General features: G+C 49.5%; 3 protein-coding genes across 5 annotated transcripts; 1 reads left to right on the forward strand and 2 right to left on the reverse strand.

Annotated features, from left to right (window-relative positions):
• Nucleotides 1-31,200: 31,200 nt before the first annotated feature.
• zgc:158828 (probable ATP-dependent RNA helicase DHX35) lies at nt 31,201-41,675 on the reverse strand. The gene is made up of 21 exons (XM_035522361.1): nt 41,203-41,675; nt 40,772-40,899; nt 40,596-40,688; nt 40,214-40,291; nt 39,966-40,070; nt 39,808-39,869; nt 39,649-39,718; nt 39,462-39,521; nt 39,030-39,142; nt 38,721-38,817; nt 38,460-38,618; nt 37,679-37,889; nt 36,433-36,557; nt 35,125-35,179; nt 34,841-35,031; nt 34,674-34,751; nt 33,610-33,739; nt 33,237-33,318; nt 33,059-33,130; nt 32,735-32,846; nt 31,201-32,431 (listed from the first exon to the last, which is right to left on the reverse strand). The coding sequence occupies exons 1-21, from the start codon at nt 41,240-41,242 to the stop codon at nt 32,393-32,395; spliced, it is 2,100 nt and encodes a 699-aa protein (XP_035378254.1). The 5' UTR covers nt 41,243-41,675; the 3' UTR covers nt 31,201-32,392.
• Nucleotides 41,676-41,929: 254 nt separating this feature from the next.
• rab5if (RAB5 interacting factor) lies at nt 41,930-51,595 on the reverse strand. Of its 2 annotated transcripts, none has more exons than XM_035522363.1 (4): nt 51,474-51,595; nt 43,823-43,926; nt 43,434-43,563; nt 41,930-42,523 (listed from the first exon to the last, which is right to left on the reverse strand). In XM_035522363.1, exons 1-4 carry the CDS (start codon nt 51,558-51,560, stop codon nt 42,482-42,484), a joined length of 363 nt encoding a protein of 120 aa, XP_035378256.1. In that variant the 5' UTR covers nt 51,561-51,595; the 3' UTR covers nt 41,930-42,481. The 2 variants fall into 2 exon arrangements, with proteins under 2 accessions (XP_035378256.1, XP_026884067.2); XM_027028266.2 differs by lacking the exon at nt 51,474-51,595 and adding an exon at nt 46,997-47,264.
• zhx3 (zinc fingers and homeoboxes 3) lies at nt 48,301-57,873 on the forward strand. 2 transcript variants are annotated; one of them, XM_027028264.2, is made up of 3 exons: nt 48,301-48,382; nt 53,272-56,706; nt 57,219-57,873. In XM_027028264.2, the coding sequence occupies exons 2-3, from the start codon at nt 53,445-53,447 to the stop codon at nt 57,227-57,229; spliced, it is 3,273 nt and encodes a 1,090-aa protein (XP_026884065.2). In that variant the 5' UTR covers nt 48,301-48,382; nt 53,272-53,444; the 3' UTR covers nt 57,230-57,873. The 2 variants fall into 2 exon arrangements, with proteins under 2 accessions (XP_026884065.2, XP_026884064.2); XM_027028263.2 differs by having other exon boundaries at nt 48,303-48,596.
• Nucleotides 57,874-58,138: the final 265 nt, after the last annotated feature.

A 58,138-nucleotide genomic window follows, 5' to 3' on the forward strand; every position in this document is an offset into this window, starting at 1 on the left:
GTCTCACAAACGCACACAAAGACTCACAAACCCACGCAGTCTCACAAACACACTCAGAGACTCACAAACACACACAGAGACTCACAAACATGTACAGAGACTCACAAACACACTCAGAGACTCATAAACACATACAGAGTCTCACAAACACACTCAGAGGCTCACAAACACATACAGAGTCTCAAACACACAGTCTCACAAACACACTCAGAGACTCACAAACACACACAAAGACTCACAAACACACTCAGATTTCACAAACATACTCAGAGTCTCACAAACACACACAAAGACTCACAAACACACACAGAGGCTCACAAACACATACAGAGACTCACAAACACACTCAGAGACTCACAAACATGTACAGAGACTCACAAACACACTCAGAGACTCATAAACACATACAGAGTCTCACAAACACACTCAGAGACTCACAAACACACACAAAGACTCACAAACACACTCAGATTTCACAAACATACTCAGAGTCTCACAAACACACACAAAGACTCACAAACACACACAGAGACTCACAAACACACACAGTCTCACAAACACACTCAGAGACTCACAAGCACACACAAAGACTCACAAACACACTCAGAGTCTCACAGACATACTCAGTCTCACAAACACACACAAAGACTCACAAACACACACAGAGACTCACAAACACACAGTATATAGAGCACTTTGCTAATTCCCAAACTTCTGCTCTAAAAAATAAACACAAAAACACACAAAAGAAAGGAAAGAAAAATACAAAAAACAAGAATCTTTAAACCTCCTAACCTTGCATGTCAGTTATGCTTCTGGGTATATATGTAACATCACACACATATTCACCCATACACACACACACACACACACACTCAGAACGGTGTCTCTGCGCACTGCTGTCTGTTGCTCCAGGGTACAGCAGAACCACCTCTGAAGGAGAAACCCTAGCCGGGCCTCCGGGTCGGACCTCAGTCAAGTCAGGACTCTGCAGTGGCTCCTGTAGGCTGAGTGTTGTGAGAGTTAGGAGTTAGGGGTTAAGGTTAAGGGTTAGTGTGGTGAGAGTTAGGGGTTAGGGTTAGGGGGGTTAGTTGGTGTGAAGTAGAGGTAGGGGTTAGGGGTTAGGGTTAGGGGTTAGAGTTAGAGGTTAGGGGTTATTGTGGTTTAAGTTAGAGGTAGTGGTTAGGGATTAGTGTGGTGTGAGTTAGGGGTTAGGGTTAAGGGTTAGTGTTAAGGGTTAGGGGTTAGTGTGGTGTAAGTTAGGGGTTAGAGTTAGGGGTTAGTGTGGTGTGAGTTAGAGGTTAGGGTTAGGGGTTAGTGTTAAGGGTTAGGGGTTAGTGTGGTGTGAGTTAGGGGTTAGGGGTTAGTGTGGTGTGAGTTAGAGGTTAGGGTTAGGGGTTAGTGTTAAGGGTTAGGGGTTAGTGTGGTGTGAGTTAGGGGTTAGAGTTAGGGGTTAGTGTGGTGTGAGTTAGGGGTTAGGGTTAGGGGTTAGTGTTAAGGGTTAGGGGTTAGTGTGGTGTGAGTTAGGGGTTAGGGGTTAGGGGTTAGTGTGGTGTGAGTTAGGGGTTAGGGGTTAGTGTGGTGTGAGTTAGGGGTTAGAGTTAGGGGTTAGTGTGGTGTGAGTTAGGGGTTAGGGTTAGGGTTAGTGTTAAGGGTTAGGGGTTAGTGTGGTGTGAGTTAGGGGTTAGGGTTAGGGGTTAGTGTTAAGGGTTAGGGGTTAGTGTGGTGTGAGTTAGGGGTTAGAGTTAGGGGTTAGTGTGGTGTGAGTTAGGGGTTAGGGTTAGGGGTTAGTGTTAAGGGTTAGGGGTTAGTGTGGTGTGAGTTAGGGGTTAGAGTTAGGGGTTAGTGTGGTGTGAGTTAGGGGTTAGGGTTAGGGGTTAGTGTTAAGGGTTAGGGGTTAGTGTGGTGTGAGTTATGCAGATCAGAAGTGCTTCTTTTTCAAATTCTAAAACAAGACTTGAATCACTCCTTTGTCACTCGCTTCTGACATGTTAATTCTGCTTCTGTCACTGTAACTAATCTCTTTCACTGCTGTCCAGAACTTTGGGTCAACAGCAGCTCTGTAAATGTGCTGCATAATTAATGTCAGGTACTGACTGACTCCTGAACCTGCTCCTACTACCCTACAGGACACGTGTCACAGCACAGTGATCACGTTGATCTCAGTGCTTAACGTCTCTCACGCCACGCAAAGACACACACTTTTACTGAAATCAAAGGTGTGCTTACCTGAATCTACCAGGAGTAAAGTGTGCTTACCTGAATCTACCAGGAGTAAAGTGTGTTTACCTGAATCTACCAGGAGTAAAGTGTGTTTACCTGAATCTACCAGGAGTAAAGTGTGCTTACCTGAATCTAGCAGGAGTAAAGTGTGTTTACCTGATTCTATGAGCCACCCGAATATAAACATTTGATTCCCATCATAGCACAAACAAATACACAATGATGTAAGACTATTCAAATTTGTTAGAATACCTATTCGAGTAAAATCCATGTGTGAACAGTGTCCTGCTGTTGGAGATTATATAGATTATACCGATTATATAGATTATATATATTATATAGATTACACTCCTGAATGCAAAAGAGCTCAGTTCAGTTTCTGCTCATGTGAAATATTGTAGCCACACAGGAAAGTCTAATTACCCACAACTCTGCTGAAAAAGACGACAGCAAACTGGTGTGATGTACAGCAAGGAACTCACTGGGGGGGTCACGGGGTCAAATCAGCTGCAAGCTCAGGAAATCTCGCTCCCCTCCACACGCCTCCTCCCTCTGACAGGACCAAGACCCTGCAGGACAACACAAGTCTCTGGCGCCCCCTAGTGTCAGATAACAAGCAGCCTGAAGTTCCTCATGCAAATCACGACCTGCACATCAACAAAAGGTAACTCACAGTAAATGCTAACACTTCAGGCCCAGACTCGGCTTCAGATAAACTTTACACGAGAGTCGGTGTGACGTACAACACCCAGACTGGCGCAGTTTAGTGAACAGATAGGTTTTTTTTTATTTATTTTGGCCAGGGGTGTGTTACCTTCGTCCTCAGGGCAGACTCACGCCGATGAAGGTGAATGACTCATCCTCGCCGCAGAGGATAGAGAGTCTGAGGGGAACAGTAAGTGGCAATCAAGTTTCCTCGCAAACCTAAAACCTTGGCACACCCCCTCGGTGCTCTAGCCATCATTTCGCTTTCGCAGGGTACCGCGTCTAATTATCAGACTCCAGTTATGAGGAGAAAAAGCATCTTTCTGCAATCTTGCAGGTCTTAATTTGGTATAGTGGGAGTTAACACACCTGCCATATTCTTGCTGACAGCATGCTTTGAGTGAAGGGTTTGTTGTTTGTTGTGCTGGTTGAGAGAAGGAGAGAGAGAGAGAGAGAGAGAGAGCGATAGAGAGAGGGAGAGAGAGAGAGAGAGAGAGGGAGGGAGAGAGAGAGGGGACGGAGATGAAGAAACAGGGGAAGAGAGAGAATGTAAGGGGGGTAGAAACAGACAGCACTGCTCCAGAGGCCGGTGACCGCTGCCAGTACTAGTACGGCCTCAGAGCGCAAACACGTTGATTTCTGAACGATCCACGTGGTACTTATTTGTTATTTTTATTTGTTGTTTGTATTTTTATTTGTTATTTGTGGCTTTCTGACCCTCCTCACCTCTTCTTCTCTTCTGCCTTTTTCTTCTATCCTCTCCACACCTCCCTCCCCTGGCTGGTGTTCTGTGTTCTGATTACTAACGTCTAATCTTACAAAAAGCAGCTCTGTGTCACTGTTGTTCCGCTGGTGGTTGGGGAAGCCGTCCTCCCTCTGTAACAGGCAGGGCACTGGCCCAAAACACCCACAAGTCCCTGCCTGAGCCGATCGGGGAGAGGAGTGCAGTGCAAGCACACAGCGTTTACTCCACGCGCGCTGATTCACGTGTGGGGTAGTGTGTGGTGGTGTGGGGCATGTTGTGTGTGGTGTGTTGTGTGATGTGGTGTGTGGTGTCTTTTGTTGTGTGGTGTAGTGTGTTGTGTGTCGTGTTGTGTGTTGTCCAAAAATAATTTACAAATGCAATATAAGCAAGTTTAGATAGATAGATAGATAGATAGATAGATAGATAGATAGATAGATAGATAGATAGATAGATAGATAGATAGATAGATAGATAGATAGATAGATAGATAGATAGATAGATAGATAGATAGATAGATAGATAGATAGAAGTTTGTCCAAATGCCTTATGGTTCTGTAGTTGTTCTTTTCATTAATGCCTTTCTCTTGGCTGTAGCACAGTAAAGGGATACGGTCATTTATCACTGCAGAAATCTATTTGTATATTTGCACATTTCTCCGGGTCTATATTTAGCTGCGCTGCTGGTAGGGGAGGAACTCTCCCACGGCAGCGAGCAGCACCAGGTCTGCTCTCACCTGCCATTACTGTCTCACTTCCTGAGTCTCCATCTCCACTCTCGTCCGGAGGAACCCAGGGGCTCAGAGGAAGAGCTTAGTGCAGAACCTGGACCTCCACATCTCTGATCCTGGGATGATGGGGCACCTGGGCATGGTAGTTTGAGACGAGGATAACGAGGAATTCACCTGCAGCTAAAGCGGACATAATTAGGAACGTGAGATTACTGTACTAGACAAGACTGGGGTAATTAAACAGACCAGAGTGAGAAGTTACGGCTGGGTACTACCAGGGGCAGTTTAACTGAACAAATCATGTGACTTTCTTTAAATGTAAACATTCCTCTGCCTTTATAACATTTTTAATATACACATTGTCCTGTGTTGGAGGTGTTTTGTTAACACTGTCCTGTGTTGGAGGTGTCTTGTTAACACTGTCCTGTGTTGGAGGTGTTTTGTTAACACTGTCCTGTGTTGGAGGTGTTTTGTTAACACTGTCCTGTGTTGGAGGTGTTTTGTTAACACTGTCCTGTGTTGGAGGTGTTTTGTTAACACTGTCCTGTGTTGGAGGTGTCTTGTTAACACTGTCCTGTGTTGGAGGTGTCTTGTTAACACTGTCCTGTGTTGGAGGTGTCTTGTTAACACTGTCCTGTGTTGGAGGTGTCTTTCTGGTGCTGCTGAGGGCAACACACACCTCAATCTTTCATACACACACACGCATACATATACACACATACACACACACTCACATTCAAACAGAAGTTCAGTATTAATTATTCATGTTGTGACCACTGAGGTTAGCCTGCATATGGACAAGTGGACTTTCCCACAACACCTAGCACTTAAAAACAGCTGAATGTTTAAACTGGCAACAAATTAATCAAATAAAACAAATATATAAAACAAGACGTATTCAGTTCTTCAGCAGAACTGCAGGTCAAGGGACACAGGCCCATACATTCTGGTAAAGACCACACTGCATTAAATGGTCAATATATATTGTGTTTTCTGCATCATTTACGCCACATTACAGTGCAGTGTCTAATTTCTCACCACCTCTACCTCCAGGCACAGAGAGCACTGAACAGCTGGAGTCAGGACACACTAGGGAGTGAAGACACAAATATAGAACACACACACACACACACACACACACACACACACACTCACACACACGCACTCACACACGCGCGCGCGAGCACGCACGCACACACACACACACACACACACACACACACACACACAAACACACACACAGACACTCACACACACACACACACTCACGCACGCACGCACGCGCGCGCGCACGCACGCACACACACACACACACACACACACACAAACACACACACAGACACACACACACACACTCACACACACACACACACACACACACACACACACACTCACACACACTCACACACACACACACACACACTCACACACACACACACACACACACACACACACACACTCACACACACACACACACTCACACACACACACACACACACACACACACACACACACTCACACACACACACACACACACACACACACTCTTGCTCTCTCTGGTTCTCTCACAGCCCCATGGTCACTGCTGGTGTGTCCACCAGAACATCTCACGGATAGCAGCACTGCTAACAGTGGACAGCCCAGCAAACATGGAAACTGTCCGTGTGTCCAACACCTTAACAGTTTGTCTTTGGGTGTATTCTTGTATTTAGAACACACGTGTGTGTGTGTGTGTGTGTGTGTGTGTGTGTGTGTGTGTGTGTGTGTGTGTGTGTGTGTGTGTGTGTGTGAGTGTGAGTGTGCAGAGAGAAAGGGAGGTTTTGTTCAGGACAACTGATACCGAAGACATGGCAGCCACTTCCTGTCAAGCTCGGTCTGACCAACTTGCCCTCGGCACCTTTGGAAATTCAGTCCATCGCCACACTGGAGAGAGAGAGAGAGAGAGAGAGAGGGAGAGAGAGCGAGAGAGAGAGACAGAAAGAGAAACATGAGAGTGAGTTAGAAGAAGTAAGCCGACCATGGTGTCGTCGTAATGCCGCATGTTCATGCACTATCAGGAAACGTTGCTACGTCCCGCCCAAGCAGTGTGTGTGTAAAATGACTCGAATTCAGAAACTACGTGCCACTCACTCATACTCGAGACCAGCAACATGCCTTACTGGTCACACCTTACTGGGAGTAGAGCTACACACACTATACCGTACCATTATACTCAAGCCATGTGTCACTCAGCCACAGAGAGAAGCCCCAGACGTAATCCTCGACGTAGCCCCCGTGCCCAGAGAGGAGAACCACACGGCCCCTCTGGGCCTCACCGTACACGAAGGCAGAAACGCAGAAATGTTTCAGAAATGCTGCTTTTTATTAGACGAATTGCATCATTAAATAACATTATAAAATGTGAAAATGCACCATTAATTTTCCCCAAAAACAGACGCAGAAGTGCCATCTCGGCTGCGTGGCGCCTGGATCTGCGGTCAGCCCCACGGGGACGTCACACCCACTCCTACCCATTATGCAAATAGGCCCAGCTGAAGAGGGACAGATCTGTGTGGCACATGTGTGGGGCTCATCACCCCGAAATGTGCAAATAAATGACTCTCTAATTGTCTGACCAGGAAAGCAGATACAGACTAATCGAGCAAGCAGCGCAGTCTCGGGGTTGGCGAGGTTCCCCTGTCCTGTTTCATTCCTGTGCTCTTACCGCAAATTGGCAAAATAAATAACTAATGGGGTGTGCGCGTGTTCCTTGGAGGTAGAGCAGTGCAAGATAACCTGGACTTAAAGCACCTTAAGAGAGCGGCTGCAATAAAATGCTTCTAAGAGGTCACTTTCCTTTTTTTGTGAGTCTTTTATGTTTAATCTGAAAGCTCAATATTAGCCTTCCTCATCTCAGTTAATCTGCCCAGCATCTGTAATCCACGTAAAACCTCACTTGACAAAACAGTAATCCAGAGATCTGCATTTACTAAAGTCATATAAGTTCAGACACAGCCAACAATTCACACCAGCCAATGTCTCCCTGACAAACAGATTCTCTAACAAATCTACCATTCGCACAGTACTTCAGATTTGACTTTCTTTTAGTTCTATGTGCATCTGTGTATAAATAGTCAATAGACAGACAGACAGACAGACAGACAGACAGACAGACAGATAGATAGATAGATAGATAGATAGATTCTTCAGACCAGTAGTGCTTCAATAGCAGATGTTTCACTGCTACACATCTGTGTTTCTTCACTTCTTTAGTTCATTGAAATCTACTTAGAAAAAATTTTAAATGTCTGATCCTTCAGAAATCCACTACATTTTGAGATCACTCTGATGGGTCATTCCCTTCGTCCACCTTACACGATGCTTACAGAATGGGTGCTGATAGCATTTTCAACACCTAAATAAACCCAGTTTTATGACGATTGCATCAGCAGAAAATATGCCGTGTATCCAACACACGAACACAGCAAACAAAATTAAGTTGCATGTAAAACATTAAAGTTAAAGCAGCGGAGCATATGGCGGAGTACCCTAAACAAAGGCCCGTCTCCAGTCCACACACACCTCCGAGCCCATCCCAAGACGACCCCTGACCTTTCACACACACACACATATGCACGTTCACCGGCATTTCCAGCGTGACAAATGAATGTAAAAGGTTTGCCTATTAATCAATGTGAATTTGTTTTGTTATTCAATTTTTTCTCTGTGAGTCTGTGTGTATGTATGTGTGTGTGTGTGTGTGTGAGAGAGAGAGAGCGAGAGAGAGAGAGAGAGAGAGAGAGAAGAGGAAAGAGGAGTGAAATAGCTAATTATATCTTGCGCCACATTCTGACGTATGGTGTTTGTTGTTTATTTTTACTGGCGGACGAGAAAGGCACGCAGACATTTTTCGCCCTCTTCCTCTTCCTCGAGTCCTCGGCTGCAGAGGCAGGGCGGGTGATTAATCTGGAGGCAAAAGGAGGAGATTTTCACCCTAAACAGAAAAGTCTCGTTGAGGTGCTGATTTATTTTTGGACGCTGGCGGCGGCATTAATTACGCTGCTGCAGGTGCAGGCCCCAATTTTTCTTTCTCTCCATCCCTCCATCCCTCCCTCTCTCTCTCCCTCCCTTCGCTGCAGCCCCCCAGTGCCACCGGCAGGAAGCGACAACGCTGTAGCAACTGTGTCGCCACAGCGACGCGCACAGAGTCACGGTCCGTCTCAGGGAGGCTCGAACCCTGCCCGCCTCTTCACAGGTGACAAATGACACCTCCATATTTAGTCATAAGAGGAAAAACACCTTAAAAACACCTTAAAAGCACCTTAAAAACAACTCATCCTTGTGCCTCCCGTCCTACTGCCTGGGTTCTGGTCCCCAGTAGGACAGCTCACGGTAAAATGCTCCTTTTTCTAAATAATTGTATTGCGGTACCATCTTAACATAATAATCAATAACCCTGAATGTGGGAGTCAGCTAACACACAAGCGTGCGTCTGACGTGTAGCCCGTGTGCTGCCTGGCACACGTATGTCTGAGCGCTGGTCTCGTACGTACGAGACCAGCCTGAAGAGCGTGCAGCCATGTCCGGGACAGGCAGAACAGCTCAGCGGGAAGGTCAAGGACAAGCATGCCACCGTGAGTCTTCAGGTGGTGGCCCCTGTTCCTCTCCGGGTGCGGGGTGGGGCCCGGAACGCCGGGTACCGTGGATTCCTTTTCCCTGTTGCAGTTTCGCTTTAAAACAGCACTTCAGTTTCCCGCGGGCTCTCGTGAAGGAAGGCTCGAGGCGACGCACTGATCAGAAGTGTAAACACCAGTGGCAAGGTTGCTTGCGTTCACGTTCTCGCTAACGTGTCTGCTCGGAGGAGCTGCCACGCGTCAGCTCTGGTTTACCCAGCAGTGAAGGGCTGGGTCACCCGGGCCGTGAATTAGCACCGCGGCTGTCTTCGTCAGTGACAGGTGGTTCACGCCGTCCCTGGGCTGGCATCACAGACGGGCGCTCAGTCCCTCGCTGCCGCACGCTCTCGGCAAACGCGGGCTTGAATTGTGCTCTCATGCGCGGCGGTAAACAACACGTTATGCTAAAGAGTTCGGCACCTTCCGCTCTGAATGAGTCAGTCCCCTGACTTCCTTACCCACCCGCTTCTGTAACGCCTCACAGCAACGCAGCCCGCATACCGTGTGGGTGTGTGTGCGTGTGTACGTGTGTGTGTGAGGTAATGTCCTCCTGTAGTGTCTCGGCATGTCCTCTCCCCTGGTCCCTGTGCTCTGTGGTGGAACAGTGAGAGGACTCTCCCTCATTATAGGCTGAATTAGTGCCCCCTGCTGACTCTCCACCACAGACGGACCCTCCACCACAGACGGACCCTCCACCACAGACGGGCCCCTCCACCACAGCCGGACCCTCCACCACAGCCAGACCCCTCCACCACAGACGGACCCTCCACCACAGTCGGACCCCTCCACCACAGTCGGGACCCTCCATCACAGACGGGCCCCTCCACCACAGACGGACCCTCCACCACAGTCGGACCCCTCCACTACAGTCGGGACCCTCCATCACAGACGGGCCCCTCCACCACAGACGGACCCTCCACCACAGTCCGACCCCTCCACCACAGACGGGCCCCTCCACCACAGACGGCCCCTCCACCACAGATGTGTCCTTCCACCACAGATAGACTCCTCCTCCTCCTCCTCCTTCCAAGACCTCCCCTCCAGCATGTAGCACCTCCTCTACACACACTCTCTCTCTCTCTCTCTCTCCCCGCCCTCTCCTCGATCTGTCTGTTGTCCTTGGTCTATCCTTCCTTCCTGGGAGAATGTCTTTTTCCATGCATATGCTCTTGACCAAATGTCCTATATGAAGGATTTTTAATATTAATCAAGTATTTAACCTTCTTTTAACACAAATATGCTGCTGTTTTCCTCTGGGGATTTTGTTGTTGTTGTTGTTGTTGTTGTCTAGCTTCAGATTATCCAAACCCTTATCAACTACAGTTACACTAACATATTAACCAAACCCTTACCAACTCCAGTTACACTAACAGATTAACCAAACCCTTACCAACTCCAGTTACACTAACAGATTAACCAAACCCTTATTTATCTACAGTTAAACTAAGAGATTAACCAAACCCTTATTTATCTACAGTTAAACTAACAGATTAACCAAACCCTTACCAACTCCAGTTAAACTAAGAGATTAACCAAACCCTTACCAACTCCAGTTAAACTAAGAGATTAACCAAACCCTTACCAACTCCAGTTACACTAACAGATTAACCAAACCCTTACCAACTCGTTACACTAACAGATTAACCAAACCCTTATCAACTAGTTACACTAACAGATTAACCAAACCCTTACCAACTCCAGTTAAACTAAGAGATTAACCAAACCCTTACCAACTCCAGTTAAACTAAGAGATTAACCAAACCCTTACCAACTCCAGTTACACTAACAGATTAACCAAACCCTTACCAACTAGTTACACTAACAGATTAACCAAACCTTTACCAACTCCAGTTACACTAACAGATTAACCAAACCCTTACCAACTACAGTTAAACTAAGAGATTAACCAAACCTTTATCAACTCCAGTTAAACTAACAGATTAACCAAACCCTTACCAACTCGTTACACTAACAGATTAACCAAACCCTTACCAACTCCAGTTACACTAACAGATTAACCAAACCCTTACCAACTAGTTACACTAACATATTAACCAAAACCTTACCAACTCCAGTTACACTAACAGATTAACCAAACCCTTACCAACTACAGTTCAACTAACAAGCAGGTTTGGTGAAGGTGGTTTGTGTCTTCTGAAAAGTCGGTATGTGTTGAATGAGTGTTGAGGCAATATGGAAAATACTTTTTTTTTAAATAACAAAAGTTTTAAATTGGTTTATAGAAGAGGTTTTATACGAGCGAACCTCTGGGTTGTCCTCAGTCTTTCTGGTTAAATGATTTTGATCTGTCCAAGCTGGCTGCCCCCCCGCCTCAGCCACACACCAGAGTTGAGGCGGTTCTGTGCACACCCAGGTGAGCCTCATCAACAGGGAGTGTGAAAATCAGACTCCATTAATCAAACTCCGAGCTATCGATATGCAGTACTGCAGTATTTTAATCACTTAAGAGGCCGATAGGTTAACAGACGCCATGAGAAATCACTCGGCTGCAACCATGAGAACTCATTAACAAAGTAATCACAAATCAGTCTGTAAAACAATTACAAAAACTGAACACACAGTACTGTGGCTGCACAGAATAACAGTCATTTGTTTGCATCCCAGTGTTATTGCTTAGATAAAATCAAACTAGTCAAATGAACCTATTTATATAGGCTCTCACTGACCCTAACCCTGGTCCTCCCTGACCTCTAACCATAGTCCTCTCTGACTCCTAACCCTGGTCTTCACTGACCCTAACCCTGGTGCTCACTGACCCTAACCCTAGTACTCACTGACCCCTAGCCCTGGTCCTCACTGACCCTAACCCTAGTACTCACTGACCCCTAACCCTGGTCCTCACTGACCCCTAACCCTGGTCCTCACTGACCCCTAACCATAGTCCTCTCTGACCCCTAACCCTGGTGCTCACTGACCCTAACTCTAGTACTCACTGACCCCTAACCCTGGTCCTCACTGACCCTAACCCTAGTACTCACTGACCCTAACCCTAGCCCTCTCTGACCCCTAACCCTTTCTACTTTAAGCTTAACATGTCTTTGGAACATTGTACTTTGGTAAAATGTTAGCAACATAGCATTACTGATAATTAATTAATAATATTATTATTGCTAGTAATATATTAATATTATTGCTAATTATATATAGTATTTATACTTTTAATGAAAATCTTGAATATTCAGTATGATTTCCATTATCACACCTATAAACATAATAAAATGTAAAACTAATAGAAATTTTAAATAAATAAATAATAAAATGAAATAAAAATTTATTTTGAGACTCTCTAGCTATTAAACAAGCTTGTCCTAAATGCATCAGTAAAACAGTGATGGCTAAAATCATATTTATTGACTTGAAGCCTACAGAGTACTTCCCTCTAGACTACAGACATCACCGTTTTAATACTGATCCTGGACCTGACGCAGCACACACTGACGAGCCTGTGTGTTCCTGTAAACCAGACACTGTACGGTTCCCTCAGACGTGCCATAGCGCCAAAGAGTGATCAATATTGTTAATTGTGTTTTCAACGAGCTACCTATGGCTGCATAATGGCTGGACATGCTGGGCACGGCAGGGAGCTGTTTGGTTGACACAGAGAAATAGGTGTGCACTGCACAGCAATAATACTGTATAATCCAAGAGCGTGCATAAATAGTAGTATCAAAATTTAGGAGCTCGATGCTAAACCCCCTCACCCTTACACAGCAACCGATAACTCAGAAAGGGAGACCAGAAATATAATTGAAGGGTGTTTAAAATGTTTTTCACCCTTCATAAAATATAGCAGGTATAAACAGACACGACATTTAACAAAAGATTGCATTAAATCATACTAGAGTAGCGTCAACTTCCAAAGAACACAGAGAGAGAGAGAGAGAGAGAGAGAGAGAGAGAGAGAGAGAGAGAGAGAGAGAGAGAGAGAGAGAGAGAGAGGGAGGGAGAGAGTGAGAGAGAGAGAGGGAGAGAGAGAGAAACCCATTAGGCTGCAGCTGATGGTGTGTTCAGTGATGTGCTTTACAGTTTTACAGCCGTGTCTCCTCCCCCTCAGTGTGGGCGGGGCTGGGGGCTCTAGCCACCGTTAGGGGCCCAGCCATAAGCACATGACAGATCCCCCTCCAGGTCTGCTTGTTACTACGCTGTCCTGGTGACAAGTGTACCTATAGAGTGAGTATTTATTTCAGGAATGTTTTGTTCTGTTTTCCTGCCGTGATGAATGTTTCTTTTATAAATCCATCGCCAGAGCTTTTAAGCCATAAACAATATTTCTTGGAGGCCGAAGATTCCTTGTGCAGCACAACTGAGGAACCTTGAGATTTCCTGGCTGTGATTTAATGGCTCGTAACCCTTGAAAGGCAATTCTTCTCTGCTCCGACCAGCGAGCTGCTCCTGGTGACCCTCAGCCACCCACGGCGCTCGCCGGACGGAGCAGGGCGCTCCTCGCCGGAGGAACCGCCACACAGGCCTTTATAGGACACCTCGGACTTACAACCTTGATCTGCCGTCAACATGCATGCTCTTTATATGACTGGAGATGTAAGCGCGTAAAAGGCACAGACTGATCTGGAGTCAGTGTTCATCCTCTGATTAAATGTGACCCCAGGCCTCGTCTCTGAAGTCATATGTGATGTGTGTTTATGTGATATTATCAGACTCTCTGAGCCGTGTCTTCATAAACGGGACAGGCACAAGCCAGACAGGACCGAGGCTACCGACCCAAAGGGCGTGCGGCCAGCACGCGACCGAGGCTACCATCGTCCCGCCCTGACACAGAGCGTGTGCGGCCAGCACGCGACTAAGTGTGAACACCAAGGTGCCCATTATCCTTCTTTTAAAGATATATTGGTCTTTACAGAACAGCCTCCCAACACGCACACATACACACACGGGTGCTTTAGCACAATTTAAATTGCCAATAAATACACAGTAATCACCAATGTGTAAAAATCATTATGTTGATATCTCTAATTGTGTTTGTCCTCCTCGGAATAATCCTGCACGACGCCCCTGCGCTCATTAACTATGTATGAATTCATTAAGACCTTCATAGGATTTCTCCACACTGAAGCACAGAGATAAAGGACCATTTCTTCCACGCACTCCTCTGCTCTTCCTCTGCCTCAGCTCCAGCCCTTCCCTGTCGCGTCGATAGCTGGATTCATTTCACAACGGATCCGGAATATTGACGCCTCCCTCGGTGGTGTTCCGTCCCTTCCGGGTCCTAATTCCACAGCACGGGAGAAGGTGCACGGCTCCAGTTCTCACACTGGGGTTTTCCGGAAGAAACGGACAGAATTGTGACAGATAGAAAAGATAAAAATAAGCACGAGAAGAATCCGGTTAGTGGACGAGTAGAAACCGCGTGGACTGATGAGAGCCACTGTCCAGATCACCTCGCCGACTTCAGTCAGGATTCGTCTGGGTGGCAGTGGCAGTCCAAAATAGAACAGAATGTCCTCTCGTGCCCGTGTACAGAGCAGTGCCTTCACACCCATCGCTGTGATTCCCGTGCTGAGAATTCAAACTCTCCATGTGCAAAATTCCAGACTCCACCTGGTCGCACATGTTGCAGGTGCATGAACAGCAAAACCTGCAACGCTCACAAAGGTCTTTAGAGTCTTTATTATAGAACACAGTCTGTATCTTTATTGAGGGGATCACACACACTAGACCAAAACCCTTGTGAGGTTACACTTGTCTGCACACTACAGGAGTGAGGTTACACTCCGCTCACGTACACTACAGGAGTGAGGTTACACTCTTCTGTGTGTGCCTAACGTGACACAGGTCTATCCCCAAGCCCCCCCCCCCACTCCTATCAATTCCTCTAATGAACAGAAAGGTCAAAGCTCTACTAAAACTATTAGCAGAAACGACTCTCTCCAGTCTGTTAATGCACTTTTAATTCTTTTAATTCCTGTTAGCAAATTTCACCCCCCAGCAGTTTCATCTCCTGCTAATGAGAAATAAAACGGCATGCACGCTGGGGGGCATGTTAGGGCAGGGGCTTTGGGAGGGAAGGCGATCTGCTGCATCTTCCCCCACTGGGCTGTGGGATGCTGGGTGTTATTCACGGGCCGAGGGCCTGGTTCCGGCCTTCCGATTCTGGCGGGTTAATTAAAGATCAAAACTCCATCTGTTCTCACTCAGACACACCACCTCACTTCCACACACACACCAAACCCGTTCCCTCGCTCTTTCTCTCTCTCTCGCTCTCTCTCTCTCTCTCTCTCTCACGCATCCTTTTTCATTTCTTTCTGTTTTTTCTCTCCCTTGATCTCTCACTTATTCTTTCTTTCTTTCTCTCTCCCTGTCTCAGTATGCTGGCATCCGCGCATGCGTGTGCATATGTCACTGTCCGTGAAGAGGTCAGGGGTCAAAGTCCAGGGTCAGAGTCCGCGAGGTGGTCAGGGGTCGGAGGCCGTGAAGCGGTCAGCAGTCGGAGGCCGTGAGGAGGTCAGGTGACCACTCTACTCTCAACCTTTTCTAACTCTTTCACAACTTCACATTTGAGTTTTTTCCTTTTCTTAAAGATTTTCTTTTGACATTTATTTGTTTCTGTGCATCACATTAAATTTTCATCACATCCATTATTTTTCGGATAAACACAAAATATTTTCCACAGACACAAAAACGAGTTATCGTGGGGGTGTGTTAGAAAAAGAACCCACGAGGCTTTCACACGTCCTTGCCCACAGAGCACACACACTTGGCTTCAGGTCTCTGTCTGGCTGTGACCTGCCTCCTGGTCTCCAACTTTCTCTGTTCTGTCTTTTAATCCACATATCATTTTTTTAATACCAGGTCTGAAAGGTGAGAGGCAACAGCACCGTTCCGCGTGAAGCGTGAGGTGTGAGGTGTGAGGTGTGAGGTGTGAAGTGTGTTCATTTGCCTTTACTGTGTCTGAGAATTTAACCTTGTATGGGATCTTTTTCTCTTTCATGTAAATGTAAAATTCTAAACATCTTCTTCTTCTGAATCTTTTAGCTAATTTTAATTATATGTATTATTTATTTATAATTTAGGATTAGAATGGTATTATTACAATTATTTAAATGATCAGAGTTGCAGTCTTACATGTAGTAGTAATGAGTTTGTAACTTAAACCTGTTTTGAAATTCCCGTGATCCTTTGTTGCCTGTTATTCTTTATAAACGGGTCGAATTTAAAACCCATATGGTCAGGATGGTAAAATCCTCCTGAGAGAGATTATTTTTTTTAAATGTACCTTGAATTTATAAAATCCATTTTAAAAACACACCGTGCAGCTTTGAAAAATAAAACCAGCCATAGATGGTTTTCCCCCCAATTTTCTTCAAGTGTACATGTATGAACACAGCTAGGATGTGCTTCCACACCGCGTGTCCGCTGTCTGCCATATCTAAAAAAGATATTAAAACAACCTAAACATTTTCAGACACACTGCTGTACACCCTAAAACTTACAAACATCTCTAGGCCTCTGACATTTACGTTACCAGCTGGGAAGAATTCACACTACGAGCTTCAGGTTACAGATAGTCCATGAGTCCTTAATTTCGCGATCAACTGCCACAGATTAGGATTAATTATGCACCAATAAAAAAGAATCTCTGTCTGAAAAGATGACGGCGATTCGTAGGACGTTCAGAGACGGACATTACCGCGTAGGAGACCAAAGAAACACTCCAAGCAAACCATTAGCTGCAGGGAGGGGAGGCGCTATTACGAAACCGGGCCTTTAAATCAATAAACAGATAAAAGATATTTTAATCAAAGACATATTTCCTTGTTTGTGTAATGCGTTTTCCGCCATGCACGTAATCTTTAAACGGGTGAAAATGATGCATAATGCACTCTCCGGGACCCAGTCGTCCGTGCCGAGCAAAAGCGCCAGTCAGCAGAAACCCGCCGCAAGTCTGTGCCTGCAGCCCTGCCGCGCTCCGCCCGCTAAATTGCATTACGACATTTATATTAAAGGAAATTGCATCCTGTAAACTCAAATATTATCCATGCCCCCCTCCCTCCCCACTAAAACAAAAGAACGCATTACTTACGCACGCAGACACACACACACACACACACACACACACACACACACACACACACACACACACACACACACACACACACACATCACCACCGCTGGTTATTACGGCTGGAGCTATTTGTCCAACACGCGAGCATCCGCTGGCTGTGCTGTTAGCGGCTAAACAGCATTAGCGGGGTAACCCGAGACACCCGGGCCGAGCGCGCTCAACTCACTCTGCGCTAACGAGCCGGCGGCCTGGGAGAGGTCAGGTTCCAGCCTGCCGGGTTAAACGGCCGTTGACACCGGGAGGGAAGACGAACCGACGAAAGACGCGGCGAGCGCGGCGGAGAGGTTTGATCGCCCGGAGCGAAGATCTCGCAGCAACGAAAACGCTGCCGTCAGTCTCGAGGCGACGCCCGGCCTGCTCGCTCAGACGGCGGACTTTGCTAAATGTGCTGACCTCGTGACCTTCTGACCTCTCAAGTGTAATCATCACAATCACGGACTCATTTGCTTTCAAACGGGACAGTGGAATGAGTCAAAAAAAAAAAAGAAGAAGCAGCGAGGAAACAATGAATAATTAATACAAGACTCTGGATTTTTATTTCCCAGAAAGAAGAGTGATAGAGAGAGAGAGATGGAGAGAGAGAGAGAGAGAGTGTGATAGAGAGAGAGAGAGATGGAGAGAGAGAGAGAGAGAGAGAGTGATAGAGAGAGAGAGAGAGAGTGATAGAGAGAGAGAGAGAGAGAGAGAGAGAGAGAGAGCATATGCAGAAGACCTCCCGTAATGGAGATTCATGTTCTCCGTCATCCCCTGTGGCAGGCCCGTTCAATACCACGAGCGCCGCCCTGCAACACCCCCAGCCCCCGGCTTCACAACGCCACGCCGCGGGTGTTTGGGCACTGATGTATCGATCGCCGCCTTCATCCCAGAGACGTGAGAGATAGGGCCTGCAAATCCAACTCCGAAAAACAGAGGGGCGGGGGGATCAGGAAGAGCAGGAACGGATTTCTGAGGCCTCGAAGGACCGTGGGGTGTTGCAGACGAGGGTTAAAGGTCAACTGTCCTGTTTGTGCTGTAGTGACAATAACGAGTGTTCATTACAGGATGTGATGAGGGGACAAAATCCACACACACTCAGTCTTCAAATACACGCGGTCTTCACACACACACGCACACACACACAAACACACACATGCACACACACACACACACGCACGTACACACGCACGCACACACGCTCACACACACGCTCACACACACGCACGCACACACGCTCACACACACGCTCACACACGCACGCACGCACACACACACACGCACGCACACACACACATACGCACGCACACACACACACTCACGCACGCACACGCACGCACACACACTCACGCACACACACGCACACACACACGCACACACACACACACTCACATACACACACACTCACACACACACACACACACACGCACACACACACGCACGCACACACACACACTCACACAAACGTACACATACACTCACACTCACACACACACACACACACACACACACACACACACACACACACACACAGTCTTCACACACACTTATGAAAGCCAACGACCCCTCATGATTCTCCTCACACACAGACACACACACGGTCTTCACACACACACTTATGAAAGCCAACGACCCCTCACGATTCTCCTCACCTCTCACTCCTCACACAAGCTTCTGTTTTCTTTAATATTAAAGAGCAACTGCACACAAGCGTGTGTTAATCAAGGCACCTTTCATACACAGCAGCAATTCAAGTTACAACACACACTTGTGTGTTCATCACTCTCTCAAACAACTTTATTGTAAATCTTTGACCAGCAGGTACAATGTCCATCACATGTAGTGAAGCTGTCGTGGAATTATGACTATGGGCATAATATACTTGTGATGACCCCACTCTGATCCTATGGGGGTGTGTCCCTTGGGGGCGTGGCTGCAGGCGTAACCTGCCATCTTGCTCCTGAGAGCCACAGAAGAAGCATGGGCACAAGATCCAGGCCTGTGTTGTTCTTCCAGGTGCCTGACAGGAAGTGATGTAGCACCTGCAAGGCCAGGGGTCAGGAGGTCAGAAGCGCAGCACCAGTGGCTGGGCCGCATGAATCATGCCTGACCCAGTCTTAATGCAGGCTGTGGTACCGTTCACGGTCCCGCCCACCCTCACGTCTCACAGAGACAGACAGCAGGCTGGACAGGCTATGGGGACAATCAGTCGAGGGGTCACGGGGGCTTGGCCCCTAACACACTGAGGACAAGACTCACAGACCAGAGCACAGCTGACAGTCCAAAACAGCTCCCCGGAGAAGGAAAAAGTAAGAAGGAATGTGTGTTTATTTGAGTTAATTTGAGTGTATCTGACTTAATTTCAATTTATTTGATTGTGCATTATTTGCTTATGTTTGAAAACAAAGACATTTATAAAAGAGCAGGAATATTCTGCATGGGTCTTCGTGGTGGGGGGTGTGTCTGTGTGGTGGGGGGGGTGTCTGCGCGGTGGGGGGTGTGTCTGCGCGGTGGGGGGTGTGTCTGCGCGGTGGGGGGTGTGTCTGCGCGGTGGGGGGTGTGTCTGCGCGGTGGGAGGTGTGTCTGCGTGGTGGGGGGTGGGGGTGTGTCTACATGGTGGCGGTGGGGAGTGTGTGGTGGGGGTTGGGGGGGGGTGTCTGCATGGTGGGGGGGGGGGGTCTATAACAGGACAGGACAGTAGGGACAGGGGTTACTATTGATTTGACCAGCATCTGACAGATAGCAGTGAAAGAAATCCATAGAGGACGTCTGTGAAATCGACCAATCAACAAGCAGAGGCCTCATGCAGCACTGAGTATAGTACATGTAGTAAAACACAGCCGTCAAGGACGGCATCATATCTTACGTCATCCTGCACCTTCATGAACGACGACACAGCCCTGGGCAGGGATGAACGTGCAAGAAAAGGGAAAGTTATTCTAAAGTATTTCCTGCACCCCATCTCTCTCTCTCACACACACACACACACATACGTACACGAAGGCACATGCACAATCACACACATGTATACACACACACACACACTCCTAGGCTCAGGAAGACAAATGGGTATAACCCAATGACAGAGTGCCTGCTCCACAAATCACCCTGTGCAGGTCGGTCCACTCAACGCCGTCCCCCGGTTCCCTCCATTACTCAACAGCACACAGGCACCAGCTGCCCGCCACTGTAATTAGACAAGGACAAATTGCCCAGCCCGGACACCAGTGGCGCCGGCCCGCTAAATAAGGGTCCCGCTACCGTCCAGCCCATGCGCACGGAGGAGCAGAGGGACGAGAGACGCTCCAAACCACGGTAGGACGACCCGCTGGCCACACAGCTCAGAGGCGTGTGGTCCAAACTCCCACGACAGGCTCCCGGAACACCAACTGTGGGACTGGGTTCGGGTTACGCTATAGCCTTGGTGGTGTCTTGCACAGATACTGGAGAACATGGGGGGGATCACCTGTGCGCCAACCATCAGGTAACACGTCAGAATGAGATCATCTGGACTACACAAGGCTGGCACGGGGATAACACAAAACATTAGGTGTGAGGTGTGCCAAGTGTGTGACGTGTGTAGAGAGTGAGGTGTGTAGAGGGTGAAGTGTGTAGTGTGTGAGGTGTCCAACTTTCCGCCTCGGCTCTGAACGCGATATTACTGGGAAGCTCCTGAGCTGTAGAAGGGGGTTGCATTTTTTGGGATGCACGTGTAGGTCCATGGATTTGACAGCCTGGAATACCTGATCTCTGTGACCGAGTGCTTCGTCGAAGTTGTGTGTGTGGACCAATTCACCAATCACCAGCGAGCATTGGCTGCATCAAACAAGGCCGCAGCCGTATGATGGCACAGTCCTGCGCCCGGCGTGGATGCCAACCTGTCATTGGCATCTGGGGTGAGTGCCACTGGCCATTCTGCAAATCCAGTCCACTGAACCAAGGCATCGAGGCGTGAGACCCAGTATGAGTCAGGCTTTGGACCAGCAGTGATCACCGAAAGAGCCCAGATTGTCCATCGCTTGCCGCTGTGGACAGTGTTACTTGTCTTCTCTCCACGCCCAGCACGTCCTCCCTTAGGTTGAGCGGAAATCCGAGGAAATCAGAGTCCGAGCTTTACGGGTACGCCGTCCTCCGCGTAAGGGTGCCTGCCTGGTCTCAGCAGTGACACTGAAGAGCCACTGACGAGCCTGTGTGAGCGAAGGGTCCCAGCATGCTTCAGTGCAGCCTTCTCAAAACTCCCCTCCTCTAAGCCTCCGCCTCTCCGGGAGCAGACCGGGAACGCTGTCGGCACGGGTGCGAAACCTCACCGAAGGGCTGCTGGTCAACGCCGTTAAGTCTGTACAGCAGATTTTCTGTCCAGTGCCAAGCATGGCAGTGCCACAGTGCCAACTTCACTTGCAGCTGTGAATGCAGATGCGTCATCCTTCTCTGTCTGGGTGTCCGCCCAGTTCTGCGGCGCTGTTCTTCCCGGCCCGCTGGGCTCGGCCGCACGCCCTCCTCAAGTGTACTGACGCACTGGTGTCCCCTGGTGATTAGGTCATGCGTGGTCGCCAGGAGTACACGCTGAAGTCTGAAGAGCAACGTCGTTTAAATAGGGAAAAAAAAGTTCAGCATATGTGTAGCATGTGCCATAACAGTCTAATAACATGCTGGTTTGTGTGTGTGCTTGGAGATTTTATAAAGACTAACAGAAAAATTGACATACAAACTTTTAATCCATCAAGGTGTTTAAATGAGGCTTAAATTGGGACATTATAACCTGCAAGAACTTTATACGTACAGTTTGTCTCATTCATGTTTTGAGAATGGAGAAGGAGCTCTATGAGGTTTGAAATCAGAAGTTAAATATCAAAGTATTTTGTGATGTGACCAGGACACTTAAATGTGTCTAAACAGCGTAAGTGGGTCACCCTACTGCCACCAGGACACGACACGAGATCTCAGCATCATGAACCTCCCTCATTTTTTGGCAGTACGGACCCTCACCGTGTCTCTGGGCCAATTTCCTTAAACAGGAAAATGTCAGGAATCTGGTTTAGCGGCTCAGTCACTATTGTTTCGCTCCGCTGTTGACTGAATTAACCAGGAATGAAGACTCCCGTACACAAGACTACTGAACGAATCTTTCACCGAAGGCACACGTCTTCCACGTGGGCGGTTCGGCAAAATCCCGGCTGTGACAAAATCGTCCGAAAAAGTCTCTTCGCGTCCCACAAAGCCTTGCGTCTGCAGTGCCGCGGTCACATCACAGCTGCAAGTGAAGTTGGCACTGTGGCACTGCCATGCTTGGCACTGGAGAGAAAATCTGCTGTCTTGATCAGGGTTTGTTGTCAGACCGCACGTCATCTGTTTTCCCTCAGGTTTAAGCAAAATAAATAAATAAGAGCGATGAATAAGTGAATTAAAGGAACGCTCAGGCAGAGCAATAAAAAGGATGTTAGAGGAAACAGTAGAAGGAGGAACTGAGCAGAGACAGGAGGGCCCAGCGAATCAAATTACACAGCGCACGGGCGGCCCACACAACACGAACGGCCGTCCTAGCAAAAGGGCCAGGTTACAGCCACGGGGGGGCAGAGAGAAATTGTTTGGGTGACCCATGGGGGTTTTGGAAGCTGGGGGACTGACCACCACACGCACACAGCAAGACTGCGTTACGCTGGAGCAAGCAGTATTGATTCCCACCTAATTTTCTAATTATTTTCGTATTGGATTTCAGATTTCATAATCGTCATCAGGACACATTAAAAGAAACCCGAAACCCTAGCAGGATTTTTTTTGCCAGGGTAAACATTTTTTTTTGTTAAAGTAAAAAAAAAGCGCTGTAAAATGAAGCTGTGTTTAACTTCTGTCCCCAGCTGCCAAGCTGACCCTGGAACTCCTTGGGAAGTGTATATGGTCACAGCGGCACACGGCACACGCAGTCGTGCTTAAGCAAATGTAAGAGACTAATGGAGATCTTCTGCTGACTGGTTCACTAATACAAATGTTTAGCATCGCACATTTTATGCATGACCTGTCTGCTACCGCAACACCTCCAGAACAGCTTGTTCACTCAGAGAGCTGTGGGGGGAGGGGTTAGTGCTAGGGGTTTAGTGTTGGGGTTAGTGCTGGGGGGTTATTACTGGGGGATAGTGCTAGGGGTTTAGCGCTGGCTTTAGTGCTGGGGGTTTAGTGCTCGGGGTTAGTTCTGAGGGTTTAGTACTGTGGAATTAGTTCTGGAGCCTCTAACCTCTAGCCAGCCTGAACCGGAGAGAGCAGGACCCCTCTGTGTTGGGTCCGGTCAGTGTGCCGTCCAGGCAGAGCTGTGCAGAAGCTGAAGGTGTGAGCTGAGGTTGAGGCTCCGTCACCACACATACGCCATTCCAGAGAAACCAGCCACGGCGAACAACCCCCGCCTCCCCAAACCATTTCCAAGAAAAAGAGAACAGCAGATCCTCTCCCTGAGGACACCTGCTGTTCCAGGACCCACCGGTGTCTGAGGACGGGAATGCTGGGAAGTGTTACCTAGAGGATGAGCAAGAGAAAGGCAGAGCAGCAGGGCATTGAGAGGCGAGGCACGCCAGGAGTCTACCAGACCAGAGACTCAGGGGTCAGACAGAGAAAACGCAGGGTCAGGGTCAGGGTCACCTGGACTGAGTAGGTGTTTGGGTAGCAGTTTGGGTAAGTGTTTGATTAGGGGTTTGTGTAGGTGTTTGGGTAGTAGTATGGGTAAGTGCTTGGGTAGCGGTTTGGGTAAGTGTTTGATTAGGTGTTTGGGTAGGAGTATGGGTAAGTGTTTGGGTCAGGGTTTGAGTAGGTGTTTGGGTCTGGATTTGTGTAGGTGTTTGGGTAGCAGTTTGGGTAGGTGTTTGGGTAGGAGTATGGGTGGGTGTTTGGGTAGGAGTATGGGTACGTGTTTGGGTCGGGGTTTGAGTAGGTGTTTGGGTAGCGGTTTGGGTAAGTGTTTGATTAGGTGTTTGGGTAAGTGTTTGGGTAGGAGTATGGGAAGATGAGTGAACGCATGGTGTGCTAAGCGTTCACCACTGATGATGAGGGGAAAAAAGAAGAAATTTGTAAAAATGAGTAACGAAGTTCCCGTAGTCATGAGCCCGCTGGGTGAACCTTCTCCTACAGACCGGCTGGTCCAGAATGGCCACTAACACGCACCTCCAGATTTACTCACTAACACACACCTCCAGATTTGCCACTAATACGTCATCAGACTAGTGAGAAATAAAGGAGCAAAAAAACGTGTTAAGTGACGAAACGATAAAGAAGCTATGATGTTGGAACCCTCAATGGTGTATCCCGGGGTTAAAGGTCATGTTCCTACCACACACTGCAGTGATAGTTCACATTTCTAAACGAGACTCGGAATGATGAGACTCAAACAGACTGCAGATTCATCTAAAATAATAGTGTAGTCATAGACTGTTCCTACTGAGCAGGACAGAGAGATTGTAGACTGTTCACAGTGAGCAGGACAGAGAGCTCGCAGACTGTTCATACTGAGCAAGATAGAGAAATTGTAGACTGTTCATACTGAGCAAGATAGAGAGATTGTAGACTGTTCATACTGAGCAAGATAGAGAAATTGTAGACTGTTCATACTGAGCAAGATAGAGAGATTGTAGACTATTCATACTGAGCAAGATAGAGAGATTGTAGACTGTTCATACTGAGCAAGATAGAGAGATCGTAGACTTCATACTGAGCAGGACAGAGAGATCATAGACTTCATACTGAGCAGGACAGAGAGATCGTAGACTGAGCAGGGCAGAGAGATTGTAGACTGCTCATACTGAGCAAGATAGAGAGATTGTAGACTGCTCATACTGAGCAAGATAGAGAGATCGTAGACTGTTCATACTGAGCAGGACAGAGAGATGGTAGACTGAGCAGGACACAGAGATTGTAGACTGTTCATACTGAGCAGGACAGAGATCGTAGACTGAGCAGGGCAGAGAGATCGTAGACTGCTCATACTGAGCAGGACACAGATCGTAGACTGAGCAGGGCACAGAGATCGTAGACTGTTCATACTGAGCAGGACAGAGAGATCGTAGACTGAGCAGGGCAGAGAGATCGTAGACTGCTCATACTGAGCAGGACACAGAGATCGTAGACTGAGCAGGGCAGAGAGATCGTAGACTGAGCAGGACACAGAGATCGTAGACTGAGCAGGACACAGAGATCGCAGACTGGCCCTGTTGGAACAGAGCGCAGGGCTCTGGGCATCGGCTCTTTTCCTGGCTGAAGGACAAGACAGCAGTGAGATGACACAGGCTGCCTGTGCTCACTGCTGTTAACCTGCTCGCCATGGCAACGTGGCTGCGTGTTTGAGAGTCAGAGGACCAAGGCCTAAACCCCAGTGAAGATGTTCGTAGCCTTGATCACTGTGCGGATCGATGGGAAGCACATCTACGCTCAGATACGTCTTCTTTTATTAGTGCTTTCGGCCTTCACTGGCCTGTTCACACCTGATCGATAGGACAGTGCGCACAGGCCGTATTTTTCTCACTTTTAGTGCCTTAACGCTGTTTAACCGTGTCACCTGATAAATGAGGGTTGCTGTGGATATGCTGAGTTTAGATCGATTTCTCCCTCACTTGCTCCTTCCGCTGCCCATCACTCCAGCCTGGTGTTTATCTCCCGTTATCACCCCACATCCCTCCAGACCGAGCCGAACCGGCTGGCCTGCCCCTCACACGCGAGCCACCATTTTGTGTTTGGCTTTGGGAAGCAGTGGGTGGGTTTGGAGGAGGAGGGACAGAGATAGGAATGGTTTATTCACCAGCCTCTAACCAGCTTAAGGCAGAAACAGCTTTCTTTAAATATGGCCTTGGTCCTCTCTGAAGGGAAGTTTAGAGGATTTTTGAAGAAATGTTAGTTTTCTCTGGGGGTAAAAATAGGAAGATGATTATTTGTAGCCTTATGACCCAATGACATCACACTGAGGTATGTCTGACAATGACATCACACTGAGGTATGATGCAGTGACATCACACTGAGGTTCATCTGACAATGACATCACACTGAGGTTCGTCTAACAATGACATCACACTGAGGTTCGTCTGACAATGACATCATACTGAGGTACGACGCAGTGACGTCAAACTGAGGTTCGTCTGACAATGACATCACACTGAGGTACGATGCAGTGACATCACACTGAGGTACGACGCAGTGACATCACACTGAGGTTCGTCTGACAATGACATCACACTGAGGTACGACGCAGTAACATCACACTGAGGTATGACGCAGTGACATCAGACTGAGGTTCGTCTGACAATGACATCACACTGAGGTTCATCTGACAATGACATCACACTGAGGTACGATGCAGTGACATCAAACTGAGGTTCGTCTGACAATGACATCACACTGAGGTACGACGCAGTGACATCACACTAAGGTTCGTCTGACAATGACATCACACTGAGGTACGTCTGACAATGACATCACACTGAGGTACGACGCAGTGACATCACACTGAGGTACGACGCAGTGACATCACACTGAGGTTCGTCTAACAATGACATCACACTGAGGTTCGTCTGACAATGACATCACACTGAGGTATGACGCAGTGACATCACACTGAGGTTCGTCTGAGAAAGGCCTTTAGCAACCTACAGCAAGACAACTGGCAGCTTGATCAAAACCAGTAATGGCATGAGTGAGAAAAAAAAGAGTCTGAGCTTTTCAGAGAAATAAAGCATAACGTTACTGTAACATAAAACAACACCACGGACTTTCTGAGATGGGGTTTAATAAGCTTACATAAATAACTAAAAAATTAAAATCTATTTCTATAAATCCTGTTTCTGTTTTATTTTTATATAAAATGGGTTTTCTTATGGTCACAGATTCATAGTATAGCTGAGATTGAAATACTTAAAATAAAAGTGAACACACTAGAAACATCTTTAATAATACCATATTTAATTTGGTGGTTATGCTAATAATATATGCCAACACTTATGCAGATTTATGAAGCGTTGCAGTGGAATCTGGCACCTGCTTTCAAACGTAAGAAAAATTAATCACTTTTTTAATGACCACACAGTAAAGCAAGACCCCGCCGCAGAGACGTGTCCCACATTAGTGACCGAATCATTACGCAAGAAGCCCCGGTCAGTTTTAAGATCATCCAGTCACTTTGATTTGGTACATGAGATAAAAGTTGCCTTTATTACTGAATTAGGGTCAGCTCCACCTTATACAGGTCTTTATATTACCCACTAAGTGTCAACCAGTGTCACAGGTCTGAGATCAGTTTACCAAAGCAACATATGTGCCCCAGCATACACAAGGCACGATTGGTGTGTGTCCCAGCACGGCGTTTGTGAGGCTCCGTTCCCTCGGCTAACGGCGTAAACGGCGGAGAAATATTGCTTTGTTAAGTGAATTCATGCAGGGCTGTCTGAAGGTGTTTATTGCATGTCAGAGGAATGAAATATGAGGGTCTGTTCCAAAATGTCAGGAGCTGTCCTTCAAAACCAGAAAGGAATGAATATATCTCTGAAACCACTTTTCCCTCTGTAGTGCATACTACACAACACACAACTACGTTGACCGTTTCCCTGGATCACAAAAGCATATCCACTATGTCACTAGTATCACAGGCTGCGGCTTCCTCGGAGGAAGTGAACAAGGACAGTTTTGACTAACTAAACCAGATTTGTACCTAAAGGTGTGAACACACAGATCTAGACTTGTTCATGTCACCATGTCTCCTGACCCTCTGACACATCAGAGCAGGTATTGGGCTAACCCTGGCAGACACACACACACACACACACCACTCTGCCTTTCTGCATTATTTATGCAAAACTAAACCAGCCCGTGTCTCCTGTCTGAGACCTGTATTGATCCTCCTATTCCTAAAGCACTTCCAGAAAGCTCCGGTGTTCTTCACGTTTCCACGGTGAGTGGAAGCATTCCGAGGATAAACATCCTTTTCGCTTCCCCACAGCGCTTTGACGGCAGAGTCAAACGAATCAAAGACTAGTTCAAAGAGCTGCATCTGCTCCCAGCGGTTTTCCCATTACAGAGAACGAAGGAAAAACACAAAAAGAAAAAGTTAATGTTGATTTAAAACAGAGGCACTACACGCGAGTTTCGACGTTCACAGTGAACGTCCGGTTATAAATAAATTGTAAATAAACAAAAATTTCACAGCCACACATTTAGCTCCGAACACCTAAATCGGAGCGATAAACAGCCACTTATGTGGTGTAGCAATGCCAGCGCGCTGGAGGTTTATTCCACTTTCAGCCCTTTTACAGTGTTAAACTGACATTTACTGCCCAGTCCACCACAAAGGAATTCTGAGAAACGCACCGCTGGCCTGAAAGGACGGAAGAAGAGAGATTTTCTGCCAGCGCAGACCGAGGCGCCCTCCTCCCGCCCGCTGCGGAGCGTGAGCGCCACCTTGTGGCCTCCCCACGTCTTGCTGCGTCACCCACAGCCCAGTGGATATTAATCATAGGCAGGAGAGTGTAAAATTCAATCGCCTCTCTCCATCCATTTGAAGAGTAACAGTCTGAAGGCCAGCCGTGCCTCGCCCGAGAGAGAGCGCGGGAGAGAAGGAGGAGAAGAGAGAGAGAGAGAGAGAGGGGAATAAATAAATAAAGAAATAAAGAAACCCCCCCCCCCTTTTTCCCTGCACTTCATCAGAGCCTCTTACTTCATAACAAATGGTGTGTCTCCCTGGTGGAGTAGTGCCATCACACACTCGCGCTCTCTCTATTCATGCAATTCCAGCGGCGGAGAGAGAGGTCAGGCAGGGAGCAGGCGGCAGCCGGGCGCCCCCCTCACTCACGCGCTACACCACCTTTTAGGAATTGTTTCTCAATAAGAAATGATCAGACCATTCGTCTGTGCCTGCTTCGTGCACACACCTCCGCTGTTTTTCGTTTGACCTGATCAGAGCAATAAACTAGACTAAGGAACTTCCAATTTGTCACCAGACCCAGAGTCTGGGAGGTTCAGCGACTGATTATATCCCCCCCCACACACACACACACGCACGCACACACACACACACACACACACACACACACAAAGAGGTAAAATTCCTCCCTTCCAAATCTTCCTTGCCTCCACCATCGAGATGCGCCCCCCCGCTGTCGTTTCCAGACTGTTAAATATCTATCTGTCCTGAACACGGAACAGTACGATGAATTAAATGTGTGTCTCCAGTGGTTCACACACACTCACGCTCGTGGTTTCGGATCGGCGGTAAGATGTGTAAGTAAAACTGAGTCAGCTGAGCTATCGGGACATTTTAATGCTAAAGGGGGTTCTGCTAACGCTAAAATAAACACTAATTCCACTCCCATTTGTGGAGGATCTTTACGAAGTTAAAACACATCTCGGACCTGTAAATGATTCAAGCCCTTAATGGAGCATTTGAGTCACCTGCGTTAGCGGGACAGACCTCAAATTGCCTCGAGCGTCCCTTTTCGACTCGCGGTCTTATGCAAAAACGACCCCAGCTTACTGTCTCTCCCGACATGTCCACCTCTTCAATGCAGACCAGGCTAAACGACCGTTAATGTCCACCCGGGACATAAACAAGTCAAACCCACGGCCGTGCGGGTCAAGCAGGTCTCGTTCACTCTGGCCTCAACCTCGAGCCGCAGGCCGGCGGATCCTCGGAAGGCGATGTGCGCGCCTGGTGACACCCGCGTCCGGGACGTGGGGAGAATTTTACACGGCATGGAAATAAATACAGGCCCGCACTGACATGAAGCATATCTTTAAACAAATATATTAATGCATATTAATGAATTAATTCATGAATGAATGGGTTTATTTATAACGCTGTATAATAACCTCATCTTCATAAGTCAGGAATAAAGATAAAGTCACGCACTTATTATTTTTTAAGTTGTTAGGAGTGCAATCGGCCGGCACGTGTCCCGATGTTAATCTGAAGTATATATCAGATCCTACGCGCGCCTGTCTGAGCGCGTGAGAGAGCGCGCGCTGTCCTAAACCCCGGGCGCTTGGAAGCTCAGGCGCACGTCGCGTGTCATGTCCTTCCCGGGGGAGTCGCGAGAGGCTGTTCTCGTCCCGCACGCGCACCGGAGCGACCGCGGGGGCTAAGCTGCGACGCAACTCGCAGCTCTTTTTCATCCTGCCAGGCGCGCGCAGGAAATTTCCGTTTCTCCCCGCGCCTCCGCCAAACGGGGCACTTACACGGACTTGTCTGCGAGCGCAAAGCAGAGCTCGGGGGATTAAAGGAAGAGAGGGGCTCCAGCACGCGTGCCCGCTGCCGTGGTGCAGACGTGCCGCACTCCGCACGTTAATGTCCGCGGCGCTGCACACCCGTTATCTAATCGCCCGCCAGAGAAACCGTTCTCATATAACACGGTTTTACGGCTCTTTACAGGGCGCTCAAACTCCAAAACTGTGAATAAACTAAAAACTAAATCAGTTAAGTAAACGGGAAGACGTCCGTCAAACATTTCTCTTGCTTACCATACAGGCTGGGCGCACTGTTTTAACATTAGAACTACCTTTCCTTCTTCGTACGTTTTCTCACGTAAATGAAATGTATAAATGAATAAAATAACCCGCGTGTGCAGCTGACTAGATGCGCGTGCCCACACTGACACCAGGTGGTGTGAACGAGCCGCTGCACGAGTCCTACAGGCCGTCTGTGGTTGCGGCCGCGCGACGGTTGTCTGACTCTACTGAGCAGTTCTGGAGTGTTGAGGTTCTCTTACGGTTTCTTCTTCTCAGGGTGCGTTTATTAAGAGTTTATTAGACCAGATTTCCATGAAACTGTCACATAAGGTCTATTCTAAAAGTTACCACACAAATAAAACTGAGACTGAACTCAGGTGTGTTCGGATGCAAGAATGCCACTCTGCGTCCATTATGGACACCTGAAAACACACACCAACGTCCTGCCATACGCAACCCTGCAAAAGTCGTCCGCTAAGCCTGGACAGGGGCTCTGAGCAGAGACCAAGGAAAACAATTCACTGAAATAAACAGAAGAACCAAAAGTCACTCATACAGAATAACTATCACACGATCTTTCACAATAAAACATAAAAGACCCGGATGCTTCAGTGTGAGAGTGTACACGTTTATTTTTGGTTCGACGGACTGCAACAGTAATGGCAGGAAATGTTGAATATTTCTCAACTACCAACAGTTTCAGGAGATTGTTCCTGCAGGTCACTACAGTAATTCAGCACTGCGTGAAGGTGTCACAGTGTTCAGATTAACTGGCCATGCACACACGAGGAGAACCGACAGTAATTCTGGAGCACTGGGAGCCAGTTCTGTCTAGGCTACTCGAGGTTAATACGTAGGTATGCAGTCCTGTATACGACCATGCAGACATCTACAAGAGCACTATGTGAGGAACAGTGGTGTGGTGGTGTGGGCTCATCTTCCAGACAGCTAGCTCTCTACGTCTGAACTCCACACAGGCCAACGCCTCGCACGTTTGTGGGATGTTTATCAGCGGAACGTCAATGGAACGAGAGCGCAAACGCAAAAAAAAAAAAAAAAAAAAAACACAAAATAAACAAAAAGAGGAAAATCAGAATTAAAAAAAAAAAAAAAGTCAGTGAGAGGCAGAATGAGGACTGACATCACACGAGAGCAGACGCAAAACCTTGCCCCCTGGTGGCCCAACGGTGCATTAACAGTCCCTGCTGTGTCCACAGGAAGGGGAGTTCGGTTTAAACACAGCACTTTCACACACTAGGAAACATTTCATAAACATCATTCGTCATCAGCTTGATTCGTCATCAGCTGAGAGTGTGACGTGTAGATCTGTATGTAGGTCTGTGTCGCACCTTTTCTTCACAAAACTACAAACCCAATGAAGTAACTACAAAAAACTACGCACTACAAACCAGATGAACAAAGTGCAGTGATGAAGCAAGTCTGAGTTCCTTCCTTCCGTGCTACTGCCAAGACCAGCAAGAAAGGACAAAATCCATCGATATTTTTCTGAGCCACGGACAACCTTTGACCTCCGGGGCCACGTGTTCAGAAAGTACTCATCTGAACATGAAGAATTAAATACATCCTACATCTATGTACAAGTGACCGTGAGGAGAGACAGTGGGGTTTACGCAGAACAAACTAAATATTCTGCCTCACTGCAACGTGTGTGTGTGAGAGTGTAAACATGTGTCCAGGTTTGTACGTGTAAGTGTAAATGTTTGCATGGACGTGTTCGGGAGTCTTCAGCCAGTTGTGATGATGACCAGTACCAGTAGGGGGCGGCGTGGAGCAGGAGGCCAGCTCAGAGAATCTTGCTGCGTTTACTGGCCAGTGAGCCATGCTGAGAACAGACGGGCAAAGAGAAGACGAGTGAGAGTTCAGTCGTCCCCACATCGATCATGCACACACACACACACACACACACACACACCAGATCAAACAAAACACAGGCTGCATTTCACTCAAACTTCAAACACACCTCTAAGGAGTTACTGAACTACCACAACTAACACCAGATGACCCAAGCCACCAGTCTGAACCCTGCACAGTCTTGCCGAGTCCGTCTGGTTCTAAAGACGCCCTGCGAGCCTCCCCCAAGTGGTGCTGCTTGTGCGGGGCCCCTGGGCCCGGCCTGAAGGCCTACCTTGGCCTGCTTATAGAAGTGAGGGGCCAGTTCCACCAGCCAGGCAGACTCCACTGCTGTCACATCCCGCATGAAGTACTTGGAGGTCTGAAGCACCTCGTTGAACACCACCCTGAAATAAACGCAGCCCGTGAGTGCCGAGACTGATCCAAGAACACGCCGCACTGACTCCAAGTCAGTGACCCTGAACTACGCCCGGAAGCTGAACAGGAACGTACTGACAGGAGGTTTTGCGTTCTGCTAATATCAGTGTCAGCGCCTCACTATCGTTCCGTCAGTTATCACTCCCAGCGCGTCATGCACACTGTAGCGGCCGTGTCGTACCATTTTGGAGGTTTTTCCCCATAAAGCACAGAGTTCGGATGGATGTGAAGCTCCCGGTCGTCCCGTAAAGTCCTGTGAAGACACGAGGCGTACATGTTACAGAACATGCATAAAACATGAATAAATAACTAACAGCATAAATGGAACAAATAAACAGAGCAGGGAAAGGTGTGAACACCTGTAGGACCCAGAGTGGTGGAGACGCGCAGCATTAGCAAAGAATCCTGACACGATGCACCTGAGAATCACATCTGGGTCACCTGCCCACAGGAAGAAACAGAGAAACACCATAACACACCAGCAACAAGAGTAAAACACTAACCGTTATGTCTATAAAACCCAGTAACACCAGTAAAGGAGTAACAGTTAGATAATAAAAACACAGCAACACCAGTACAGGTCTTAACTGCAGTGGTTGGCCACACAAAATCTTAGCTGGAGAGAATTGCCTACACACTCCAATAATGTGAAAATCTAGGAGACCATGAGGCCATCTGGGGTGGAAGTGTGTAAACCAGTGTGAACTAAGAACATGTGTAAAGGTGTGGAACCTTCGCTGGAGTTGCGGGGAACTCTGAACTTGTTGAGCATGCGCCGCAGCTGCTCCCGGATGGAGGCAGCACGCACCAGGCCTCTGTAGTTGAGGAAGTGCTCCTGACACCACCGAGAGCTCTTCTGATGCTGAGGGGAAAGACGTGGTCACTCATCAGTGCTTGGGCTAGGGTTTAGTGTGTTGACAGGACAGGTTAGGGTTTAGGGTTAGGGGTAGTGATTTGACAGGACGAGGGTTAGGGTTAGGGTTTAGGGTTGGGGTTAGTGCTTTGACAGGACAGGTTAGGGTTTAGGGTTAGGGGTAGTGATTTGACAGGACGAGGGTTAGGGTTAGGGTTTAGGGTTGGGGTTAGTGCTTTGACAGGACAGGTTAGGGTTTAGGGTTAGGGTTTAGTGCGTTGATAGGACAGGTTAGGGTTTAGGGTTAGGGGTAGTGATTTGACAGGACGAGGGTTAGGGTTAGGGTTTAGGGTTAGAGTTTTGGCAAGATGACAGGGTTACTGGGTTAGGGTAGGTTAGGGATTAGGGTTTAGTGCCTTGACAGGGCAACAGGATCACTGTCAGTCTTCAAAGCGTCTGTGTGATACCAAGTGATGCTGATTGCTTCTAAGTGTAAATAAAACCCCACACGCACAGGATGCTTCAGTCAATAATATGATTTAAGATTTGTTGCATTCTAATTGTCTGATACCGATATATTCTACTTCCTAGTTTTGAAATTCGACATCTCATTTTGAATCTGACAAACTCTGGCAAGTCTAAATTACAACTTTATATCCCTAATTAATACAATTAACACTAAGCGGGTCAAAAGGTCTTTATCTTGACATATCAGTGAAGAACAGAAATGTAAAAATTAGACTTTCACCATGAAGTTGCCCTTTACTAGATCTGTTCCTGCCACTAGATGGCACTGCAGCCTAATCTTCCCACAGCCTTGGTCCAGTGGCCTCCTGGCAGGTTAGGGTTAGGTTAGTTATGGTTTAGGGTTACGGTTAGTATTAAGAATTAGGGTTAGAGTTTAGGGTTAGAGTTTAGGGTTAGAGTTAACGGCATGACTCACCTTCTCAAAGGCCTCGTACACATTGAGCATGGTCAGGTGATCACCCTCCGCCACAGAGAACTTCCTGTGCTCCCGCGCCTGGTGTTATAAACCCACAGCAAGAGTCAGACAGGGTAAGAAACACAAGACACGAGAGAGGTATTACAGTCGAAGAGGAGGAGACTTACGGCAGCCTTCTTCTGATTGGGCAGCGCCACAAAGACATTCTGGATCTGCATCATGGCTGCTATGGTAACAATCTCCTTGGAGCAGCCGAAGTTGCCCGACTCGAGCAGCATTTTGGCAAACATGGGGCTCAGGGGGAACTCTGCCATGTGCACGCCCACGGGCTCCGACAGCCGGCCGTACTGGTCCAGACCTTCAAACAGCACACAGAGTACCACACCAGTACCACACCAGCACACATCAGAGTACCACACCAGTATAGGGTTCTTGGTTTGCCTGCTCTTACCACCGAGGGCATACAGCAGCTCCAGGGCCTGCACTAGAGACTGTGCTGGTGGCGGCTGCAATGACACCACACACACACAGGCGCGCACACACACACACACAGGCGCGCACACACACACACACGGCTTAAACACTGGCCAGCTGGTATTCTTCGCTCTTCCAATGACATTTCTTTTGAACAACATGACATGCTGAGACCTTGGCGATTTGATGCCTTATTCAATGCCTGATCACACACAGATGAGATCTCGGTCGTATTTTCAGTGTTGGTGTTATATGAGCTCTGGGTTTTAAAGCGTGACTCAGCTATAGTTCCACTGGTTTTACTGGACTGGGTGTCCAGCTTTCTGAACATGATGTTAGTGCCAGTGCAGTTGAAAAGGGAACACAGACAGACAGAGGGAGAGTGCAGACAGACGTTGTCTAGGGTACATTACAGAACAGGAAGGAGCGGCTGGATTTATTTAGCAAGACTTATGGATGCACGTTTAACTGATTTAATAAACACAACTGAGGTTTTGTTTTGGGACTCTCCTGCAAACACAGCTCAGATCAACCTTTCTGTTCCCAGTACCTTTAGAGCTCTGTGGGACAGTGTGTCTTCTGTTTGGGTCCCCGAATGTTGATACCTTCCGACTCCACGGGGCCAGTTTTAAGGAAGGTTTAACGTGTTTTTATGCTATACAGCCTTCAAGAGTGATGATCATAGATTTGTTGTGTTTTTGTCTGTTTTAGTTTTAACGTAATGTTCCTTTTGTATTTTATTTATTCATTTATTTATTCTTCTACAGACTTGTGTTAAAAAGCACTATAAAAATAAACTTGATTTGATAACTTGCATTCTGTCTCTCTCCACCTGGTCTAAGACACAGATGGTCCACTTTGATGCTGACCTGAGAACAGTTTATTTTGTGCTTTTATTATGTTTTGCATTGGGCTCTGACTAATGAAACTGGTTCTGGATTAGTGTGAATTTTAATCTGGACAAAACACTTGCAGTTACACTGCTACCTACGGATGGCAGTTACAAAAAGCATTTCACTGCTAGTTATACTCTGTATGACTATGTATGTGACAAATAAACTTTGAGCTTTAAACATCTTGCTTTATCCTAAATGCACACTGAAACACTGTGCAGAACACTCTGGAATGTCAAAGATGTCTCCAATGTCTAGATTTTCACTGCACATAGTACATTTCATCACTTGTCAGAAAGCTCATTCACGTAGTTCAACCCTCCACAAGGGCGGTATCGCATCACGATAATATTCATTGACCGATATAATCGGTCGCTGGCATAGACACTCACAGAGAGAAAGTTGAAGCGGAGGACATTGTCCACACCCAGAGCCTTCAGATGGAGCACGACGGGGGCCAGGTCACAGCGCTGCATCTCTGGCACCGTGGACTCTGGAAGCTTCTCGAAGTCTTCCTCTGAAAGGAGGAAGAACCGGGAGGATGCGTCAGAGAAGCCGTGTGCTGCTTCTGCGAGAAGACCTGTCCAGCTCTGTCGGCTGGAGACGCGAGACCTTCACGAGATGTTCTTCAAAACACAGCAATGCATCAGTACAGGGGAAGGGTCAGAGGGCCCAGGGGAAGGGTCGTGTGGTGGAGTGTGGCGGCTTTCCTCGAGTCTTGCGCTGCACAACATTTTGATTAGGTCATATGACATCTGATGCAGTGCTCTATGGGACCATTTCTGCCACTGAACAGGGTCTAGCCAATCATACGAGTATTTGTTTAGGTTTTTTAAATTCTGATCACTCCTCAAATTCATTTTTCTTACTAAGAGAACTGCTGTACGGATTAATTCCCTTATGACCAAATGCAATCCTTAAAGCTACATTCACACAGCAGGGAAGAAGTGTCCCATATCCGATTTTCTAACCAAATGATTTTTTTTTTTGTTCATAGTGTCTTTTTAATGTGACGTTAATCTGAACAGACCAGGCTCTGGAACTGGCCCACAAATGACACGCTCATATAGAGGTTACTGCACCACCAGAACCCGCCTCCAGCCTCCAGCTAATGCTCCGGGGAATCTGCGCTGGAGGTCCAGGAGACAGAGGTGTTGGAATAAGTCCCTTCTAATGCAAACTGTGCCGAAACATCAACTAAACATTCAACGTCCGTTAGCCAGCCATCACTGACGAGGTCCGTTAGCTCACTGTCGCATTAACCCCATTAATCCCGTAAACTATCCTGTCGCTGAAATCCTCCTTTTCCATCCCTGATGATGGACTGGTGTAAAAGTCACACAAACCGTAATCCTGCTGTTCAAACGCAGTGGCATCGCCGTGGTTGTGTGTCAGATATGCATCGCATTTCAGTACCATGTATGACACTGCTCCAAATCAGAATTAAAAAGTGGACACTTGTATCCAAAGAACAAATGTGTGTCACATATGAAGAAAAAGTTGAGATTTGGGCCACTTTGGTAAAAGTGTATGGGATCTCACAACGTGTGTAAAAGTAGTATGTGTTTGAAGGCCTTAACATGCACCACACATGTGTACAGGAGTTACTGTGATGTCACCTGGTCAGGTGGGCGGTACCTGTGTAAAGGCGGAAGCATTTCCCTGCTCTGATTCGTCCTGCCCTCCCCGCCCTCTGAGAGGCCGACGCCTTCGAGATGGGCGTCACCACCAGTGAATCGATAGCCGTGCGAGAGTCGTAGGCTCGGAGCTTCACAAACGCGCAGTCGATGACGAACACAATGCCGTTGATGGTGATGGAGGTCTCAGCGATGTTTGTGGCTACCACCACCTGAGGGAGGGAGGGAGAGAGAGCGAAAGAGAGAGCACGAATGTGTGCGGGTTTCTTGGCAGGAGCACGTCGGAGGACTCGGCAGTCTGAGGGCTACTTTCACCTAGCATCCCACGTGAGAACCCAAACGTGAATTTGCTGTCTTACGTCACCACTGTTTTATACAGTTGAACCTGATTGTGGGACATTCTGAGTGTATATAAGCCCAAGTAATGACTACAATTTAACACAAAGTATTTACAACATAATCCTAACACAATCCTAACACAATCCTAACGTAATCTCCACATTACTCGTTCAGTAAAGGTTAATAAAAAAGAGTATCACTACACATTAAAATAGATAAATTAATTACTAATTACGTAATTCATCAGTACTTCTAAGGGGGATTATCACAACCTTAATTCTTATATAAGAAATGTTGATAAAGTATTTACACTAAACACACGACCATGAAGGACAAAACATAAAATGCCATATAGAAGCATAAATAAACAGAATAATTACATTAAACTAGAGATATGGGACAGAGAGAACCCATCTTGGCTTGGTGAGGTAATGCTGTTTCACCTTTCGTACAGTAGGAGGAACCCTTTCAAAGACTCTCATCTGCTCACTGTAGGGTAGGCCTGCATACATGGGCAGCACACGCAGGTGCTTCTTAAGGCCGTGGCGTGACAGAGTGCGGGCCTGTTCCTGCAGCATACACACCACGGTCTCTACCTCCTCCTGTGGGCGCGCGCGCACACACACACACACACACACACATCAGCATGCGCGCGCAGACACACACCCACACTCTGTCTCTTTCACTCACACACACACACACACCTGTCCAGTAAGAAATGCCAGAACATCTCCATCGTCTTCGGTTTCGTGAATCTTCAGGACAGTTTCCACGGTAGCCTTCACATAGTCCGGGACAGGGCTACGGAAACAAACACAAAGACCCGTCAGCCCAGGGTCACATGAGGAAAGGCCAAACCCACAGAGCTGCCGGCCCCCACGAGTCCTGATGAATAACCTCTAAACTCTGAACTACACTGTTCATCCAAACATATATACAAGAAAAATGCATCGTCAGGTAAAGTCTGCACGAGTCCTGAACCTCTAAACCAGGGGTAGGTGAAGGGGACACACCTGAGCGTGTAGAAGATGTCCACCGGGAACGTACGGCCCTCCACACTCACGATACCACATGTGTCCTTGTTTGGGTCTCCACTTTCATTCAGATTGAAAAAGTTTTGAAATTTCTGTGAGGGGGAAAAAAGAAACAAAAAACTAAATACCACAATCTATGAAAACACTTTCAGTACCACAAACAAAAGACTCGGATTTAACAAACTTCCTCTCAAATACAACAGAAATGTAAACGCTTCTCGAGTGGGAAGGCCAAGCTACTGGTGTCGTTGTGAACGGACGCAGTTAGAGGTGCAATTTTCCCAGAGCGGCGTGTTCCGTAAAGGTGGGGATGCACACTGGAGCACACGCTAAAGACCCCACCTCCTCGCACGTGGCTCCCCTGACAACCCCTCATCTCCACCCCCACCCCATACTGAAGCTCGGAGTAACCTTGGCATCCAGCGTAGCAGATGCTACAATCACCCTCAGATCTCTCCTCTTCCTTTGAATCTGTGCGTAAGAGAGAGAGAAGGAAATTCAAAACAGATAAAACGGAGATGTGGAGTTCGCGGTTAGAGACGGAGGCCACAAATGAGCAGATAAACACTGCTACGTCAGACGTCGGTGGCGGAGGAACCTTCTTGAGCAGTCCGATGGCGATGTCAGTGTGGAGAGTTCGCTCATGGGCTTCGTCCAGCATCAGCACACTGTGGGGCGGAGACACAGCAGAGCGTCACAGGGCTCAGGAGCCACGCAACACCACGCCAGGGTTTACGCACCTGGAGCGAGCGCCCACCTGTACGCCTGCAGCAGAGGGTCTGCCATCATCTCCCGCGCCAACATCCCGTCCGTGAGGAACTGGAGCAGAGGGCAAAGATCACAGAGGTCACAACGAGAGGTCATAACGATCTCATACACACACACCCTCCATTCCAGAGCATCAGGTCTTCATACCTTTATGCGAGTGGCATGAGGATCTGAACAGTCGTCAAAGCGGATGCTGTAGCCCACCTCATGTCCAAGATGAGCACCTCGCTCCTCTGCTACCCGGTTAGCCACCTGGCACACACACACACACACACACACACACACAAGCTCAGAGGTAGAGGACAAAACTAGCAGGTCTACAGCCCCGACCATCAATCCACACACACACACACACAGCATAAATGATGATGAGCACGACACTGAAGGGTCCGTACTGAGGTAGCTGCCACACGCCGAGGCTGAGTCACACCGATCACCTTCCCCTCCGCAGCCCAGCCTGCCTCCAGCAGATACTACCACACACACAGAGAGAGAGAGAGAGAGAGAGAGAGAGAGAGAGAGAGAGAGAGAGAGAGAAAACTTAGAGGTGCTACTTCAATCCGAAAGTGCTCCATTACAGGCCAACAGAACTTTGAACACTTCCGTTATGCCATCAGACAAACCAGGGAGGCTTTACTGAGATTATAAGGCAGCTAGAACAGACACGGTTATGATCTTAATCACACACACACACACACACACACACACACACACTCACTCACTCACTCACTCACAGTCTAACGTAGAGCTCTAAAGGTGTGTCAGTCCGGGACGTACCTGGGGAATCTGAGTGCTCTTCCCACATCCGGTCTCCCCGACAATCACGACGGTTTGATAGCTTTCCACGAGGTACAGGATGTTGTTTCTGTGCTGTGTGCAGAAGAGGCAACGCGGTCAAAGTGGCCCTGCGCGAGCAGCGCACCCGTGGAAGGACTGCGCGTGGCCGGCGGTACCTTAAACACGGGCAGCTTCTGCCGCTGCTTCTCTACCGACAGCGCCGCGTGAGGGTTGTGCACGACGGCGCTCGCCGCGGTCTCCGTGGGCAGCTCGCGCTCCTCGGACACCCCGGGCGCCTCGGACCCTGCGGTGCAAATCAAACCGCGTCCACACGGAACGCACGCGCGTTAGGCGACACGGCACGGACGCAGCGCCTACGAGCACACCGGTGCCGAGGACGGCGTGACGGGGTCAATTACGGGGCCCGTACGCACGGTCATCGGACCGGCTGTCCGCGCGGGTCGGGATCAAGGAGCACTGCGGTAGGCGAGAACGTCAAGCGCGTCGCTCCGGTTCATGGTACCGCGTGCTGACTGTTCCCACACACGCTTGGACTTTACGTGAAGGCGAACGTGCGCTACGAGCAGCGGAAAGTCTCGCGTCTTACCGGGTTTCCAAAATTTCATCGTGGAGCGGGGCGCCGCCATCTTGTGCAACTACGTCATCTTGACTTGGCGAAACTTTAGCGGGCGCGTCACTCTGTGCGCGAGGGGGCGACAGCGCGCGCGCGGACCGGAAATGAACTCGCGCGGTGCTCAGAGCCGCAGCGTGAAGCATGAAGACCGCAGGCGTCCGGCTGAAGAAGAGAAGACTCGGGAGCGTTTAGGTTGCTTTTATTGCGCACAGTTCCGCCCACGCTGGGGTGCGTACACGACAGCGACTGCGTCTGCCACCTCATGGAGGTCCAGTAAACCAAAGCCTGCAGTCTTAGCTGTACAACACTTGTCACAGGTGTGTAATAAAGGTACAAAAGATCACCAAACGTGCAGCTGATCAGAATGACGTCTCCCTCTGTTGATTAATAAGACTGCAGCATCACAGGTCTAGAAATATCAGGGTGTATAAAGCATTATGGACACACCAGAGCAGGGATGCCTTCCTGATGCAGTCAGCATGACAGCCAGAGGCAGGAGGAGGAATTTGACTTCATATGTTAAAAAAGAAATCAAGGCTTTAACTAGAGAACAAGTGAACGAGTTTATTCACGATTGTTGAATGATTAAGTCTGTAATCGCCGAGACCGGCCCCACGTCTCCCTGCGTGGTGAAGCTCCCACATAAAAACCTCTCGATGCCAAACGCCACTCGCTCCGGGTCAAAAACCAATGCCACGTCTGTTGGAAAAGCCAGGGCTGGCAAAGCCCGCATTTTAATTGGACTCCTCAGAAAAACCCAACCAGAACATACAGCGTCTCCTCCGCCCGTGTACCAGGTGGAGTACTACACACTGCCGAGGAGATGCGCACTTCTGATAATACGCTATAAAATACTGAGAAGTACAATCACATTGGAGGAAGGACAAAATACAAAATCACTTCACTGCAGCTGTGATAAAACGGAAACTATACAGAATTTACACATGCCTTAATTACACCAGAACATCAGGTAAGTATTTGATTTAGGAGTGAAATAAGAAACAAAATGTAAGTTAATTTCAAGGGAAAAAATGCAGAAGTAAAAACATTGACTCATGAAACCTGGCAGTGCAGTGGATTGTTTTATCTTAATACTCATGACCCATGGATCAGAAGTCTGTCGGTTTACCCATAACGCACTTCAGCCCCAAGGTCCTGACATGTCGCTGGTAACCTAGAGACGCTGCCGATTCCAGCCTCCCATTTTAAATGAAACGTTCATCGTGCTTCTGAACGGATTCTCTTCAGGCTCTCAGTCATAGTGTAGCGCTGTGTAGAATATGATCCACACCACCTGAAACACACCAGTCATAGCAGCAGTGTGACATGCTGAGAGAAAGTCATACAAGAAACAATATAGAAAAGTGTTACGAAAAACTGAATAAGGTACTAAAGAAAATGTCTCTAAATATAGTTGAAAATAGATTAATCACATAACTCTACAGTATACTTCCACTTATATGACAAATGCATATATTATGCAACATGAATTTATCACCCAAAATGCACAGTTTATTACATATTATCTGAAACCACAAAAAATAAACAAACATTGTGAATCAGTGTCAAATCAACCAACATACATTCCAGTTCTTATTAAACAGAACCAAATAAGTGTGTCCACTAAGACAAATGACAGTCATATCACCACATGCACGACGGAGATGACGTATGGGGTTTGACTACAGTGCTGTTGTAAGCAATCTAGCAAAAACGGTTAACTCAAAACTTGGTCAAGGGCTGATTCAATTTTGGAGCTTTATTTCAGAACTAAAAAATTGCACGTGTCTGCAAAAAGAATTCTGCAATTAATCGACAACCACTACAAGACACTGAGTTTGACTCAGAAAACCAGCGGTAGCATCTCACAGACCCTCAGAAGAAAGGAGCGATTGTGCATTTGCACGTTTTGATACGGTTTCAACCCCTTTTGTTTGTTTTCGGTACACTAACAGTTCTGTTATCCCTTTAAGGCTGCAGAACATCTCAGGAAAAACTCTCTTTTCATGGATGAAGTCAAACAACCCAGCAAACAAAGGTTGCCATTAAATACGAAGACATTTGTATACATTTTGTGACATTTTTAAAAATATGACCATTACGGTAAGCACCAAAATGCTCCGTTAAACTGCCAAGCTACTGACACCCTGGCAGAGCAAAATCCTCACGGCCGTCAGCCATTAACAGAGAAGATACACGGTTACCAGGAATAACGCGAAGGAGGTCATGAAGCCTTCTTTGGTGAGCTCCCACATGCCCCCATATTCCTCCTCATCCACCTGTTGGAAACTGCTGAAGTAAACATACAGCACGCCCGCGTTGATGATGCAGAATCTGCAAGACACACAAAAACAGTCAAACCCCAGCGCTCACTTTGTTTCTGGGCGGCATATCAATTGTTAATGGTCATCATGATACTGCCCCTTTCAATACCGATTGCAAATGGCTGAAATACAAACGAGTCACCTGATGAATCAGAAAAAAATCTTCGCGGGCCATGAACGCCAGACTTTCCAGATTATTGGTGTGCATTTTTATTAATTACAGCGGTCATCACAACAGTATGACGGTTATTTTCAGGACGGATACCCACATGGCAATGCCAAGGAATCCCTTCAGCGGCGCAACGCCCCATATGACTCCGAGAACAACAGCGATGATTTGTCGGAACCAGTAGACAACGTCTAAAAACTCATCCTGCAAAGAGAACGTCATTCATCGCAGTTAACACGGGCAACGTGAAGGCATTGGGGAAAACGACAGTCCTGATTAAAACTTCAGTTCACAAGATAAATGGCATAATTTTTTAAACAGCAGTTTGAACTTAAAGTAAATTAGCTTCAGTTACTAAATGTTTTCCCAAGACTTACTGTGAAACGACACTCTCCACACAGAGCACGCACACACCCGTTTACTCCAACTTAGGTTATAGCAGACCTGACAGCACGTCAGATTTCATGGACTAATATTGGCAGTTTAGCTAGGTCAGCTAGGCTAGGTCAGCTACAGTGCATCTGGAAAGTATTCACAGCGCTGTTACAGCCTTATTCCAAAATGGATTAAATTCATTTTTCCCCTCAAAAACACAATACCCTACAATGACAAAGTGAAAAAGGTTTGTTTGGAATTGTTGCAAATTGATTAAAAATTAAAAAAAATAAATCACATGTACATAAGCATTCACGGCCTTTGCCATGACACTTGAGGTGCATCCTGTTTCCACTGATCATCCTTCAGTTGTATCGACAACTTGACTGGAGTCCACCTGTGATAAATCCAGTTGATTGGACACGATTTGGAAAGGCACGCACCTGTCTGTATAAGGTCCCATAGTTGACAGTACATGTCAGCACACAAACCAAGTCATCCAAGGAATTGTCTGTAGACCTCCGAGACAGGATTGTATCGCGGCACAGATCAGGGGAAGGGTACAGAAAAACTTCTGCAGCATTGAAGATCCCAGTGAGCACAGTGGCCTCCATCATCCATAAATGGAAGACGTTTGGAACCACCAGGACTCTTCCTAGAGCTGGCCGCCCGGCCAATCTGAGTGATTGGGGTAGAGGGGCCTTAGTCAGGGAGGTGAACAAAACACAAGGGTCACTCTGACAGAGCTTCAGCATTGCTCTGTGGAGAGAGGAGAACCTTCCAGAAAGACAACCATTTCTGCAGCACTCCACCAATCAGGCCTGTATGGTAGAGTGGCCAGACAGAAGCCACTCCTCAGTAAAAGGCATGAGAGCCAGCTTGGAGTTTGTCAAAAGGCACCTGAAGGACTCTCAGACCATGAGAAACAAAATTCCCTGGTCTGATGAAACAAACATTGAACTCTTTGGCCTGACTGCCAAGCGTCATGTCTGGAGGAAACCAGGCACCACTCGTCACCTGGCCAATACAGTGAAGCATGCTGGTGGCAGCATCATGCTGTGGGGTTGTTTTTCAGCAGCAGGAACTGGGAGACTAGTCAGGGTCGAGGGAAAGGTGAATGCAGCAATCTACAGAGACATCCTTGAAGAAAACCTGCTCCAGAGTGCTCTGGACATCAGACTGGAGCGAAGGTTCATCTTCCAACAGGACAACGACCCTAAGCACACAGTTCGGGACCACTACGTGAATGTTCTTTAGTGGCCCAGCCAGAGCCCAGACTTGAACCCGATTGAACATCTCTGGAGAGATCTGAAAATGGCTGTGCCCCAACGCTCCCCATCCAACCTGATGGAGCTTGAGAGGTTCTGCAAAGAAGAATGGGAGAAACTGCCCAAAAATAGGTGTGCCAAGCTTGTAGCATCATAATCAGAAAGACTTGCGACTGTAATTGCTGCCAAAGGTGCGTCAACAAAGTATTGAGCAAAGGCTGTGAATACTTAAGTAAATGTAATTCTTTGGGGGGGGTATTTTTAATAAACTTTCAAAAATTCCAAACAAACTTTTTTCACTTTGTCATTATTGTGTGGGGTATTGTGTGTAGAATTTTGAGACTGTAACATAACATGTGGAAAAAGTGAAGCGCTGTGAATACTTTCCGGATGCACTGTAGGTCAGGTCAGGTAGATCAGATAGGTTAGATTAACTAGGTCAGCTATGTCAGGTAGGTCAGCTACATGATCCGAAGCAGGACTGGTAGCCATCGCTAGCTCGGTAAAGGAGATCTAGGGATAAACAAATCAGGAGAGCACAGCTGAACCAATTAACTAATCAGTTAGTTAGCAGGTCTAAAACGAAGCACTCCTGTGATAACAGTCACGGGAGATTCCCAGTTTAAATCCGTCAGGATCTCGCAACTTCACTTGAACGCATTGGCAGGTAACATTACCGAGCCAGTGGTACAAAATTAGACAACACAGATGACCCAGATTACCTCAAATAACTCAGTTGACCCAGATTACCTCAAATAACCCATATTAACTAACCCAGCCAGCGAGGTGCCGTGACACACAGAGTTTGAGACCAAAAATAACGACTGAACGTCGCAATGGATCCTATGAAGCTCTCTTAAGGGACTATCGCAGCAGTGTCGGTGTGCTACCGGAGACCCGGCTAACCTGCGGACCCTCTCGCACTAACCGGAGACACGGCTAACCTGCGGACCCTCTCGCGCTAACCGGAGACACGGCTAACCTGCGGACCCTCTCGCGCTAACCGGAGACCCGGCTAACCTGCGGACCCTCTCGCGCTAACCGGAGACCCGGCTAACCTGCGGACCCTCTCGCGCTAACCGGAGACACGGCTAACCTGCGGACCCTCTCGCGCTAACCGGAGACACGGCTAACCTGCGGACCCTCTCGCGCTAACCGGAGACACGGCTAACCTGCGGACCCTCTCGCGCTAACCGGAGACACGGCTAACCTGCGGACCCTCTCGCGCTAACCGGAGACCCGGCTAACCTGCGGACCCTCTCGCGCTAACCGGAGACCCGGCTAACCTGCGGACCCTCTCGCGCTAACCGGAGACCCGGCTAACCTGCGGACCCTCTCGCGCTAACCGGAGACCCGGCTAACCTGCGGACCCTCTCGCGCTAACCGGAGACACGGCTAACCTACGGACCCTCTCGCGCTAACCGGAGACCCGGCTAACCTGCGGACCCTCTCGCGCTAACCGGAGACCCGGCTAACCTGCGGACCCTCTCGCGCTAACCGGAGACCCGGCTAACCTGCGGACCCTCTCGCGCTAACCGGAGACCCGGCTAACCTACGGACCCTCTCGCGCTAACCGGAGACACGGCTATCCTACGGACCCTCTCGCGCTAACCGGAGAGCCAGCCACTAACCTTCTCGTGCCACACGGATTTTCCGCTGAGCGCCTTGCTCCACGAGGACGGTCTCGCACCCCCGTTGGCTTCGTGCGCGTCTTCTTTCCTCTTAGAGCCGTTAGTCATCCTCCACACGTACGAATCCTCCGTTAACAAACGCGTCTCCCCGTTAATAACGGCGTCACGTAACGTTAACGTCCCTCAGCGGACCGTGAACTACCGAGCCAGCACGAGACACTGCTGACACCTAACAGCGACGCCGCTAGCGGTCCGCCGACTGCGCATGTGCGCAGGGGTCTCGACCCTGCCGTAGCGTCCAATCAGCGAGTGCGACGTCTGCACTCTCCGCCAATCAGGCGCTTGCGTGTTAGCGCTGAGAGGACGAGCGCGCCCTCTGCAGGTCGCCAGTGAGTGCTGCAGCATGACGCTGATTCGTGTGTGAGTGAGGGAACGTTTCCGTCGCACAAAAACAAACAAACACTGCATATTTTAAAACAGTGTTTCAGCATAATCCACAATTCTAGCAGCCTGAAACACTACACACATAGTGGTGGACGTTCCTGTGTGCTCAGCCGGCTAACATGAGTTCAGTGTGCTGTCGTTATGCTGGACTGTTAACGTGTTTTCTTCTTTTCTTGTGTGTGGGTCTGTAGCAGCTCACATAATAAATCTCCATACCACAGTAGCAGGCCTACCCGCAGAGGACAGACTGCTAGACGAACCAGTTCATTTATAGTTCATTTTTGCATTTTTAAATGACCATCTGCTAAAATCAATAACAGCTATATTTACAACGGATAGTGAGCAACACAAATGGATGAATGAATGGTGTCACTATGTCTGAGCATCAGTGATGCTCTACTATCCTTAAATTATATTATTTTTGACCTAAACGTCCAAATGTCCCTTTTGGCTCATGCTGCTAAGACCACCGTGGTAGCCCACCTTTCCACACGGTCTCCGCGATAACGGGGGGGCCTTTCATGTAGAGCTGGGATTACTAACACAGTCAGCCTTTATTTCTGTGTTGTATCTTACACAGATTACACGTGTGTTTCTGCGACACAAAATCTATGTCATGTGAATTAATGTCTTCGGGACACACAACCGCTAAAATGACATACAAACACACAAACTCGCGCGCCCTACGTTATCAATTAGAAGCACGGTGCTTTTACGTGACGCACGCCTGCCCGTGCCTGCGCGAGAGCCCCGCGAGAGCCCCGCGCGGCCTGCACACCCCCACTAACGACGCCTCCTTGGTTTTAGGGTGCAGACCGAAGGCTCCGTGCTACGCTCCAAACGTGCCTCGCGCTAACGTACCCCTCCGGAGCCGCTTCACGAGCTCGCGTTGATCAGGGCTTCGGTAGGCAGTGACGCTCCGGTCACGTGCCCTTCCCCCGGGTACGTGCGTCGTGGTTTCTTTTCCCCTCTCTTTCAACCGAGATCGGTCCGAATAAACAGGAGCGCGAGGGCCCCCTTTTTGTCGCATCTCGCAGCCGCGGCGCGCTCAGCTCCCCGCCGCCCCGGGCTCGCGTGGTTTCTGGGCGTGTGCTGTGTCGCGGAGCGGACCGTCTCTCTGGCGTGTTTGTGACGCGCGCCCCGGATCGAGTGCGCGGTAAGTTGCGTTTAAGTGTTTGGGCCAGCATCCGACACGACGTGTCCGCGCGGTTGTGGCGCAAAGTTGCGCCTGCGAGCGTGCGATGCCGCTGATGCGGCAGGCGGCGGCGGTTTGTACGGCTGCACGCAGCGTCCTGTGCAAAATGGCGACAGTAGGTGGGGGGGCGCGAGTCTAGTTTTTGGGGTCTGGTCTGGCTTCTCGTGCCGGGTCGCTGCGGGACTGTTCGGCCGGGGCGTTCCGCGCCAGCAACACTTTCGCGACGTCGAAAGTTGCGTCGGCGTTTCGCTGAACGGACGGGCCCGTGCTCTCGGTGTAGCGCTGCTTTTTGCGCGTGCACCGGGAGCACATATTCCGCGCAGTGGCCGTGGCGTGTTTTCACGGCTCCTGCGCGGAGCGGGAGGTGAAGAGCGCTCACTGTTGCTTGGAAGAAGAAAAAAAAAACCGCTCGAGTTACTTCGGGAGTCTGGGTCTACGAGCCCAGTGCACGAGGCTGCGGATGATGGAAGTGTTTACGTCCGTAAAAGAGCGAGTGAAGTTTGCGTTAGTTGATAACAAAACGAGACTGCCGGTCTTGCGTCCCTAGAATAAACGCATCTTCGGTGATCAGTCATAACGTTCCCAGCCAAGCGCAGTGACGTGAAGGGCCAGACTTGTGCATGTGGTGTGTGTTACGGTAAACGTGAAGTTAAACATCACCGTTGGGGAGCGGCCCCGTGAGGTTTGCTTCATTTTTTCCTAATATGCCATTAAGTGCTGCATCTGTGAGTTTAAAAAAAAAGTTAGTCTATCTGAAAGTGTGTGTGTATGTAGGGCTGCTGGACTTGGTGTCCCTGCTGGGCAGGACCGGCGCGTTAATGAAGCGTTCTGCATTAAAACTCCAGCGCATGGGCTGGATGTTTAATGTTGTGAGGGATCGCTCACCTCACCAGTGACTGGCAGCCTGGGGCCTTATGACATTTGAGGTGTGTGTGTTTATTGCCCCAAAGTTGTCTGCTGAGAAACTGATTTGTTTTTAAACTGTTCCGTGTGACACGAAGTATGACTTATAAAAATGTGAAATCAGTCAATTTAACGAACCATCACAATAAATGTGAAGAATGCAACTCTTAGACCATCACTGCTTTTGTATGTTTGTGTTGTGTAGTTTTTTGTGTGACACTTTTTATTCCACAGTCCAGAGAGAATGGTCGCAAATCTCCGAACGGTCCCCGACTGAGGCCCAGAGAGCAGGCCGTGAGCGCGGGACGAGCCTGGGCTGGTGTGTGTGTGTGTGTGTGTGTGTGTGTGTGTGTGTGTGTGTGTGTGTGTGTGTGTGTGTGTGCGCGGGTCGAGCCTGGGCTGGCGTGTCTGTGTGTGTGCGCGGGTCGAGCCTGGGCTGGCGTGTGTGTGTGTGTGTGTGTGCGCGGGTCGAGCCTGGGCTGGCGTGTCTGTGTGTGTGTGTGCGCTGGCGGTTTCTTTTCTGGTCAGTGGGAGCCGGCGCTGGGTAAGACACGGTGATGTCGGCCATTTTAGGTGGGACAGCGGCGTCCGTGCAGTTCCACCATCTTTCCTCTCCTCTACTTTCTAGCGGATCTTTAACACCTTACGTGCTGGTCCCAGCTGACCGGTAGCCCCATCGCGCGCCTTCCAAAAGCCAAACCGCGGTCTGAAGTTAATCTGGAACCTAACGCTCGGCCAGCTCGACTCGCACGCGTAACCGTCACACCGCGGCACAGCCTCCTCAAGCCCCGGAACCGGGCTGTTCGTCTCCTACGGTAACGGCCCCGAGGTGTTTATAGAAGTAAGGAAATACACACTTAGTTGGACCTGTACGCCCAGAGACAAACACGCGCGTGCCCAGGTTGCGAGCAGGTCCGTGTGCGCATCGGACTCGACGCGGCTGGGCGGGACGCCCACACCTAGGAGCCTCAGACGTGGACGCTGAGCTCGGAAACTAAAGCAGGGCGAGATCTCCACTCGCAAGCACTTGCGGAAAAACCAAGCCAGTGAAAGCCAGGAACTGAAGGGGGTGTGGGTGTGTGTGTGTGTGTGTGTGTGTGTGTGTGTGTGTGTGTGTGTGTGTGCTCGCGCGCGCGCGCCTGGGGGGTTGAGGGTGGCCGGTTGCCATGGGGATAGTAACACACCAGTGGTGTAGCCGACCTGTCTCCCGGCAGACTGGGCCGAACTTGTTGAAGGGAGGCAGAGTGGGGGAGGGGTGCTACAATCAGACGCGCGTGCGTGTGTGTGTGTGTGTGTGTGTGTGTGTGTGAGAGAGAAACGGACAGAGAAAGTGGCCACCCCAGACCCTGTCCATCTGGAGGGAGTTTTCAAGCGTGGAGAATGAACGTGCACACGCACTATTTTGAGGGGTCTGCCCCGATTGTGCTGTGACCCTAAAATAGACAGACGTGGGGGGGGGGTGTAACCGAGCACGGCGAGGGTGGGGGGGGGTGTAACCCAGCACGGCAAGCGTAGCCCAGTACCGTGAAGGGTTGAGCCCGCACGGCGAGGGGAGACACACCACACGACTACATCGTGGAGAATCTCCCTAAACAGGCCTTACGCCTCCGCGTTTGTCCCCGTCCAGAACCCTACGTGCAGTTTGTTTAGTCTTTTCTCGCCCTTAACCAGCGTCGGCGGGCTCGACGATGTCTCCGCCGCTGGCGTTCTGCTGGACTTGCGTGTCTTTCTGGAAACCTCATGAGTCAGAGGAGAATTCGCCAGTGACTCAGACAGACTGGGGCAGAACACGCAGCGGGCTGTTTCGAGCCGGGGACAGACGCGAGTTTCACGAAGGACGTGCGGCGCGTCGGCGGTGACTCGGAATGCGAGATGCGGGGCGTCCGGTTACGGGAGCTGGAAGGCGTCCCGGCGGCGCGCGAGGGCCGTTCGTACCTGGGAGCCGAGCGGCTGCTGCCTTCCCCCGGGGCCCAGCCGACGAGCACGCAGGGACTCAGGTTGGCTGCTGACTGAACAGGACATGGTGGAACATTCCAGAAGCTTCAGAGTGTGCCAGAGGAGAGGAAGAGAGTGCGGGGGGAGGGAGGGAGGGAGGGAGGGAGGCAGAGAGGCAGTGGGGGAGGGTGGGACCATGTGATTGTTAGATGGGGGGAGGGGGAGTGGGTGTGGTGGGGTAACAGGGCAGAAAATTCCTTGCAAAAACACCTCTCTGCTTCTACTACTTGTTCACAAGCGCCCCCCCCCCCGACACATTCGCGCTCGTGCGCACAAACACGCACACGCGCTCGTTCCCTCGTTCACGGCGGCCCAGCCCCCATTCCTCACCACCCCCCCCCCGGGCCCGGACCACGTGACGAATGGTGGGCTCTGCCCACTCCACAAACCCTTTGTGTCGGTCATGTGACCCTGCACTCTTGGCAGAAGCTTGCCCCGTCATGCAGAACCGAGCGGCACGCTAGCAGCTCGGCCCAGAAAAAGGTCACGTCCGTCTGGGTGCTGGAGGGAGGGAGGGAGGGAGGGAGGGGGGTCTTCGTCTTCCTTCCACAGTGCTGGATCTTTTTTGGGGGGTTATAAACACTACTTAAAGAGATCAGAGGGAATCTGTAGTAGTTGGTGAGGAACGGAGGAGGAATGGCCATCAAGGTTTTCCGGAAGCGTGGCTGGGGTGTGGAGCTGGTTGCTGCTTGCAGAGACGTCACCCAGGTCCGTCTGGCAGCGTGTGTGATGTGGTGCGTCGGTGCTTAATTGTGACGTCTTTACCACCAGCCCCCCAGCGCGGAGGTCACCCTAGTGGCATCAGCCGGTCATCTCTGAACAGATCCGTAAACGAGTAGCCCCTTAGCAGAAGGAATCTTTCTCCCTTTTCTCCATCAACACACTCAGGACTGCAGGCGTTCATTTGGGAAGAGAGGCTGGAGACACGGCTTTACGCTCATTTGGCTAAAATCACGGTGAATGAGTGTTTGAAATTCAGAATCATTTCAGCCTTAAACAGAGAGCCATGACCTACATACAGGTCGTTCAGGTCACTGGCAGGGAACTGTGACCTGTGTACAGGTCATTATTGGCTTTGGCAGGCCTAGACTGCCCTGAGGTCTGAGACAGAGCAGTACAGCGGGACTTTCAGCTTTTTTAAAAGGTAGAAGTGCGAGTGCAGTTTGAACTCTGGTCATGAAGTGTGCGTGTGTTCATCCTTTTTACGGGAAGACGACGCGCGTCAGGCGAGTCCGTCCAAGGTCAGCAGCGATGGGGGGGGGGGAAGGGTCTGTGACCATCAAACTCTCTGAGCAGTGGACCAATCAGCATCTTCTCTAGTGCCAGGGGAAAAAAATAGGACGTAGTGAGGTGTCTTCCGTAACCGGCTGTCCGCGTTTTCTCTACACGCTACAGGCGTCTTCTCCCAGCTCGTAGGGTTTGAATCCTGGCCGAGAAGCGGTTCTGTCTCGGGGCCGCTGTTCCTTCAGACATTTGGCAGGTTGCGAGCACTTGGTAAACGGCTCCTTGGAAACCTGGCGCTGGAGACGTGAGAGGTGCCACTCCGCCTCAGCGCAGGTCTGCTGTTTGCATCACGTCAGCAGAACCCAGTGATCCACTCGGTCTCATCACTTTATTTGCAGCTAGTTCTGTTTCGTCAGTGATTCAGTTACATCAGTGTTTTTAGCTCAGAATCAATGCAAACTGGGACATCGTCTTGTCACGCAACTGCTAACAAACCTTTTTTCTTCACTTGCAGATTTTGTGATGCCTTAAACACAACCCGTTCAAAAAACAAAACAAAAAAGAGGACAAATAGTCATCGTGGACTGACCGTCATGTTCCACGCCAACTTCCTGTCCACAGACAGACTATAAGGGTGGAGTCCAAGTCAGGTAAAGGAATTTCAGTGGAGTTACCTTATCAAGAGCCATGGCTAGCAAGCGGAAGTCCACAGTCCCATGCATGATCCCCGTGAAGACGCTGCACCTGCACGAGGACGTCGAGCAGGGCTGCGACTCGCCCTCGTCCAGAGACTGCAGCTTCTCCAAGGACGAGGGCGTCGGAAAGGGCTTCCACGGTCTGGGAGAGTCCTCCGGACAGGACACAGGCGACGTGAACAAAGACACCGGCACCTACGTCTGCAGGCCCTGCCGTTTTGAGACCCAGGACCTGAACCTCTTCCTGGACCACGTCTACAGCGGGCACCCGGAGTTCCGCTCGGATCCATCCTTCTTCTGCGCAGACTGCGGGGTGAGCGCGGCCAAGTTCGAAGGCCTGGCCTTGCACAACGCTCGCGTGCACCCGAGCACGCTGACCACCACGCTCCAGCTAAAGAAGAAAGACCGGAAGGTCACGGTGGAGCAGAACCTGGTCGTGGGCCCTGGTGAAAGCACCAGCGCCAAAGATTCGGAGATCTCCATTACAAAAACGCCAATCATGAAAATGCTGAAAGGTAAGTCGGAACCCAAGAGGATCGTAGTTTCCCACGCTGCCACGGACGAGGCTGCCAAGCAGGCGGAGTCGATAGACTCTCCGCCAGTGACGGTCACTCACGTCCCCACGATTGTTCACAACGGAGCGGCAAGCAAAGTCAGCCTGCCTTCCGCCATCCAGATCGTCAACGGCTCTGGGGCTTTGCCCATGCTGAAGACGGCCATCACGCAGGTGGTCTCCGTGGTTCAGAACAGGAGTCTCAACCAGCAGTCATCGTCCCTCACGCTGTCCTCGTCCTCGTCAGGCTCCAAGAATCTGCCAAAGGTGATGATTCCGCTCAGCAGCATTCCCACTTACAACGCGTCCATGGACAGCAGCAGCTTCCTGAAGACCTCCTTCAGCAAGTTCCCCTACCCCACCAAGGCAGAGCTGTGCTACCTGACCGTGGTCACCAAGTACCCAGAGGAGCAAATAAAAATCTGGTTTACAGCGCAGAGGCTTAAGCAAGGAATCAGCTGGTCCCCGGAGGAGATAGAGGACGCCCGCCGGAAGATGTTCAACACCATCATACAGACGGCGCCCCCTGCTGGCGCACAGCAGCGCCAGCCGCACCACGGCACCGCCCAGCAGACCATCGCCGTCCTGCCGGCCTCGCTGGGGACCCCCGGCATCCCTCACATTTTGCAGGGAAGCCTGGTTGGCCAAGGAGGGGTGATAGTCACCCAGCCCATGATGGCTAACGGGATTCAGGTGGGCAGCACCCCCGTGGCCCTGGCTCTGACGCCCAAGCCCCAGGCCGCCGCCAAGCCCCCGATGCAGGCGAAGCCTGCCGCCGCCCTGATGGCCGATAAGGGGCTCGGCGTGGTGGTGGGTGCCGTCGGGAGCAGCAACAGCGCCAACTTCGCCGTTAGCAACGGCGCTAGCAGCAGCAGCACGAGCAGCGTCATCAGTAGCGTCAGCACCCCCGCGAGTGTGATCAGCGTCAGCGGCAACAGCAATAGTAAAGTCAGCGTGCCTAGCAACAACAACAACATCATCAAAGCAGTAAATGGCAACAAAAACAGCACTAACCTTAAAAGCAACATTTCAAAGTGTAGCACAGACGGCGGCACCGACGCTAAAGGTACCGGTGACGACACCAAGCGCGGCGGTAACGCCAGTCCCGGCGGTACGGTCATCACTAGCCCAGCCGGCGCCCTGGCAACCATTGGCTGCATCCCCAGCAAGGCGGACAGCCCGTCGCCAGCCTCTGCCAACTCGCGCACCCTCCCCACCACCAGCTTCCTGGACCCCAGCTTTTACAAGGCCAAAAAGTCCCAAGAGCAGCTGTCCGCCTTAAAGGAGAGTTTCCTCGTCAGCCAGTTCCCCAATCAAGAGGAGGTGGACCGGCTCACGAGCCTCACCGGCCTGACCGTGCGGGAGGTGAGGAAGTGGTTCAGCGACCGCCGATACCATTTCCGCAACCTCAAGGGCGCAAGGTCGAGCACCGGCGGTCAGACCACCGGCAGTTCCGCCGGGAGCTGTGCGTTCTCTTCCGCCCCTGCCGCCGAGCTTCCAGACAGTGCCGTGATATCGGAGAGGCCCCGGACACCCCAACAGATGCCCCTGAGCCCTCCGCGGCAGCAGCAGCAGCAGACGACTCCGCCCACGCCGACGCGGCGTCCCCCTCGGCCACCCTCGCCGGACTTCACGGCGATCCGTTACAAAGAGAGGGAGCCGCACCAGGTCCGCGCCCTGGAGGCCAGCTTCGGCCAGAACCCCGACCCATCCGGGGAAGAGGTGGACAGGCTACGGGCCGAGACCAAAATGACTCGGCGCGAGATCCACGGCTGGTTTGCCGAGCGACGGAAGAGGGTGGCCGCGGAGAAGAAAAAGGAAGAGCTGGAAAGGGCCGAGCGGGAGGAGGAGGAGCAGCTAGACGAGGAAGAGGGAGCGAGCGAAAACGGGAGGAAAGACGCGTTTAAGGAGACAGCAGAGGGGAGCCGAGGTGATGAGGAATCGTCGTCCTCGGAAACGCAGCAGCAGCTGAAAGATGAGAAACACAAGGACGACGTGTCCGGAACAGAGCCGAAGGTGAACCCAATAAAGATCAACCTCAAAATGCTCAAAGTCACCGAGTCCAACGGAAAAGGCGAAGGACCCCAGACGACCCCAGAGACACCGAAGGTTCCTCCGCCGCTCCTGTCTCAGGCACCGTACCGAGGTAAGAAGACACCGGAGCAGCTCCACCTGCTGAAGCAGGCCTTCGCACGCACCCACTGGCCCAGCAGCGCGCTGTACAACGAGCTGATCGCCAGGACCGGCCTCCCCCGCCCCGAGGTGGTGCGCTGGTTTGGGGACTGCCGCTACGTCCTCAAGAACGGTCAGCTGAAGTGGCTCGAGAGCTACCAGTCCATGGTGGACGAGGAGGACTTTGCGAACGCGGACGTCGCTCCCCTCCGCGAGCACTTGGAGGCGCACGGCAAGCTCGCCGAGGAGCAGGTGGAGGAGCTGGCCACGGCTAGCGGCCTGGGTGAGGAGCTGGTCAGGAGGTGGTTCGCCAGACGAGCGAAAGGGCCCCCGCCGACAGGGAGCAGAAAGCCCGACGAAACGGAAGCCACAGAGACCAAGGCCGTGTCCTCGGTCGCCAAGGGCAAAGCGTCCCAAAAATCAGCACAGCAGGAAGACACGGATGTGAAGGCGAACCAGAGCAACGTTGCTGCAGGAGATCAGACCGCGGAGAAGACAGCTGCACACGCAGCTACCAGTGAGAAGCAAGGTGAGGCCCGTCTGTTGTGGTCATTGGGTTATGCTGTGTGAAAATGATGGGACATTGAACACAGAAGTTAAACAGCATTTTGAAACCTGCTCGTCAGGGTCTGTTTACATTATTACTGCTTGTACTTTTGCCTTGCATTCAGTTGGGAGAATCATGTGAGCAAGGGTGATATAACCTCAGTAAAGAAAAAAAGGTTCGTCAGGAGTGGGTAAACCAGTTTAAACCAGTTCGCGCTCAGGTTCGGTGGGCTCAGAGGCAGCAGGAACAGGACTTCACCTCATACGGAGTTTTTTTTTTTTTTTATGCTTTATTAATGTTCATTTAAATCCAAAACTTGTTTCCATTTTAATCATACACAACTGTAACTTTACTTTTAAGTGTTGGCATGTTACTGATCTGTCTGGCGCGGTTCATGTGTGTTGTGTACCTGCGTTATCGCTTTATAACTGGGGCAAAATGACTGAGGGAGTCCTATCATAACGTGTGTGTGTGTGTGTGTGTGTGTGTTCCAGGGCGTGACTGAAGGACTGCGTGTGATCGAGAGGTGGGAAAGTCGCGGCACCTGTGGGATCTACAGCACAGGTGGGCGCGTCGCGTCCGAGTTCTGTGTAAATGGCAGATGTGATTGCGACAGTATCATCAGAGGACGCCGCGGGCACATCATGCCTTCAGCGCCTTGGGGTTACCCAGGCTGAGAAGCAGGGGTACGCAGGGGACGCTCACCTGTGTCACTACTCCAGCCAGACTGGGCTTTGTTTTGGGGGTTTTTTGGGGGGTTGGGAGGGCAAGAAGCAAAGGGATTTCTGTTCCAAAGAGAGAAGCAGCTGAGATTTCGAGAGGCGAGCGGCGACCTCGGCCAGGCCGGCCGTCCTCCGACTCGAACTGCTGGACAGGAAGTGACGTAGAGGGGAGTGTGTTTCCCGGTAAACATTTGGTAGATTCGAGGTACGATTTTCACACTGCACAGCTCACTGTGGAGCCCTTTTCTTTTCTTGTTGATAAGTCCCGGAGGGCCACAGGGGTCCGGGAGATGCTTATCTGTACTCTACAGTTAAAGTATCGTCATCTTGTACTAAAACAAAAACAGATGCTGTTTGTTTCAAGCTCCTAGGACTGTTGTATCATTTTTACACATATTTGCAGAATAAATGAAAATGTAACAAACGTGTGGTGGCACAGCGCTCCGTTGAGAGATTTTCAGCCAGCTCATCGTCGTTGAATAGTTACTTTATTTAATTCTCAGGTTTGAATATGTTTCATATGAAAGGCAAAATGAAAATGTATACTTTCCTCCCAGTATAGCATAGGCACATTACAGAAAAAGGCTTTGTTTGTAAATAAGAGCACTGATAACAAACAGTGATGTCTGAAACAAAGTTTTAAAAAGGCATACATGTCCAACAAGGGGTTTCTCCTTAATATGCGTGCGTGT

Source organism: Electrophorus electricus, chromosome 24 (assembly GCF_013358815.1).
Source record: "Electrophorus electricus isolate fEleEle1 chromosome 24, fEleEle1.pri, whole genome shotgun sequence".
NCBI lineage: Eukaryota > Metazoa > Chordata > Actinopteri > Gymnotiformes > Gymnotidae > Electrophorus > Electrophorus electricus.

Excerpts from the sequence above, each read along its gene's own strand:
- zhx3 (XM_027028264.2), top strand. The coding sequence starts at position 53,445 with ATGGCTAGCAAGCGGAAGTCCACAGTCCCATGCATGATCCCCGTGAAG.
- rab5if (XM_027028266.2), bottom strand. The coding sequence starts at position 47,104 with ATGACTAACGGCTCTAAGAGGAAAGAAGACGCGCACGAAGCCAACGGG. Across the intron at positions 43,927-46,996 it reads AATCCGTGTGGCACGAGAAG|GATGAGTTTTTAGACGTTGT; the intron begins GTTAGTGGCTGG and ends TTCTCTTTGCAG. Across the intron at positions 43,564-43,822 it reads GGATTCCTTGGCATTGCCAT|ATTCTGCATCATCAACGCGG; the intron begins GTGGGTATCCGT and ends TGTGTCTTGCAG.
- zgc:158828 (XM_035522361.1), bottom strand. The coding sequence starts at position 41,242 with ATGGCGGCGCCCCGCTCCACGATGAAATTTTGGAAACCCG. Across the intron at positions 39,719-39,807 it reads CCTCTGCTGCAGGCGTACAG|TGTGCTGATGCTGGACGAAG; the intron begins GTGGGCGCTCGC and ends TCCGCCCCACAG. Across the intron at positions 38,619-38,720 it reads TGGCATTTCTTACTGGACAG|GAGGAGGTAGAGACCGTGGT; the intron begins GTGTGTGTGTGT and ends GCGCGCCCACAG.